Below are 71,912 nucleotides of genomic sequence, written 5' to 3'. Positions count from 1 at the left end.
AGGTTTTCAAGTTTGTTTCCATACAAGTGTACATAGTAGTCTCTGATAATCTTTTGTATTTCTTCAGGGTCAGATGTGACTTGATCTTTTGTGCTTCTGATTGTGTTTATTTGGGCTTTTTCTCTCTTCTTCTTGGTCAATCTAACTAGGGGACCATCAATCTTGTTTATCCTTTCAAAGAACCAGTTTTTTGTTTTGTTGATTTTTTTGTATTATCTTTTTGTCTTCTATGTCCCGGATTTGGGTTTTTATTTTGGTGATGTGGAATCTTCTGCTGAAGTTAGTTTTGATGGTCTTGCTTTTCTAGCTTCCTTAAGTGACCTGTTAGGCTGTTAACTTGTGATCTTTCCATTTTCTTCATGTGCGTTTGTAGAGATATGAAGACCCCTCTTACTACTGCTTTCATGGCATCCCAGAGATTTTGGCAAGATGTTTCTTCATTTTCATTTGTTTCCAGGTATCTTTTAATCTCTGTTTTGATTTCCATGTTGACCTAGGAGTTGCTTAGCATCATGCTGTTTAGTGTCCATGTCTTTGTGGGTTTTGGGGGAACTTTGTTGGTGTTGATATTCATTTTTATTCCACTGTGGTCTGAGAAGGTGCATGGCAAAATTTCAATCTTACGAAATTTGTTTATGCTTGATTTATGGCCAAGAATGTGGTCGCTCTTAGAGTATGTTCCATGCGGTGATGAGTAGAATGTATATTCTATAGTCATTTGGTAGAGTGTTCTGTAGGTATCAATTAAGTCCATTTGGTCAAGAGTCACATTGAGATTCCGGATCTCCTTGCTGATTTTTTGTCCTGATGATCTATCTAGCGTTGTGAGTGGGGTAATAAAGTCCCCAACTATGATAGCATTAGAGTCAATACCTTTTTAAAGTTTGCCTAGAAGCTGCTTACTTATATACATTTATAAGTTTTCTACCTTAGCTACTTACATTGTTTATGGATGCAAGATTTTGTAAGTAAAACAAAGTGGAAAAAAGAGGATACACAATTTCATGATGGTGATTCCTTTTGAAGAGGAAGGGAAAGAAGTGAGGGAGAGGAGGGCATATGAGGATCCTTAGTGGTATGCATTGTTTTATTTAAAAACAATGTGAAATAAATATGGTATGTTAGTAACTGATATATATGTATAGTGCATGCATGAATATTGCTTAAAAATATTATCTTCAGCCAGATGTGGTGGCTCATACCTGTAATCCTAGCACTTTGGGAGATGGAAGTGAGAGGACTGCCTGAGCCCAGGGGTTCGAGATCAGCCTGGGCAACTTGGTGAGACCTTGTCTCTACAAGACATCAAATAATTAGTTGGGCATGGTGGAGTGCACCTGTAGTTCCAACCACTTGGAAGGATAAGGCCGAAGGATCACCTGAGCCCAGCAGCTTGAGGCTGTGGTGGCCATGAACATGCCACTGCACTTCAACCTGGGTGACACAATGAGACCTTGACTCAAAACAAAACAAAACAAAATTATCATCTATATTTGTATGTTAGCAATATTTCACAATCATTTAATGTGAAATAATATAATTTAAACATATATGACAGTAATAATAACACCCATGCATCCTCATCATAGTTAAAAATAGATCATTTAAGAATCACTGGCTAGGTGCAGTGGCTCATGCCTGTAATCCTAGCACTTTGGGAGGCTGAGGTGGGAGGATTGCTTGAGGTCAGGAGTTTGAGACCAACCTGAGCAACACAGCAAGAACTCGTCTCTAAAAAAAATAAAAATAATTAGCTGAGTATGGTGGCATGCATCTGTAGTCCCTGCTACTCAGGAAGGGTAAGAGGATCACCAGAGCCCTGGAGGTTGAGGCTGTGATGAGACATGATTGTGCTACTGCACTTTAGCCTAGGTGACAGAATAAGACTTCAACTAAAAAATAAATAAATAAAAATAAAATAAAAAGGGGTAAAAAAAGAAAAGAAAAAAAGAACCATAAAAGTTCTTTGTATTCTCTTCAATCTAATCTCCCTCCATGAAAGGTAACCAATATTCTGAATTTTAAGTTAATCATTCCCTTGTATTATGTGTACATAATACACTACCTACCTATGCATTTCTGATTAATATGTTACTTTTGCCTTTTTTGGAACTTTACATGCATGGAATCATACTCTTGTTTTTGTACCGATCCTATGCTTTTGAGAATCATACCTATTTCTGTGTAAATTTAGTTCAGTTATACTCACTTATATTCATTGCAGGACTATACCACAATTCATATATCTATTCTCTTGTTAATGGCTTTTAGGTTGTTTCTAGTTTGAGGTTACTACAATACAACATGTAAACCATACCTCCTACTTCCTTATAAAGGACTTAAAAATAAGATACATAATTTTCACAATGGGACATAATATATATATACATTTTCAACTTTAAGAAGTATTGCCAAACTGTTATAATAAACAAAACAATTTATACTCCCAACAGCAATAGATAAGAGTTCTCAAAGTGCTACATCTTTGTCAATACCTGCAGCTGACACATTTTTAAAGATTTGCCAATCTGTAAGAAATGAAATAGTATCTCATTGTAGTTTAATTTGCATTTCTGTTGTTACTAATGTTACTAGTGTACAGTCCATCTTCATGGGCTGTGCTTCCCATTTTGTTTATGTCTCTTCCTGATTTTAATGTAGTTGAATTTGTTGATCTTTTATAGTTAGTGCTTTTGAGTTTTGCTGAGACTTGCTGCTAGTTTATTAAAAGTGTGTTTTTTCTTCTTCCTGAGCACATGGTGATACTACATTCATAGCACATATTGGTGTTTATTGTGACCAGATGCCTGAGTTCTAATCAATGGAACTCAAGTGAAGATGATGTGTGTTGCTACTTGACTTCTCCCATAAGAACCATTTCATGCTCCAAACTCTTTCCTCCATTCCAGTTCACTGGGTAGAAACCCCCAGGTGATCTTGGAAGCCACATATTGAAGATGGCAGGGCTGCCAGCAGATTGCCTGCTTGGAGAAGAGCCATTACCAGTTGTGAACATTTACCTCAAACTGTTCCACGAATGAAAGATTAATTTGTATTGTATTTGAGGAACTATACCTTTTTGGATCTATTAGAGCTGTTATCATTAAACTAAAATACATGTTTTGTTTAAGAAAGGCAGCCAGCCAGGCACAGTGGCTCAAGCCTGTAATCCCAGCACTTTGGGAGGCCGAGGTGAGGGGATTGCCTGAGCCTATGGGTTCGAGAACAGTCTGAGCAACTTGGCAAGACCTCATCTCTACAATAAATTTAAAAAAATTAACTGGGTGTGGTAGTGTGTGCCTGTAGTTCTGGCTACTTGGAAGGTTGAGGCGAAGGATGACCTGAACCCAGCAGGTTGATACTGGGGTGGCCATGAGCATGCCAGCCTGGGCGACAGAGTGAGACTCCAACTCAAAAAAAAAAAAAAAAAAAAAAAAGGCAGCCATCCCCCTGTCTACTTACTGGTGTGCAGGTCAGAAAGCATGGAAGCAGAGTCTTAGGATGTTTTACAAATAACAAAGCACAACATGGAAAGCAGCTGACTGATAGTTTGTGTTTATGATTCTCTTCAATGGCCAGCTTAAGCATTGGGCACTCGTCACTCAGATTGACCCTCATGTTTAAGGAAGGCACAAACAGGGGAGAACTGTCCCTGTCTTCCATTGAGGCACAGGAACCTGCCAGATACAGACAGCCTCAGCCATAGAAAATGAGCAGTCATGTCCAAAACAAGCCATCCAGAGATGGGACTTCAGACTCTTAGAGGGAGCTGTGGGTCATGTCCAGGCCAGAGACCCTTCAGGATCCAGACAGTTCCTACAGCAACAGAAGCCACCGTCACCTCCACCAGAGTCTAGTCACAGCTACACTGACTGTTCATTCCTGATATTCCTCCAAGCAGAGCCTCCTCTGTCTAACTATAACTTCTGCCCCGGCTCACCTGCAGCCGAGGAAAGTGGCCTTTTGCCCATGATGGCAGGTGCTGCTACTGGAGCTGAGCACAGACACCAAGCTGAACTTCATCTTCACAGGGCTCGGAATGGGCAAGCACTCTTGCTTTACTGGACATGATTTGCATTTTCTATTTTATTAATTTCTGCATGATTTATTCAAATTTTGCAGAATAAGCATTATGATATTGTGACATAATAAATATATATTTGGTTCATCCCCAGTTACTAGCACAGAGCTCCTAAAATTCTTGGAATCTCTGAGTGATAAGGGTGCCAAGAGCATCTTTTATTCTAACATTTGTTCTTTGATACTGGTTCCTGCTACAGAGTTCCTAAATCCCTTTGAATTTCTTGAGTGTTAAACGTGTCTTTTGTCGTAATGATATGACTTTCTTGGTTAGATCCTTCTGGGTTTAGTTTGGGGCTGGTCACTGTGAAAACCAAGCCATGATTAGAAACTCAGAACTTTCAGCCCTGTCGCCATCCTCCAGTGAGGGAAGAGGGGCTGAAGGTTCAGTTAATAATCCATCATGCCCATGTGGTGAAGCCTTCATAAAAATACTTAAGGGGCAGGGAGGGTGGTGCACCCCAACTCCACAGACACAAAAGCTTCTGAGCTTCAGATCCTTCCAGATCCCTCTGTACCTTTCATCAGCTGTTCATCTGTGTCTTTGATTACATCCTTTATTATAAACCAGTAAACATAAGTGTCTGTGAGCTGTCACAAGACATCGCCAAACCTAAGGAGGGAGTCGTGGTAACCCTTGATTTGTAGTCAAGTTGGACATAAGGGTGGGTAACCTGGGGCCCACTATTTTCTATTAGTGTCTCAAGTGGGGAGGAGGGAGTCTTGTGGGACTGAGCCTTGTCCTGTGGGGTCTGCATAACTCCAGGAAGTTAGTTTTGTGATTGCATTGTAGAAAACACAGCTGGGGTTAGCAGTCTGTGAATGAATGGAAAATAGTGAGGTTTCCCATGTGTTTATTTATATAATTAGAAAAATAAACTTAAAATTATACCACTTACCTCCACTGGCCTTGAGGGAAATTAAAACCACAGTGGGCTACCACTGTACACCTCCCAGAATAGCTACATTTTAAAAGACTGAAAAAAACTAAGTTTAGGCAAGGATGTAGAACTGAAACTCTCTTACATTGCTGGTGAGAACATAAATTGCTACAACTACTTTGGCAAAGCAATGTGACCATATCGACTAACGGTGCACATATGCATATTCTGTGACCCAGCAATTCACTCCTGGGTATATACCTCGCAGAAGTGTACAAGTATGTTTTAAATGGTATAGCATAGAATTTTCACAGTAGTAGTATTCATCATACCCCCAAAGGGAAAGCTACACAATGTATATATCAAAAGAAGAATGGAAAAATAAAATTGCAGTTTTAAAAAATATAATGGAATACTATAAAGCAAAGAAAATAAACGTATTAGTTAGCTTCGACTGCCATAATAAAATACCATTGACTGGGTGGCTTAGACAACACAAATTTACTTTCTCACAGTTCTGGAGGCTAGAAGTCAAGATCAAGGCTCTGGCAGATTCAGTTTCTGGTGGGGCTCTCTTCTGGGCTTGCAGGAGGCACCTTCTTACTGTGTTATCACTTGGTCTTTCTTTGGTACCTGCATCTAGAGAGAGAACTAGAGGGAAAGGGAGAGGGAGCACAAGAGAGAAAGAGGCCCTCTGTGGAGGTGAGAGGATTGCCTGTGTGGAGGTTCAAGACCAGACTGGGCAACTTGGCAAGACCTTGGCTCTACAATAAATCAAAAATTAACTAGGCATGGTGGTTCACATCTGTAGTTCCAGCTACTTGGAAGGCTGAGGTGGAAGGATCACCTGAACCCAGCAGATTGAGGCTGTGGTGGCCATGAGTGTGCCACTGCACTCCAGCCTGGGCGACAGAGTGAGACTCCTACTCAAAAAAGCAAACAAACAACAAAATGTGTCCATAATTCCTTTTCTCAGTTAAAAAAATCCAAAAGAGCTATGAAGGAAAAAAATGTTTTCTCACAACCTAATAGGTACCAAACCTAGTGGACCTGAACTCATCTGCTGGTGAAATATCTTAATCATAGTCTTTATCCTGATTGGAATACATAATTATATATTATGTTCCAGAAATATTAACTTTTTGAATTACAGAGTCTTGGCCCAAACCCCTATGCAGTGTGATGGAATATCCCTTACCTTTCTAAAAACTGAGCAATTGTGATTTTTGTTAGACATATGGTCCAAAGGCTTTAGATCAAGGATTTTGGACCTATGTGTAGTAGAGCTTTTAAAGCTGAGAGCAACGCGAAACTTCCCATGCTTCACAAGAAAGGCCTTAAAAGGATGTGACTCCGGATCTCATATGGGAGGAGACAGGAAAGCACTAGGCTCAGAACCTTGAGCCAGGTTTCATCTATGACTCTATGGCTCACTAGGTACATGGCCCTGGGCAAATAATTTTGGTAAGCTTGGGGAAAAACTGGTCCACCTTTCAAGGTTGTTATCTCCTTGGATTTTCATATGAGAAATGCTAGCTAAGAAACTGATGCACAAAAACGGAATTATGTGACTATCAGGTCCCTGTTTTCCTTTCAAAATGATGTAGCTCATGATCTGCTTGAACTGATACCAAGTGTACATCTGCTCACCCTCAGCCCAGTACTCTTGAGACTATCTCAGTTAAAGTTCTCAGCAGGACACCTAAAGCCTCCATGCCCTGAAACCAGCCTTCACAATTCCCTCCTGTTGGCTATAAGGAGAGTCAAAGGCAAGAACATGGACCACTATTCTACCAAGTGTGAGGTAAGGGGGGTAAATTCTGGAAAGCAATGGGGTTGGTTTTTGTTTTTATATATTTAGGAAAAAAATTAATACTAGCAAGGCAACGAGGCTAGAGTAAAACTCGCATAATAGAATGGAAGATGGCACTAGCTTTAGGGGTAATGTGCATTTACAGCTATATAATAGTTTCCATGCTGACCAAGGAACTCTAATTTTGGATGTCTAGCCTTAGAGTCTAAGGAATGGTCTTAATTATGCTAAAGTTACAATCATTAAGGTATTCACTAAAGCACTGTTTACAATACAAAATTAGAAATGCTTGAAATACCCAATAAAAAGAAAGTGGTTCAATTGTTACATTTACTTGATGGAAAATGATGTGGCCATTATGCATAAAGTATATGAAGACCTTGTAAGATCCTTAAGACATAATGTTAAACTTAATAGTATAAATGACTACAATATTTTTTATTATATGAAAATATGCATAGAAAAAAACAGAAGGAAATATTCAATAATGCCAACGACAGATCAAGGTGTTGGGATTCTGGGTAGTTATTGTCCTCAAAATTCAATAATGTGCTTGTTAAAAAAATTAATGTTCTAAAAGAACCTGAATGCAACACTTGTTGGTCATAAGACAGATTGGGGCTCTAACTTGAGTTATTTTCACAAACCTGCAGTTGCTAGACAAGCAGTAGATCATCTGAGTTCTTAAGTATCAAACATGAGCCTCAGTTTCTTCCTTTGTAAATAGGGATGACACAGGCTCCTACTTATCACAGTGTTGCTTGGAAATCATAGGGAGAGAAATGTGTATGGATGCATTTTATGAACAGAGTGTTAGATAATGTTGGCGAATACTGCTCATGACAAATTAGAATCAAAGGAGCTTCTCTGCCCACAGTCCTTTTTTGGGGGGAATGTCTTCAAGGAAGTCCTGCCTGAGCATCTCATGTCCTACACAGGAAGAAGCCTTTATAGAAGACACGTTTGAGGGTATTTGATATCATAAGGGTCCAAACACACACAATTTAATAAAAAATTTTAGTGATGCCCTTTTTCAAAAACCAAAGATTATAAAAGACCCAATTCAATAAGCTGTGAAATGAATGCAATAACAGGAATTAAGTGCGTGTACCTGGGTGGAGTTTTTTTTTTGTTGTTGTTGTTGCTTGTTTTAAAATAAACCAAGTTACAAAACTGAACTCCTACAATAGAAAAGAAAGAGGGACTCTGCAAAATTAACTGTTTGGAAAGTGAAAAATATAGAGTGCCTCTTGTATGTATTGAGTTTTACCAGGTATTTTGAGTCTTATGAAGTAGTTGAAATCCTCTCCATCATCTAAGTTCTGATTAAAATAAATTTTTAGGGAAGTAACTGAAATGGGCAAGATTTGGCCCAAAGTAGAGGTCAGAAGAGTACTGATGACAAGGACAGAAGCCTGTCATGTGTCAACCTTGCTCTTACTTACCATCAGATGTCTCTTGCCCAGCACTAGCTCATCTTTTCAACGCTCTGGATTCCTCCTTCACGGAAATCCTCCATCAGAGTATATGTATTAAGACTCAAGTGAGACCGAACCTGTCTTGTATGAGATGTCTGAGGAAATATCCACGATTAACTGAAATATTCCAAATGCCAAAGAATGTGGTTCTGAACGATGAAACAAACAAAACAGGTCACACAAAGGTATATCAAAACAATGGGATTTTATTTTGATGGATTCTTTGGTGTCGGATAAGGTGTGTACTTTGTCTAAACCTTTCCCCACATTCAAGACATTTATAAGGTTTTTCTCCAGTGTGAGTTCTCTGGTGTTTAATGAGGGTTGCACTCTGACTGAAGTTTTTTCCACAGACAGAACATCCATATGGCTTCTCTCCAGTGTGGATTCTCTGATGTTTAAAGAGGTCAGAGCGCTGTTTGAAGCTCTTCTCACATTCTTCACATTTAAAGGGTCTCTCTCCTTTATGCAGTCTCTGATGTCTAAAAAGGTGGGAAATATGGCAAGTTTCTCCACATTCCTCACATTTATAATATTTTTCTCCACTGTGGGTTCTTTGATGCCGATTCAGATGTGAACTCTGTCTAAAACGTTCCCCACATTTCAGACAGGTATACGGCCTCTCACCTGTATGTGTCCTCTGGTGTTTACTCAGGGCAGCACTCTGACGGAAGTTTTTCCCACACTCTTGGCATGCATAGGGTTTCTCACCTGTGTGGATTCTCTGGTGTTTAAAGAGGTCAGAACGTTGTTTGAAACTTTTCTCACAGTTATCACATTTATAAGGTCTTTCTTCACGTAACTGCCTGGGGGTCTCAAAAAGGCCAGAACTATGAATATTTTCTCCATCAGCAATAGACTTGTGAGGTTTCACCACATGATGTGTCACCACATTTAAACCCTGTGTGCATTTGTTCCCACGCTCATCACCATCAATGGGCCTCTCTGCTTTTTGGATGTACTGATAAAGAATAAAGTTAGAAAATCTGGCATTCTTCCCAAACTCATTATTTTTAGAGTCTCCTCCTTCTGTGGAACTATTCTTACTGATATCTGAGATGTTGGTGAGTCCTTGCCCTTCAGGAGAATTTTCAAGTTTCAGTGATGAGAGGTTTCTGGATTGCTCTTCTATTCTGTTCTCTTGGGTACCACCACACTCGGAAAACAGGGGGGGCTTCCCCTGAAACACTCCTTGTAGCTGCCCCTGTGGTTCTGCTTCTTCTAAAATTTCTTGCTTTGGAATCAACTCGTTGTTCTCAATTCTGCTTTCCAAACCTGAAGCATTAAAATACAAATTGCTGTCATTTCATTCTGTGTAAGAGTGAAATAAGCAAGCATTACCCCCCCCAAAAAATCCTTTACATATTCTCCATTAAATCACTCCTGAAGTGAAATTATTTTAATTAACCTGTAGTTGTGCTCACATGGATCGACATAAACCCCATTTATTTCCTTCGACACTCACGCCTACACCCAGCAACCCGTCTCTTCTTCCCTGCCCTGCTCCACTGCTGGGTAAGTCACTGTATCTTGAAAGGCCAACTTGGAAGGGATATCAAGAAAGGCAGTACAGCCTTTATCACATGAATGAAGGATGGCTCAGCAAGAGAAACCCTAGTCACATGATAAGCTGGTGCCTCCAATGTCTGAAGGTAGGGTCTGGGTGGGAGATTAATCTAGGACAGGTTGAACGTCTACCGAGAAACAGTCAAGCCACCAGATGCCATCCCCAGTAAGGATTTTGGGGTTTACTCTCTGAGAAGACTGAAATCGATAAATCCTGGATTGGGACACTAAGTCATGGCTGAGAAAGAGGATGGGTACCACCCTAATGCCAGGGGAATCAAATGAAAACTGACACCAAATCAGTAGAATCTCAATGCACTTTCCTCTACTTAGGTCCCAAATTGTTAGCCCAAAGCTTCCATCCTCCAGGCAAAAGGGCAGGAACTTCTGTGTCTGTTCATAGGCTTTATTCACAACTGTATGCCCAGCATCTGACTTATTGTGGTCACTCCTTATATATTTGTTGAATGAATCTTTCTATGGTCAAACTTACTAGCCCAGGCCAAAACTCCTAGACACTGACACACAGAAATTTTCAAGTCAAGCAGCACCTAATGGCTGACTTCATAGTGAAGATCACTGGCTTACACGTCCTACCCACTACAGGGGATTGCTGGATAGAATTGTTTGGATGACTATTAAGTACAAATAAAGTAAAAGTTTATCAACTTTCCAGGGAAACTTCTCACACCAATGCTGGTGAAACACGAAACACATGAAACAAAATAAAATTTAATAACCTATAATTAATATTTTCAGATAATTAAGATACTACATACAGGAAACAAGGAGGTTATAAGCAAAGGACTGTTTAAAGCATAAGAAAAAGTTCATGAAAATATAAATGGTAATAAATATTTTAGCAAAAGGGTTGGGAAACAAAGTTAAGGAAATCTAAAAGTGAAACAAAAGCCAGGCGGGGTGGCTCATGCCTATAATCTCAGCACTTTGGGAGGATGAGTGGGAGGACTGCTTGACCATGGAGGTTAGAGACTAGCAACACAGTGACACCACCCTGTCTGTACAAAAAAAATTTTTTTTAAATTAGCTGGGTGTGGTGGTCCGCACCCATGGCCCCAGCTACTCAGGAGGCTGAGGCGGGATAATCACTTGAACCCAGGAGTTAGAGGCTGCAGTGAGCTATGATGGCACCACTGCACTCCAGCTTGGGCAAGAGTGCGATCCTGCTTCTTAAAAAAAAAAAAAAAAACGCGAAACAAAAGATAAACAAAAAATTGGAACAGGGGAGCTTAGAGGATCAGTTCATGAATTCCAACCAACTAAAATTCCAGAATAAGAACAGAAAAAGTTTATTATATTCACATGTCCTAAAGAGGGGAGGCCTGGCACGCCACAGACGGCCAAATGGGAAAGCACCAGCAGGGGACAGAAGGTACAACAGACAGGAGCAAGGGGAGGGTCTAAGCCATGACCTTTATTGGAGTTTCCCTCCAAAGGCAAGACAGGGCAAGGGGAACAGTTTACGATTGGATCGTTTGAATAATTTTTACGAGTTCTAAGCTACAGAGGTGGAGCCTAATTGCCTGCTACTGACCCTGGGATGATTCAAGTGAAGGAATATTACCTCTTGGGGTATATGGGATAGACAGAGGAGGCAGGGCTCCAGAACGGTTACTCTGCCGATCAAAGGCTTACATTAAGACTGAATGTCCTTTGTATCTCTAAGAATTAGCTAGCCATGGGAGGGGCAGCCAGAAAAAACTTAGTCAGATAGGTATTTAGGATTTCAAAACATCATAATATACAAAAAATAAAAAAAGTAATATACACACAAAGGATAAAATACCAAAATGGTATCATCTTTCTGAGGAGCTACATAGAAAAACTAGTTAGAAAATTCACTATCTTAAAATCATTTTAACCTAGAATAGTCCATCCAGCAACACTCTGATCCAAATGTGTGCGAGAAAGACATGTACATTTGCTGACGATTTAGCTCCCAAGCATATGTTCTCTGGAAGATACTGGAATACGTTCTCCACCACATCAAGGGGGTAAACCAAAGAAGAAAATGTCAAAAGAGCCAGTAAAGAGAAAAGAAATTCCCTGGGTGATAATGAAGGATGTCCTAGGACAACAGCTGTGTAACGGCCCAGGAAAGAAGTGGCCCATTTATACGAGGGCAGAGGAAGCTTTGGGAGGGATCTCTCCAAGGGTAAGAATAATACTGATAGCATATAATATTGAAACAATGTGTATTAATTAATGAGAAAGACTGATTTAACTATGAAAGAATTATTGACTACTAAATATGTACATGAAGATGAAGAAGAGAATTCTTCATCTTTCTCAAGAGGCAATCAAGAGATACTAACTGAAATTGGGGGTGGGGAAGACAGCAGAATAAGCATCTTATTTTGAAGTAGGAAACAGCTAAAAGATTTAAAAGTCATTGCCTCAGCAAAGCTGAAATCATGATTGAGAAGACTTCAAAAAATATAAACCATAAGTAAAAGTCTGAAAGATTTGACTATATCATAATTTTAAAACTCTGTATAACAAGATGCCATGGTGAAAAGATAAGCCACCTATATAACTAATAAAATAACAAAGGACTAGTATCAAAAATATAAAGAACTGCTACAAAGCAATGTCTAAAAAGATAATAGGATAAAGGAGGGGAGACAAAGGATACAAACAGGTAAGTAACAAGAAAGGAAGCCAGAATGCCCAAGAAAGATCTACAAACATGTCTGAACTAGCAGAAATCAGAGAGATGCAAGCGAAAACAGCAAAATACCATTCATTCATTAAACCACATAGTATTTACTGAGCACCTACAGTATGCCCAGGCACTCCAGGTGCTTAGAATATATTAATCAACAAAACAGACAAAAACCCCTCCTTCGTGATGTTTACATTCTAGGAGGAGAGCATGAACAATAAAGAAACAAGATGTAAATTATATAGGATGTAAGATGATGCTAAATGCTAAAGACAAAGCAGAGCACAGTGAGCGATCAGCCGCGTGAGAGGAGGAAGCAGTGTGGGCGGAGGAGGCTGTGACAGGTTCAGGTAACATTAAACAAAGCAGTCAGAGCAGGCCTAACTGAAAAAGAGCAACTTGAGCAAGGACCTGAAGCGTGTCAGGGAGTCTGCTTCATGGAGAGCTGAAAGAAGAATATTCCAGGCAGAGAGATCAAGCAGCGCAAAGACCAGGAGCTAGGATGCCTGGCATGTCCAGGAGCAGCAAGTCCATGTGGCTAGAGCGGAATGGACGAGGACAGCACAGGGGTGGGGTGAACACGGGGCAGGCCCAGCACTTCAGGCATCACAGGCTTGTGGCTTTCCCTTGTGGGAAACGGGAGCCACTGCGGGTTCTGAGCAGAACAGTGTCATGATCCAACAGCTGAAAAAGGACACACAGGTTACTGTGTGAGGTCATGCTCTCAGCTGATAACACCAAATGCTAACAAGAATGAGGAGAAAAAAATTCTCACACACCGCTAGCAGGTGTATACATTGGTCATGAGCAATGTATACACCTTTGGACAGCAAGATAAATATACAGTAGCCCTTCCTCATCTGCAGGGGATACACTCCCAGACCCCCAGTGGATACCTGAAACTGTGGATAGTACCAAACCCTATGTATATATTTTTCCTATTCATATATCCCTGATACAGTTTAACTTATAAATTAGGTACACTAAGAGATCAACAACAGTAACTAATAACGATATAAGATAATTATACAGCAATATACTGTAATAAAAGTCATGTGAATGTGGTCTCTCCCTCAAACTATCTTATTATACTGTACCATGGGTAACTGAAACTGCAGAAAATGAAATCACAAAGGGCGGACTACTGCATATCTCTAAGTATATTCTCTTTAGAAACTCCAATATATGAACAAATATACAAAAATAACCAAGAATATACAAGAATGTTCAGTGTAACTCTGTAATGGTGAAAAACAATATACCTAAATGCCCAATGACAGAACGAACAGATGAATTTTGGAGTATTCATACATAAAATAGGTAGGTGGTACCAGCACTGCATGTATCAAAATGGGTAAATCCCCAAAATGTAAGGTTGAGTGAAAAGAAACATACAGTAATGACATATAGTTCGTAGTTACATGTGTATGTAGGGAGAATATAAAATAAGCATGGGAATGATAAATACCATAGTCAGGATATTGGTTACCTCTGAAGAAGGTACATGGGGTTTTACCTACAGTTGTAACATATTTGGTATTATGGCAAAGTATTAAGATCCAATAAGCCTGGGTGGCAGGTACAGGGGTGCTTATTATCTTTCTTATACTCTTTCTGTATGTATGAAATGTTAAAAATGAACCAAAGTAAAAAGCAGAATCTAACAACACAGAGGGGTCCTGCCTGGGTTACAGAAGAGATCAAAGGCTCTCAGCCCAAGTCTGTGAATGGCAGAGAAACTCAGGGATGGTAGTGGACCCAGCCCTTCACATATCACACTACAAACCAGCAGAGTAACAGCACTCACTAGGCAGGACAGTGCTCTTGTAATCCTTCTGCACGCTCTCCCTGCTGAAGTCCCTCGGAGCTGGCTCCAGATGCTCCCGCTCCTCCTGGGATAGAGACACAGCCACGTCTTCCGATGTCATCATCCTCTGGAACAACACAAGACACCCACTCAGGACCAGCTGTCCCTGTCTCAGGATGAAGCCAGATTCCAGGGAGTGGAGGAGGAGGCACGAGAATCAAGTATAAACCATGACTGCTGAGTCTCCTATGGACCAGGGATTGTTACAGGGACAAAGATAGAGGCTTTCTCTTGTCATCCTGAAAAGCCTTTCTGTGGACTGTCGGCACTAGTTTAAAGTAGGTAGGAGCAAATATTTATTTGACATATCACTGTGACTTATCAAAATGGACACATGATACAATAGGTTAAAAAGAAACATACAACCAGAAAGTCCTGAGTTTGAAGGATGGCTGCTGAGGTGCCGTACTCATGTGTGAAACAGATACAAATATCTGAGGAAGATGAAGGTATCCACCCACAGTGGATGCTCAGTAAGATTGCCTTTCCTTTCTCTTGACCACTTCACAATAAAACAATTATCCAACAAGAACTTCTAAGATGGGTTATTCAAAGGTAAGCTGAACATTCTCAGAGGTTAAAGTCAATTCTTAGAAGTTGTTCTAAAACCGGTGAGGGAGATGTTTGTTCAGTTTCCATAAACTGATCCCAAGGCTCTCTTGCTCACTGTATTGTTTGTGTATGTATACATATATAAACTTTTTCTATATTGTCATGTTTTGACACCTTAGAAACCTTTCTGCCCTTCTCTGAGCCAGCCAATTCTTAGAGATCGCAAAGGGATCACTGAGCCTTTGATGCCAGCCTTTGCCATGCAAACTAACTATACCTGGGGTATACAGGCCAGAGCCCCACCTCCTGTCTCTGGCCTGAATGCCCCAGGAGGTAATACTCCTGTCTTAATTATCCCAGGGTCAGGTACGAGGCAATTAGGGACCACCCCTATGGCTTAGAGCACTGAAATTATTCAAACTAGCCAATCCTGAACTGTCCTCCCTGCCTTGCCTTCCTTGAGGACATTCCAGTAAAGGTTGTGGCTTGGGCTCTCCCCTTGCTCTTGTCCCTTCTGCCTCATCACTGCTTGTGCTTCCCCATGTGGCCTGGTGTGGTGTGGTATTATGTGCCTCCTGTCTCTAAGGACTTGTGAGTACAATAAACTGTTTTGTTGAGCCTCTCCTGTGTCTTCTTCTTTCAGTGGTTCCCTCTCCCCCTCAAGCAACAGGACCCATTGTTTACCATCTCTTGTTTACATCACATTGAAATCCACAGAAAAAGTAAACATTCACTACAATGTGTGAGACATGATACCAGGGACTGTAGAAAGTTTAAGTGCAAAATACCTTCCTGCATATCAGATGAGCGGGAATGAGGTGGCTGGCCTGGTCCATGAACTTCCAGTGACCTCAGCAACTTATACCTTTCCTTAGAATTTGGCTTCTTGGCACACCTCCCTTAGTTCTAGCTTAAGTTACCTCCTGTCCCTGCTGCTAGTAAGATGACTCTGACAGTAAGAAGAAGGTTGGAAACCAAGAGGCAACCCTGCCAGAATGCTGTTGCTTCTCAGACTTTTTCCAGCCAGGCAGTAGGGCGCTAGAGTTAAGTGCATGCATGGACTACGGAACCGGTTGTCTGGGTGTGAGTTTTATTTCTCTACTTACAAACCATGGGACCTTAGATAAGCTGAAAAACTCTTCTAGGTGATTCTGATACTTTACCTTTCCCTTCCTAGGCTCACATCCTTTTATTTTAGAAATGTTGGAATTTTCAGAAGAAATGGAAGGATGGACTGGATATCTGTCAGGATCAGGATATCCTCTACAAATATTCCTTCTATTCCCTCTTTTCCTAACAGAGTTTTTTTTTTTTTTTGAGACAGAGTCTTGCCATGTTACACAGGCTGGTCTCAAACTCCTGGACTCAAGGGATTCTCCCACCTTGGCTTCCCAAAGTTCTGGGATTACAGGTGTGAGTCACTGCACCCAGCCCAACAGGGCTTTTAACAACACTAACCAGCTATCAGTTTGCAATTACAGCTAAAAAAAAAGTTCTTGGAAATAAGATATAGTTGCAAATTAAGCAAAGAATCAAATGAGCAGGATGACATCCTACTTCAAGAGCTTAACCAGAGGCCTCATATCTTCACATAAAAGGACTGACCCAGAGCTTCAGGCAGGGATAAGACTGTGTCCACTCTAATGCAGACACAAACGCAGGATCAAACCCTCCAAAATTCTATGCCTTAACTCACAGTTCTCAACTGGGGTGATTTTGCACCCCAAGGAACACACCTGACAACTAGAGACATTTTTGGTTATCATAAGTGGTGATGATGGTGGTGGGGGCGGGGAGGGCAGATGCTGGGGATGCAACTGAGCATCCTACAGCACACAGGGCAGCCCCCATATCAAAGCAGCATCTGGCCCAAATTTCAATAATGCTGAGGCTGAGAACTCTGCCTTTGAACATGGCCAAAATATGAAATGGCCATTTATTTTTCCCTGGAAAATGTTCTAAGATTAACTCTTCACACTAAAACTGTGAACTGTATCTCACAGCACATTTACATTTTATTTCAAAACCAGTAATGAAGAGTCTTTCAGAATATTACTTTTCCAAGTACTCTTCTGAAGGGCCTCATATACTTCTGTATTTTAAATCTGCAAAACCAAAAAAACCTAGGACTATAAGATGGATGCAGGTATCCAGCAGTGGATCAGGAATCAAAAGCAGAGCTGCCCTCTGTTATTATCTGACTGAACCATATAATTTTAAAGAGGAGGAAATAGAGGCCCAGGAAGACTAGATCATGGTGGGAAGAGGTAAGATATGGTTACTGGAATCCATATCTCCTGACTCCTGGATCAGTACTTTTTCTGTTTTAAGTAGCTATTTGCCCTAAGGCTGTCTGCCTCATATTCATTTTGGAAAAGAAAGAGGAAGCCATCTCTAAGGAATTTTTCAGCTACAAGATTTTATTTGTCTTAAACTGCTACAAAAGACTATTTACTAATGCCAAATATTAATGACTTTTATACATACCACTGCTCATGTTCCTTCTTGTGCATAATTAAAAACATAATAAAAATCTAACTACGTTACAGCAATATAAAAAATCACTTATTTTCAACTTGGTCAATGGTTAAAAACCACATGAAGGAATCTTCAGAGAAATGCTTTGCAAAGACAGTCATGCATCACACGACATTTTGGTTAACAATGGACTGACTGTATATACAATGGTGGTCCCATAAGATTATCACGGAGCTGAAAGATTCCTACGATGGTGGTCCGTAAGATTATCATGAGCTGGGTGTGGTGGCTCATGTCTGTAATCCCAGCACTCTGGGAAGCGGGGGCAGGAGGACTGCCCAAGCCCAGGGGTTCGAGACCAGCTTGGGCAACATGGCAAGACCTCGTCTCTACAATAAATCAAAAAATTAGGGCTTTTTGGGTGTGGTGGCACACACAGAGTTCCAGCTACTTGGAAGGCTGAGGTGGATCACCTGAGCCCAGCAGGTCAAGGCTGCGGTGGCTGTGAGCACTCCAGCCTGGGCGAGAGTGAGACTCTGACTCAAAAAAAAAAAATTATTATGGAGCTGAAAAATTCCTATCACTTTGATAACGGTCATGTCGCAGTACAATGCACTACTTACAAGTTTGTGGTGATGCTGGGGTAAACACACCTACTGTGCTACCAAGGGTACCTAAATCTAGCACATAATTATGTACAGCACATACTTGATAATGATGATAAATGGCAATGTTACTGGTTTATGCATTTTCTATTCTACACTTTTCATTGTTATTTTGTAGTGTGTTTTTTTACAGGAAAAAAAAACCAAAAAAACCTGTAAAACAGCCTCAGGCAGGTCCTTCAGGAGGCATTCCAGAAGGCAGTGATATCGATGATCCTGACCCTGTGTAGGCCTAGTCTAGTGTGTTTGTGTCTTAGTTTTTTATTTTATTTTATTGTCAGGTGGGTAATGTGCTGACATCATAACAAGGTTTGAGGATGGCACATCTCACACACGAGTATGACTACCCTATCATTATACTTATGCACTACAGAGTATAGTGTCTTAGTTTGTAACAAAAAGGTTTACAAAGTTAAAAAAGAAAGCTTATAGAATAAGGATATAAAAAATATTTTTGTACAGCTGTACGGTGTATTTCTGTTTTCAGTTAAGTGTCATTTCAAAAGACAAAAGTTCAAAAAATTATAAAGTAAAAAAGAAAGTTAATTTACTATTAAGAAAGGAAAATACTTTTTATAAATTTAGTGTAGCCTAAGTGTATACACAGGTTTGCAGCCTAGGAGCCATAGGCTATATCTCACAGCCTAAGTGTGGCATAGGCTATACAATAAACCACCTAACAATGTATTTCTCAGACCGTATGCCCAACATTAAGCAGAGCACGGCTGTATTTGGAATTCTTAGTGCTCAGGACTGGAAAACCTAGGGCTGTGTGATAAAGTCAATCTGCTGCTTATCCCAACGACATTTCACTCTTCTCATCTTTAAACCAAACTTGGAGAACTCTGATCAGCTGTTTAATGGTGTTGACATCTATGCAATAAAATGCCCTTTTCCATTTTCTGTTTTTCATGTTGGAGTGATTTGGAGCTATGTGCAGAAGTATGAGGACATCAATGAAAAGCCTGAACTAACATACAGCAATGAACCAAGATCACACGTCTGCTAATGTCTTAATACCCTATCAATCAATATTTGATTATCTTAATTACTGCACAATACGTATTTTGGTGAATAAAATTACTTAGTTTTGGCTTTGTTTGGTCCAGAAGCAGTTAAATGGGATGTAATGACAAGAAACAAAAAGTACAGATTTAGGTACCCTGGCTTTCCCTCAGTGAAACGAGGCTTAAAGTTCAACAGTATTCTATGAATTACAATTACATTAAATCTGCTTTTGCTGAAAACTCATTCAGTGTTGCAATGCCAACTCTGCATTAAACACCGGGTAATGTTTGTAGACTGAAAACTAGCTGGGGGGGGGGGAGCTGGTAAATCCCAGCACTTTAGGAGGCCTAGGCAGAAGGCCAGGAGTTCGAGACTAGCCTGGGCAACATAGTGAGACCCTGTCTCTACAAAATACTACTAATAAGAAAAGTTAAAAGGGACAACCATTATCATGTGAGAGGAGGGGGTCGCCAAGCCGTTAAAAAGCAAAAAGGGGGCCAGGCACAATGGGTAACTCCTGTAATCCAGTATTTTGGGAGGCCGAGGCGGGAGGATTGAGCCCAGGATTTCGAGACCTGTCTCCATAAAAAACAAAAAAATTAGCCAGGCGTGGTGGTGTGCAGCTATAGTCCCAGCTGCTGGGGAGGCTGAGGTGGGAGAATGGCCTGAGCCCAGGAAGCAGAGGCTTCGGTGATCATGTCACTGCACTCTAGGCCGGGCGACAGTGAGACCCCAACTCAAAACAACAACACACCTGCAAAAAAGGGGTTCAAAGTGGCGGGGAATTGCTGTTCTAGCATACGTAGTTTAAGGACATGTGCCCATTTTCCATCCTAACAACTGTCTTTGCCAAGAAGTCTAGTAAGACAAGAGAGTCATCAGTAATCCGTGTTGGCTTTCTGCTGAGGTCTATGATTCAAGCCATTTGGATTTGTCACTGTTTCCTACGGAAAGAAAAGGAAGTTCATGCACATCCTAAAGTCCACACACAATGTAATAAAGGAAAGAAAGGCAGACACTCGGAGCACCCCGAACACGTCTATTCTCCATCCCCCCACCCCCAGGACAGGCCCTTCACTTCGCACCTGGGGCGAGTTCCCTTCGAGCGCTCTCTGCAGATCCCGCACCACGGCCACAGCCTCCTCCCCGCTCTCCGGGCCGTGCTCCCGCACCCAGACCTGGAGCTCCTGGGGCAAGATGGCCAGGAACTGCTCCAGCACCAGCAGCTCCAGGATCTGCTCCTTCGAGTGCAGCGCGGGCCTCAGCCACCCACGACAGAGTTCTCGGAGCCGGCTCAGCGCCTCTTCCGGCCCAGCCACCTCCTGGTAACGCATCTGCCTAAAGTGCAGTCGAGAAGTTTCGGGGTCCTGCCAGGCCCCGGGGGGGACGGACTCCCGGCCCCCAGATGAGTCTTCCTCCACTTTCACTGTCAAAAGTCCGTCGCGCCAGGACGGCTCGGCATCCCCGGGCCTCGCAGCCATCACCCAGGCTCCCGCGTCGGCGTCACTGCCGCGCCTCCCGGCGGTCAGGCTCGAACTCATCTTTCTCCGGCATGTGCTGACTCTCCGGGAGTCTTGCCTTCAGGTGAGAAGAGAGCAAGCCCAAGGAACTCATCAGCTCCCCCAGCCGAGCCCCTCTCCCACACTCCCCCCCTCCTCAGCTATTCGGTCTATAACCCTCAGTCCCCCAACAAGGGAAAAAGAAAAAGGAAAAAAAAAAAAAAAAAAAAAAAAAACTGGCCGGAAGTGCGTCACCAACTCCTTGCGGCTTCCCCTTCGGCATTTCCGGGGCCTCTCTAGGCGCTCCATGGAGACGCATCTCGGTGGTTTACCGTGCGGATGCCGCCGTCGCCGCCGGCGACCAGTCCTGGCGGCTCAGCTCTTGCAGCTCAAGAAGATAACGCGCTTCCGGTGTGGAGAAACTCCAAGGTTGAGAGGAAAAAAATGTTTTAAACCAAGTGTTGACATGTACATCGGATGTTAACGACTTTGAGCGTAACAAAGATAAGAAAATTCAGATTCAAAGACGTTGTGTCTTGCTCGATGTCTAGCCGCTGGTGACTTGATGAATGAGACCAACGTGCCCATTTCAAACTCCAAAACTCAGGGCTTTCCACTGCTACGACGTGCACTTATTGTAATTGGTTTTCTTCGCCTACAGCTACCTGGTTTGCTCAGTCGTTCAAGAAACATATCTGACCTCTTGCTGTGCTTCTGCTCCAGGAAACCAACAAGCTGAATTTTATGCAGTTAGGACATATGACAGCACCTCCCCAGTATGCTGCAGGGCACACATTGGGCCTTCAGCCATCAATTGCCTCCCCATATTTCCTGAGCATCCTCTGTTGTTGAGGCTATAGCAGAGGAATAGGATTGGCCCCTGCCCTCCCTTATGGTGCTTGGATAAAGTGGGGGCGGGGAGGTGGGGTAGTGGGGACAGCTAGGACTGCAGTGACAAAGTCCCACAAGCTGGATGGCTTAAACAACAGAAATTGTTCTGGAGGCTAGAAGTGTGAGATTAACATGTCCATAGGACTGGTCCCTTCTGACAATTGAGAGGAAGAATTTGTCCATGCCTCTCTCCTAGCTTCTGGTGGTTTGCTGGCAAGTTTTGGCATTCCTTGGCTTGTAGAAGCATCATCCTGATCCCTGCTTACATTTTCACGTGGCATTCTGCCTACATCCAAAGTCTATCTCCACATTTCTTCTTCTTCTTCTTTTTTTTTTTTTGAGTTGGAGTCTCACTCTGTTGCCCAGGCTGGAGTACGGTGGCACGCTGCTCACGGCCACCGCAGCCTCAACCTACTGGGCTCAGGCTATCCTTCTTCCTCATCTTTCCAAGTAGTTGGAACTCCAGGCACATGCCACCAACACCTGGCTAATTTTTTGATTTACTGTGGAGATGAGGTCTTGCCAAGTTGCTCAGGCTGGTCTCGAACCCATGGGCTCAGGTAATCCTCTCACCTTGGCCTCCCAAAGTGCTGGGATTATAGGAATGAGCCATTGGGCCTGGTCACATTTCTTCTTTTTATATAGCACCAGTCATAAGGGATTAGGGCCTACCCTAATTACCTCATCTTAACTTGTTAAAGACCCTATCTTCAAATAAGGTCACCTTCTGAGATACTGGCGGTTAGGACTTGAATAGATGAATATTTAGGGGAACATAACCCATAACTATATGTACTATATAGGTTTATTATTTAGATTGCTGAGAAGCCACTGGTTTCATGTGGGCATATTTGTTTATTTTTTAGAGATGGGGTCTCACTGTGTTGCCCAGGCTGGACTCAAACTCTTTGACTCAGGCAGTCCTCTTACCTCAGCCCCCCAAAATGCTGGGATTATAGCCATGAGCCACTACACCCAGCTAGCCACTGGTTTCTAAAGGGGCAAGTGGAAGGTGATATTCTAGGGAAAAATTAGAAAGTACTGAGAGTAGCCACTAATTCTCCCTGCACTAGCCCAAAGAATGCTCACAGGAAAACTCCCCAGACTTCTCCACCTTCAACCTTACAGAGACTTTGCTCATTCCTGTCTGGATAATATGATTTATAATTAAAAAAACCAACATGTATTGAGCACTTATTATGTATTAGCAACTCTGAAGGGCAATATCTCCATCTTCATAACAACCTTCTGAGCTAGTACCATTAATCAAGAACAAGAGAAAATAAGGAATCTCACCAAAGTTTACATAGCTAGTAAGAGGCAGAGCTGGTACTGGGATGGGACAGCAATACTCTCTATATATGCCAAATCTTTACCTTAGAAACAATTTATTTAATACAACTTTGAGTGCAGAAAACCCTGGGTTATAAGTTAGAAGACCTACACCTTGTTTTGCCAAAAGGTTGAGATATGTTTTTGGAGAAGTCATTTAAGGACTGTGATGCTTATTTTTCTAATATTTAAAACGGGTCAGGTGTGGGGGCTCATGCCTATAATCCCAGCACTTTGGGAGGTGAAAGCAAGAGGATTGCCTGAGCCCAGGGATTCAAGACCAGCTTAGGCAATGTGGGGAGACCTTGTCTCTACAATAAATAAAAAAACTAGCCAGGTGTGGTGGTGTGCCCCTGTAGTTCCAGCTGCTTGAAAGGCTGAGGCAGAAGGATCACCTGAGCCTGAAAGGTTGAGGCTGTGGTGGCCGTGATAATGTGACTGCAACCAGTCTGGGTGAGACTCCTACTCAAAAAAAAAAAAAAAAAAGAAAAAAAAGGATAAAACAGGTTTCATAATCTATTCAAAATATTATTGGAGATTTAACAGATCACACAAAAGACTTTTCAAAAGAAGTTTTTACTGTCTGTCTTGGTTGCTCCCAAATACTCAGTACCTAGAACGGTGTTGGGCACACAATGAGTACTCAATAATATTCTGCTGGTTTGGGGAACATGTATAAGATGAGATGTTATAGGAACAAGGTAGGAGAATGGTTGAAGATCATAGCTAGGAGGTAAAGATTCCCAAAACTGAACATCATCTATATGTTTGTGTGTCTAAGACCAATTCAGGCATGTTTACTTTAATAATTAGACGCAAGCTAGGTGTAGTGGCATGCACCTGTAGTCCCAGCTACTCAGGAAGCTAAGGTGGGAGGATCGCTTGAGCCCAGGAGGTCGACGCTACAGTGAGCCATGATCATGCCACTGTAGGCAACAGAGTGAGACCCTGACTCTAAATAAATAAATACATGAACAAACAAATAAAATAGACACAAAAATATCTTTTGTTGATTTAGTTTCATAATGCTACTCTATTTTCCAAGGCTTACGCATTGTTATACAGCTAAACATAAGTCTATAGGAAAAAGAAATAGAAAAGCAAAAAAGCTTAGACCTTGTGTACAGTAAAGAATTAACCTTGTCCAAAGAGAGGTTGGATCAGCTACTGGGAGGTAATCTCTAAGCCCTTGGAATATCCTGCTTCATAAAAGTATCTTTGTTGACACTGGGGTCTTGGAACAAGCCAGATAGTCTATATGGTAGGGAATCCTTGAGCCATGGAGTATCACCTTGACCTCTGGAGGAGTTGTAGACTAAGGTTAAGCTATGTGGGCAGTAAACCAGGCCTATGTGACTGAACTGTAATAAAAACTTTAGACACTAAGGCTTAGGTGAGCTTTCCTGGTCAGCAATACTATCATACATCATTGCTGGGAGATGTCAGCAGTGTCTGCATCACTCTGTGATTGGAACTCTCCTAGATCCTATTCAACATGCCTTTTCTCTTGGCTGATTTTATTATTATTATTTTTAATAACATAGAGATGAGGTCTCACTATCTTGCCCAGGCTGGTCTTGAACTCCTGGGCTCATGCAATCCTCCTGCCTCAGTTTCCCAAAGTGTTGAGATTATAGGCACAAGTACTGGCCTCTTGGCTGATTTTAATTGTATCCCTTTGCTGTAATAAACTGAAACGGTGAGTCTAACAGCTTTTGGTGAGTTCTGTGAGTCCTTCTAGCCAATTATTGAACCTGAGGGTGGTCTTGAGGAACCCTGAACTTCTGGTTGAGTCATAAGTGAGGGTGAACTTGGGTACTACGTAACTTCACAACATGTATGTTCTTCCTTTAAACTAGATTGGTAGAGCATTTCCTCACATATAGTATTGATTCTGTGAATTCCTGAAAATGTGAAAGATGAGGAAACACTCAGGCAAGATCGTAGGATACCCTAGTGAAAATGTCAAGATATGAACCTGAGCCATAGAGTATCACCTTGACCTCTGGAGGAGTTGTAGACTAAGGTCAAACAAATATATTGTTACCCTGAGTGCAAATGTTGTCACCTGGGGGTTGAGACATGAACACTTGTCAGTTATTGTAAAAGCAGTCTTGCATTGCTGGATATACCTGGGCAGAGAAGAGTAAAAATAAAGTGTCACTATACACCTCAACTTAAAATAGCCTTTCTAGATGTCCTTGTGCTATCTAAGACATTTATCTTGTCAGATCTAGGCATTTATCTAGTCAGATACAGACATCGATATAGACATAACTATATAGACACACACATCTGGAAAAAAGTATCTTACATTTTGATCCACCAATTCCAATTCTAAGAATTTATCCTGCAATTGTACTTGCACATGTCTAAAATGACATATATACAAGGATACTTATATAGTAGAGCATTGCTTGCTTTGGATAAAAACCAGAGTAATCTCATTCCCACCAGTAAGGATTAAATAAAGCAAAATATATTAGAATAATGCTATACTATTCAGATAGGAAAGTAAGAATGATAAAACTCTTTATGTATTGATACTCTCTATGTATTCACAGAGAACAATCTCTAAGATTCATTAAGTAAAAATTGTAAGGTGGAGAAAGAATGTAAACTGTGCTTTTTTTTTTTGAGTTGGAGTCTCACTCTGTCACCAAGGCTGGAGTGCCATCACAGGATCACCACTACTTCAGCCTCGACCTGCTGGGTTCAGGCGATCCTTCTGCCTCAGCCTTCCAAGTAGCTGGAACCACCATGCCCGGCTAATTTTTTGATTTATTATAGAGACAGGTCTCGCTAAGCTGCCCAGGCTGGTCTAGCACCCCTGGGCTCAGACAATTCTCTTGCCTCCACCTCCCAAAGTGCTGGGATTACAGGCGTGTGTCTCCGGCTGTGCTACCATTTATACACAAAACGTAACATTTGCTTAAATATTTATAGAATACATCTTGGTAAGCACATTAGAAACTAGTCATCTTCATTATTTCTAAGGAGAAAAATGGATGCAGAATGGGAATGGAAGACTTTGTATACCATTTTGAATTTTGACTCGTGCAAATGTATTACCTATTTAAGAAATACATGAAATTATTAAAACGGAAATGGCATTTGTAAATCATCCAAATGGAGGGAAGTATATTAGGAGAAAATGAATATCCACCTTAAACAACTTTTATATTCCTCAAACAACTATGCTAATTCAATAAGAGCAGCAAAATTAAGCCATAGCTGTAAAATTCGATACCAAGTCACTAAACACAAAATATAGACAAAACAAACAAACATTCATTCACCAGAGGTTTGGTCGTAGATAAGAAGCTACTTCAAATGCATGATTTTAGGCACCCTGAAAAGAGACCTTTACCCTCTAAATACCTGCTTAGCTGTTTGCAGACGCTGCGCGCATAAAATAGTAGCGATAGTAACTCGTCTTGCCTGCCCAACAGTTTTGTAAACAGCCAAGGGACTGGAAACCATAAGGCACCAAATGACATGAGAGATTATTAAGGATGGGATCCCCCTTGGCTAGGAAAACCCTGCGCAAACAGCGCTCCTCTCTTCGCAGGGCCGCCAGGGTCCTGGCCATTCTCGCCAGCCAGGAGGTGGACAGGATTCTCCTTCACCACTGCCTCCCCTCTGGGAGCCCGAGGACACGCCTCCCAGCCCTGCCGCAATCGGATAGGCCCACGAGATCGAGGCTGCGAAAAAAAAAAGAGCCACGGCCGTCTATTGGCCAGCCGGCGCGGCCCGCGCGGGGCTTTCTGGGAGATGTAGTCCTGGAAGTCGTTTGGTCCCTGCGACTCGCGAGTGTGACGTTGGAGACATGGGTCCTGTGAGCCGACTGCGGTGGTAAAGAGGTGGGTGTGTTTGGAGAGGGGCTGGGGGGAATGGCGAGCTTTCGAGCGAATAAACTAAGGGCCCCAAATGAAAGATAAGCGAGGGCTGTGGGCACGCTGAAAGGAACGGACCCACTTCGAATCGGGGCGCAGTGTTGGATGGGTGAGGTGCAAGCTCCATGGCCAATCGGACACTCACAACTGTAGCCCAACCCCGGAGGCCCCGCCCCCTGGCCCAACCCCGAGGAAAGGGGAGGAGTTCGGGCTGCTTAAACGGCTTTGTGTTGGGGTGGGGAAGAGGACGGCTCTGTTGGCCTTCCCCGCTCTAATGATGCGGAGCCTGCGGCTTCGGGTGGCCTGTGGACGGCCCGGTGGCTGGAGGTGGGCTGGGACCCCCGGCCCGCGCTCCATCTCCCCGCCGATTGGTCCGCACCCCGCTGCGAAGAGAGGACCTCCGGGATTCCTAGAGAGGCCTCGGAAGTGCTCTCGGGGGTGGGATTTAAGGGTTTAGCCCCTTTGGAGCAGGGAAAGCTTGGACTTGCTTACTTCCGGCGAGGAAGTGTTGGCTTCGGTTTTCTCTCCGTGTGTGAGATGAACCCCATCTTCCCAGCCTTGGCTCCGGGGAGCTTGTTCTTCCAGGAGAGCTCCCCGAGACCGAGGCTTTGAGGGGAGGGGGTGGGGCTTTGTGTCTGGACTGGGGTCCTGTCCCTAATCTTGATCGGGCCACAACCGCCGGTTCTCGTGGTCGCGGTCGATTCCGAGGAATCCAGGTCCAAATCTGTACCTATAACGCTGCTTCTTTTCGGGACAAATGAAGTCTCCCATTGGCCTGTCAAACTCTCGTAGCTTGAGGGACAGGCCCGGTTTTGACCATTGTAATGTTTTCACCCCTATTCTGACTTAAGTTTGGCTTATGGTGGAGAGAAGGACCGACTGCGTCTGGACTAGTTAATAAGTCTTGTCTCATTAAAAAAAAAAAAAGAAATGTACAGTTCTTCACCTCCAAAACTGTGTTTTAGGTTGGTCCTGATGTCATATTTTTTTATGGCTCTCCTTTACATTTTTTAAAAAAATGTAGAAGATATTCTCTGTTAGTGATTGTTTTACAGCTGCCTTGAAGTTCATATTTTTAAGGAAATTACTTTGTTGAGTGGTCATCTTTATTATAGATGACCTCTTTGCCATCATTCTTTGCTAATAATGATTCCCAATACATCAGTAGGTTGTACGCCACTGAAAGTGTCCTTCAGAAGATCTTAAAGAACAGAAAACAAATTGTGTGTAACACAGCCAGCCTCGCGAGACTTCCCTCTGAGTTGGAATGATAATGACAGAATCCCGGGAAGTTATAGACTTAGACCCTCCAGCTGAGACTTCACAGGAGCAAGAAGACCTTCTGATAGTGAAGGTGGAAGAAGAAGACTGCACCTGGATGCAGGAGTACAATCCACCAACGTTTGAGACTTTTTACCAGCGCTTCAGGCATTTCCAGTATCATGAGGCATCAGGACCCCGGGAGGCCCTCAGCCAGCTCAGGGTGCTCTGCTGTGAGTGGCTGAGGCCCGAGCTGCACACCAAGGAGCAGATCCTGGAACTGCTGGTGCTGGAGCAGTTCTTGACCATCCTGCCTGAAGAGTTCCAGGCCTGGGTGAGAGAGCATCACCCTGAAAGTGGAGAGGAGGCAGTGGCTGTGATAGAAAATATACAGCGAGAACTTGAGGAACGCAGACAACAGGTGAGTCAAAGAGGAGCGTAAGAGCAATGAGGAAGGAGAGGAAAGAGTCAAGAAGCTGCTGAGCAGGGGTGAGATTCTTAGCCCTCTGGTGCTTCATTCATATTCTTTTGTTCTCCCGGGATTAGGTACACTGTGGAGATTTTCTCCACTCCAGCAAAGAGAAGCAGTATCCAGTCTGTTAACTTCTAGAAGACAATCTACTCTTTTACATATTTAAAAACTTGCTGTATTTATTTTTGAATGACATGATAAAATCCAAAAAGTTATATAAGATTGTTTTTTGAAAAATAAGTTTTTCTTCCACCCTTAATTTCCCAACGTCCTAGTTCTTTCTGGAGGCAATCACTGTTATATGGTACTTAAATATTCTTACAGAGACATACTGTATTCTGGACACATAAGCTTATAACATGCTTTAGAAAAACATGAACTTTTAAAAAGTACATCTGCCTCTTTTTTCTCATATCTTGGCTTGTTCCATATCAGTGCAACTAGAGCTGCCTTACTCTTTGAAACTGCTTATATTAATTTCCAGTGAAGGAGTTTGAGTTGTGCCTTTTAAGTTGTCCCTTTGTTTTTTATTTTTGTTTTTTATTTTTTTGAGTCATTCTCACTCTGTTGCCCTGACTGGAGTGCAGTGGCACAATTCTGACTCACTGCAACCTCGACCTCCTGGACTCAGGTGATCCTTCTGCTTAATTCTCTGAGTAGCTGGGACTAGAGTTATTTGCTACCATGTCCAGTTAATCTTCTGGTTTTTTTTGTAGAGACAAAGTTCTGCTGTGTTGCCCAGGCTCGTCAAACTCCTGGGCTCAAGCAATCTTCCCGCCTCAGTCTCCCAAAGTTCTGGGACTACAGGTGTGCACAACCACGCATGACTAGTTATTTATTTCTTAAATTTTTTGTAGAGACAAGGTCTTGCTATGTTGCCCAGGTCTCAAACTCCTGGCCTCAAGCAGTCCTCTGGTCTTAGCCTCCCAAAGTGCTGGGATTATAGGTGTGTGCCACTGTGCCTGGCCAAAGTTGTTCCTTTAGATTGTTTCCAAATTTTTACTATAACAAACTATGCTGCAGTGAATCCCCATATAATTAATTGTAGAATGAATGCTTAGAACTCAGATTTTAAAAAAAATTTTTAATTTTCAAGATGTGGGGTACAATTCAGGGTTAGGTATACAAATGTTCATTATGCAGGTACCCTTGCTGATGAGGTGTGCCCCCCCTCCCTTGGCAGTTTCCCACTACTGCCAATCTGTTTCTTAAAGTATTATGATAATTGTTCAAGGTCTGCTTATGGAGAACATATGGTACTCTGTTCTTTGTTTCTGTGATAGATCATTGAGTATGATAGATTCTAAATCCATCCAAGTTGCTTCGAAGTCCATATGCTTGTCCTTTATGGCTACATAATGTTCCATTATGTAAATATACTACTTTTTTTATCCAGTCCAGTTTTGATGGGCAGCACGGTTGATTTCATGTTTTTGCTATTGTGAATAGTGCTGCAATAAACATGCGTGTGCAGGTATCTTTTTTGTAAAATGATTTGAGTTCCTCTGGGTATATTCCCAATAGGGGAATTGCTGGGTCATATAGAACTCATATTGTTGACTCATAAGTACATTTGTAGTTTTGATAGCTGTTGACAGATTATACCAATTTAGATTTTTACCAGCAATGTTTAGAGATTATACCAATTTAAACAGCAATGTTTAAATTTAAACAGCAATGTTTAGAGATTATACCAATTTAGATTTTTACCAGCAATGTTTGAAAAAATGTTTTTGGCCACAGTCTGATAGCTAATGTTATCAAACTTTGTGATTATTGCCAATGCAAAAGATGCAGTATTCCATTTCTGTGCAGTTTTCATTTTTAATATTTATTTATTTAGTAGAGACGAGGTCTCCCTATGTTGCCCAGGCTGGTCTCGAACTCCTGGGCTCAAGTGATCCTCTTGCCTTGTCTTCCCGAAGTGATGGGATTAGAGGCAGCAGCCACTGTGCCAGGCCTGTGCAATTGTCATTGGAATTCCTTCCTTCCTCCCTCCCTCCCTCCTTCTGTCTGTTGCCCAGGCTGGAATACAATGGCAGACTCGACCTGCTGGGCTCAGGCGATCCTTCTGCCTCAGCCTTCCAAGTAGCTGAAACTGCAGGTGTGTGCCACCATGCCCAACTAATTTTTTGATTTATTGTAGAGATGAGGTCTCAGCAAGTTACCCAGGCTGGTCTTGAACCCCTGGGCTCAGGCAGTCCTCTCACCTTTGCCTCCCAAAGTGCTGGGATTACAGGTTTGAGCCACTGTGCCTGGCTTAGAATTTTTTGTTTGACAAGAGTACATATTAAGGGCCATAGGTTTTATACTCTTTGTGTGTGTGTGTGTGTGTGTGTGAATTATCTGTTTATATTCCTTACCTGTATTTGTTACTTGTAAGAAACGATAAGCATTGTGTCTGTTAGATGAGTTGCAAGGGTTATTTTTCCAGTTTGATGTTTTTGTTTATTTATGAAGATTTTTGTTTTGCAGGTTTTTAAATTTTTATACAGTCAGTTTAACTATTTTATTTTATAGTTTCTGGGTTTCATTCCATACTTAAAAAGTTCTTCTTCACTATAATATTATAAAAAAATGTTTTTTAATAGTTTCCTTCTCTGCTGTTTTCTTATACTTTTAAATGATTGTTCTATCTGGAATTTTATGTTGGTATAGGGTGTCTGATGTGGTTTGCAACTTAATTTTTTCCCCATGCCTATCCTGTTGCCCTGGTAACTTCTATAGCAATCTTTTTTATTCTCTCTGATTAAAATGTTACCTGTGTCACATACCAAATTTCTACATGTATTTGGGTCCATTTCCAGTCTTTCTATTCTGTTTGATCTTATCTGTTCATGTAACACTTTCTCTCTCTCTCTCTCTCTCTCTTTTTTCTTTAAGACAGGGTCTTACCCTTTTACCTAGGCTAGAGTGTTCACTGCTAGAGTGTTCACTACAACTTTGAACTCCTGGGCTCAAGTGATCCTCTCACCTCAGCCTTCCAATGTCACATATCAAATTTCTATATGTATTTGGGTCCATTTCCAGTCTTTCTATTCTGTTTGATTGATCTTATCTGTTTATGTAACACTTTCTCTCTCTCTCTCGCTCTCTTTTTTTTTTCTTTAAGACAGGGTCTTACCCTTTTACCTAGGCTAGAGTGTTCACTGCTAGAGTGTTCACTACAGCTTTGAACTCCTGGGCTCAAGTGATCCTCTCACCTCAGCCTTCCAAGTGGGACTACAGGCGTGTACCACCACACCTAATTTTTTATTCTTTGTAGAAACGGGGATCTCACTATGTTGTCCGGGCTTGGCTTGAACTCCTGTCCTCAAGTGATCCTCCTGCCTTGGCCTCCCAAAGTGCTGGGATTCCAGGTGTGAGCTGCCATGTCTGGCCATGTATCACTGTTGTACTTATTTGAGCTTCACAAAATGTTTTAGTATCTGGCAGGGCTACTCTTACTTCTCCAAGTATTTTTTTTCCAGTATTTTCTCTCCTCCCTGCTAACTTTAGAGTTACTGATTTGGTTTCTACCATCCCCAAATTTTTTTTGATACTATCGTTGGGATTGCATTAACTTACATATTTAAGGAGGATCGATAGCTGTATGTTGCTGTCTTCTCACTCTTTCCTATACTCATTTATAACCCGACCTCCTACCTTCCTCTTGCTGCGAGATTCATGCTTTTCTAAGCTTCAATTTCTTGTTTTATAGCAAAGAAACAAAATCATGGGATCATGGGTTTACACGAGTTCAAAACTAGTTAGAGAATTTCTGTCATCATTTAGAGCCATTGCATTTAAGAATAAGGTACTAGTCTCATTGTTCTTATCCCTGATAAAGGATATTGCAGCATTGCAGAACTCAGGTCCTTGGGCTGGCTTAAGCTCACTCCAGCCTGCAGGTAGCAGCAGAGGGAGTGGCCACTGCCCCATGGCCAGACCCTGCAGCTGTCTTGCAAGATTGTTCCACACATGGGAATGTTTGAACCTTTCTATTGCTCAGTCAGGTTATAGAGTAAAGGCTTATGGTGACATCCATTTATTCCTTTAACCTAATTTGGAACACTAATGGACAAACTTTCCCTACTGTTTTACAGATATAAAGATCCAAAAGCATAATTTAAAACCCAGAGGATAATGAGCATTTGTATACTTAACCCTGAATTGTATCCCCCATCTTTAAAATAAAATTAAAAAAACAAACAAACCCAGAAAACCAAGGGATAGGCTGGATGCAGTGGCTCATGACTGTAATCCCAGGACTTTGGGAGGCTGAGGCAAAGGATTGCTTGAGCCTAGGAGATTGAGACCAGCCTGGGCAACATAGGAGACTGTGTCTCTACAAAAATAAAATTAGGCGTGGTGGTGTGTGCCTGTACTTAGCTAATAGGGAGGCTGAGATGGGAGAATCACCTGAGCCTAGGAAGTTGAGGCTGCAGTGAGCTGTAATCGTTTCACTATGCTCCGACCTGGGCAACAGAGTGAGACCCTGACTTAAAAAAAAAACCCAAGAACAACAACAACAACAACAACAACACACACACACACACACACACACACACACGATTTTTAAAATAGAGAATTTACAGCAGATATTACACATTTACCTCTGTCATTGTGACAGGCAGTCCATCTTTGGAAAGAACACAGACAAGTCACTTCTTGATGGCAGGAAAGATTTCAGGTCCCTAGAGAAGATTTTCCTGAGGGCCTCACTTTGTTTGCCTTTCCCCTTCCCTTCCTTCTGGTAGCCCCACGTTGTTCCTCGACTTTATCTCCAAGCTATTTTGTTTCTGGCAAGTGTTTTCTCATGTTCTAACTTTAATCCTTCTTAGTTCCTTTGTCCTCATCTCAGGGGACCTCAAGGGTTGCTTTGGTTCTTTGATGCCTGACTGCCCTTTGACATACTTGGAATCATCTTAACTCTTGTTCTGAGCAAGGACACACAAACTTCCACTGAGTGGCATTTGCCATAACTATTTTGCAGCTGCCTCTTAATGCATCAAATTTTACCCATATTAGGACAGTTAACATTTAAAGTGCTTTGAAACCTAAGGGAAGGGAAGGGAGACAACAACATGATTGTTTCCAGCCTCCAACTTTGAGCCTGTGAGTGTCCTTTGCAATGAGATGAGTTTTCTGGAGACGGCAGACTGTTGGATTGTGCTTCTTTGTCCAGTTGGCCACTCTGTGTTTCTTCAGTGGCACATTTAGTCCATTCACATCTTAGGAAGTTGCTTTATTACTTTTGTATTTATATATGTGTGCATTTTTATTTTTTGTGAGTGCTCTATATGCTCTGTTAACTCTGCTTGCCTGTACTTTTGTGATGGGTATCACCTTTTTTTTTTTTTTCTTTTTCTGTGATCCAGATGCTTGGATGTCTGGGAATGATTTTGGTCTTCCATCACTGATAAAGCTTAGCTTGATAGGGTTGGAAATTTCTGGCTGGAATTGCTTATCTTTAAGAATGTTAAAAGTTGGACTCCAGTCCCTTCTGGCTTGTGGTGTTTCTGCAGATAAGTCTGGAACAGTTCTGATAGGTCTTCCCTTGTAGGTAGTTTGACCTATCTCTCTCACTGCCTTTAGGATTTTTTCTTTCATGCTTGTTTTGTAGAGGCTGATTACTATATGCATTGGGGATGGTCTTTTCATATGATACTTTGCATGGGTTCTCTGAATCTCTTGTTCTTGGATTGTCACCTCTCTGGCAAGATGTGGGGAGTTTTTTTGAATGACCTCATGTAATGTTTGTTCCATGGTGTTTTCCCTTTCTGCTTCAGGGATACCAATCAGGTGTAGATTTGGCTTCTTAAGTCCCCCGTCTCTTGCAGGTTTTGCTCCTTATTTTTGAGCTTTTTTTCCCTATTTTTTGACAGACTAGGTTAATTCCATATCTTGGTCTTCAAGCTCTGAGAGTCTTCCCTCTGCCCGGTTGATTCTGCTTCTTATGCTTGTTACTATGTTCTTAATTTTCAGGATGAAATTTTTCATTCATTATTTCTGAGTGGCCTTTTTTTTTTTTTTTTTTTTTGAAATTGACCTAATCCGTTTTTACTTCCTATACAGCTTCAGTGAGTTTTGCTTCTAGTTTCTCTTGGTCCCTGTTCATTTTGCCATCCAGTCTCTGATTTATTGATTGATTGATTGATTGAGTTGGAGTCTCACTCTGTCATCCAGGCTGGAGTACAGTGGCATGCTCATGGCCACTGCAGCCTCGACCTGCGGGGCTCAGGTGATCCTTCTGCCTCAGCCTTCCAAGTAGCTGGAACTACATGTGTGTGCTGCCACGCTCAGCTTATTTTTTGATTTATTGTAGAGATGAGTTCTCATCAAGCTGTTCAGGCTGGTCTCAAACCCCTAAGCTCAGGCAGTCCTCTCACCTTGACCTCCCAAGGTGCTGGGATTACAGGTTTGAGCCACTGCGCCTGGCCCAATCTCTGATTTCTGTGGCTGTTATCCAGGCAGGTCATTCTGGGGTGTTTCTGTTGTTTGTGCCCTCATAGCTGCTTTTTTGGGCATTGTCTCTTTAGGACTCTGAGGGCTGCCTGTGTTTTTTTGTTGATATTTTACCTCATTTGTGACAGGCCTCTCTATAGTTTCTCTTTTGGTTTGATGATGCGATGCTGTTCAGGTACCCTCTGTTTTAAGGGACTTTTTGTTGTTCAGTATGTCACTCAGTGAGTGAGAAGGGCATTCACATCTGCTCCTTGCTCTACCTTGTGGCAGGTTTCTGTCACTGCAGAATTTCTCTCTCACTGCTAAGCTAGTTAGACTGGCTTTTAGCCCCCACAGCTAGCACTCTGCAGGGGGATGGGTCTCCTATCTGCATTCTGCAGAGGACAGCCTAGGAACCTTTCCACTGAGAGAGCCCTTGGGTGTCTTTTGTATTGCTCTCTTCCTGTTCAAGTCTGCACTCTGCTTTTGGAATAAAGTGAGCTCTCTGTCATGGAGATGGGGGTGGGCTTTGCCCTGCCAGGACACAGAGCTTGGAGGGGGTTCTTCCTGATCTGGCTGGGGAGATGGCCACCAACTGCTGGTGCAGATTAGCTGGGTTCACTCTGCAGATGGGCACTCCCTGCCTATGAGCCACCAGCCTAGCGGAAGCCGTCCTCACAGGAGCTGACCCAGCGCAAATCTTTCTCCTGTTCCACTTTTGCGGCAGTTGCCTGCTGCTATGCCGTACCCAGGACTTCTCTGGCATGGGACGACCGGTGCACAGCTGGGAGGGGGTGAACTGTTCCAAAGTATCTTTGCCTCACTTAACCACTTTTGTCTTCTGGGCAAGGCTTCAGTTCTTGTGCCATCCTGGCCCACAATAGAGAATTGGGCGCTCAGATTCCCCTGTCCGCTGTCGTTTCTGGTTTCTGTATGTTCAAAGAGAACTTTACTGGGTGCAGTGTGTTTCACCTGCCCCAAAGTGTTTGAGGTGTTTCTGTCTACCAGCATCGCGGTCCCTATTCTTTGCCTTGCTCAGCAGGAGAGGTATTGGTCTGCTGCTCCATGGTGGCCATCTTGGAATTCCTCCTTGAAGTTGTTTTCTAATGTTCTCTGTGCCTGGGTCACTTTTACTTGTCTGTAAAATTATAGTTTTTAATTATGTATTTATTTATGTGTTGATATATTTAATGAAAGTCTTCAACTAGAAGTCAATCATGTTTATTACACTATATTATCAGTGCCTGGCTCATTGTAGACTGACATTAAATGCTTGGCAAGGGAATGAATGAAATTCCATTGTGACTAGTGGATTATTTCATGGACTGTGTAACTGTGCTGATTATGGTTGTGGTTGTTAGATTGTCGCGTGTCCTGATGGGCTTCCTCAGAAGATGGTACCCCCTGGAGCAGCAGTGCAGGAATCCTTCAGTCACCAGCCTCCATCCGTGGACACCCAACCTGAGCAAGAGTCACAGAAGCCTCATCTCCTGGATGAAAATGGTGAGGTTCGGGAATTCAGTAGGACACACGTGGCTAGAGAGTGGTCACCCTGGCCATGTGGCAGGTGCCATCTGCAAGAGACATACTGTAAGCTGGGCAGCCTCTCGGCAACCTACAGGATCTGAAGGTTGGGAAGAGCTAGGAACCTGGAGCTGAGTCCATGATGTTGATAGAAACAGTCCCTGTCAGCTGATAGAAATGGCTAGAACTGTACCACAGTTTAATTTTAAAGCTGTAATGCAGATGATGACAGCTCCAAGTATGGGACTGTTAAGAGATCTAGAAACATTTTTTACAAAAGTGTCACAATCATCTTGCAACAGTTTTTCACCCCTCTCTCATAAATTTTGTTGCTTTAATGCTTATATAAAAAAGGTCTCCAGTTCCTAATTGCATTCATTTCTGCATGCTCATTCACCTTGAAATCTTATTTGAAATAGTTTTTCTTTTTTAAAAGAAAGCAGGATTTATTGAGAGGACAGAGAAGCTCCTGCGGTGGGAGGGGATCTGAGGGGTGCCCTGAAATAGTTTTTCACAATGACCTTTAGAACATCTGTTCTGTTCCCCTCCCTTCCCCTCTCAATCCTATTAACCTTCCTAAGATATATTAAGGAAGAAAAATGAACAGCTGAGTATCATATTATGATTATATATTCACAAGTCCGTAAACCCTAATCTGAAACCTTTGGTGTCAGATATATTTTAGAATTCAGAATTTTGTAGATTTAGTGAGGCGATATGATTTATTTACTCATATTACACTAGTAGCAGGATTTGGGTTAGCACCCATAATCACACACATTAATATTTCTGCAGGTCGGGCTTAGTGGCTCAGCCTGTAATCCCAGCACTTTGGGAGACCAAGGCGAGTGGGATTGCCTGAGCCCATGGGTTCGAGACCAGCCTGGGCAACTTGACAAAACCTGGTCTCTACAATAAATCAAAAATTATTCAGGCATGGTAGTGTGCAGCTGTAGTTCCAGCTACTTGGAAGGTCAAGGTGGAAAGATTGCCAGAGCCCAGCAGGTCAATGCTGGGGTGGCTATGAGTGTGCCATTGCACTCCAGCCTGGGCCACAGAGTGAGACTCCAAATAAAAAAATAAAAATAAATTCTGCTGTGAAATGTATGCTTGTTTACACTAAGTGGATTAAATAAAGACTTTAAATAGCTTCGCATCAGTTCATGTCAGGTTTTGCTGTCAAATTAGTTCATTGCCTAGCTTAATGGGGGAAAAAAACTTGGTATTTAGAGCTTTTGGGTTTCAGAATTGTCTGTTTTTGAACTTTCTTCAAGGCTCTCTTCAGTGGTCAGGTCTTTCCCTTGACATGCCCCACGGTCCTAATGTTTTCCAACTTTTCACTTTGGTAAAAATAACAGCAGCAGCAGCAGCTATGAATGAACATAGTGGGTGCTATGTGCCAAACCGTTCTTAGTATTTTCCTTTTGTGACCTAATTTAACCCTTAATGTACCAGGAAAAATAGTTCTTACTGTTTACCACGTGAGGCCAGTGGATCCTTTTTATTATTTTGTATTTTTAAGTCATTTAATCAATAATTTACAGAAGAATCAAAGGATAGTGAAAAACTGCTTTTTAAGAAATGTTAATATATCAGGTACATTTTGACTTGCGAACGTCATAAAAGATGAAAATTAGTCACATAGTACTGTCTCTTTAGCAAAATGGGATGGTCCAGGATCTTGTTGTGCAATACCATGTGAAGGCCATTCTTGTGAATGGCTCACTGGATGAGAATGCCATAATTCCTTTTTGAACTTAGAAATATATTGACCATCATTGATTCTTAAGTTTGATAAAATTTATTTAGGATGTTATCATCTGAAGATTCATTCTAACATCTCCCTTATACTTTCAGTTTCATTATTATCATTATTTTATTATTATTTTTTGAGTCGAGGTCTCATTCTGTCACCCAGGCTGGAGTACAGTGGCACAATCATGGCTCACCATAGCCTTGACCTCCTTGGCTCAGGCTATCGTCCCACCTCAGCCTCCTAGGTAGCTGGGACTATAGGCACACACCACCATGCTGGCTACTTTTTTTATTTTTTGTAGAGAAAAGGTCTCATTATATTGCCTGCTGGTCTCAAACTCCTGGGCTCAAGTGATCCTCCCGCCACCTAAAGTGCTGGGATTATGGGCATGAGCCACTGTGCCTGGCCATCATTATCATTATCATTAGAGAGTGCTGCTATCTATCTTTCAATGTCATAGATTAGGTAGTAATAGTCAGTGTCATCCTCTGCAGATTTTCTTCTCTTCACCCAAATGGGCGGCAATTGAAAAATTTGGAATTCTCAACTATGTTCAGTGAAAGCTAAACACAGGTGTCCACAGTCTTCTCTTCTACCTTCTCAAATAATGTAGTGTTTTAGAATAGTGAAGAATGATGATTTATTTTACTATTTCATGATCCTAAATATTTCCTTTATGCTCCCCTTCTTATTATTTTAGTCTTTTGTGGCATTTTGAGGAATAATTAATAAATAATGATTGGTAATCGTGAAATAATTCTTAGGATGAAGAAATACAAGAATGTTTCAAGATATAAGAAAAACAAGATCACACAGAAACTGTATCTCAGATTTGTAGAAGTATTCAATGGATTCATATGAAAATTACAAGATATAATAAGTTTTATTCTATTTATAAAATAATTTTTTTTTGATCTTCAGAAGACTCTAATGATAATAAAAGCTGTATAATACTACTCTTAAAAATATTTGAAACTGCTTAGAAAAGAAAATAAGAAACTAAGATTGTATCCAGCATTCTTTGTTGGTATACCAACAGTTAATCCTTACAGTAATTCAGAATAGGTTTTATTGTTATCCTGGTATTAAATGAGGTTTGTTCAAGGTCACAAAGCCATGAAGTAACAGAGCAGGGGTTTTAACCCAGGCGTTCTGAATCTAAATTAGTACTTCTACCTGATTCTGAGCCACCTCACCTTTGCTTTCCCACCAAGTTCTCCCACAGACTTCCATCCTCCTTGGATCACTTATGTTTCTTCTACTTTCAGAGTCCCATTGGATCATGCTCTCTTTTTTTTCTGTTTCTAGGTGCTTCTTGTCTTCTCTGCCCTGTTAACCAAACCCCTTTGCCAAGTCCTATTTTGATTCTTTAGCTGCTTCTGGTTTCAGATCCCTTCTCTGTTTTTGACTCTCTTCTCTAACCATTATCCTTTCCTTTTTGTGTCATCGTCCCTTATTTCTTAAGTCATTGGGAATCAGCAAGTCACATAGGAACATAGATTTCCATGATTGAGGAAACCATAGCAAGGTCTAAACTTGGGTTAAAGGTTAATCCTGGCTGGGCACAGTGGCTCAGCCTATAATCCCAGCACTTTGGGAGGCTGAAGAGAGAGGATTGCCTGAGCTCGGGGGGTTTGAGACCAGCCTGGGCAACTTGGTGAGACCTGGGCTTAGGCGATCCTTCTGCCTCAGGTGATTTTATTGTAGAGACAATAAAATCACCAAAAAATCACCAACAAAATTAACCAGGTATGGTGGTGTGCATCTATAGTTTCAGCTACTTGGAAGGCTGAGGCGGAAGGATCGCCTAAGACCAGAAGGTCGAGGTTGTGGTGGCGGTGAGTGTGCCCCATTGTACTCCAGCCAGAGTGACAGAGTGAGACTCCAACTCAAAAAAATAAAAAATTAAAGGTTAACCCTAGGTAGGTCTGTGCAAGCCATTGTACACATGGAGAGTGAGATTCAGATATGCCATGAATCTTAACCAAAGAACAAGAGAGGTGACAGCAGAGGGTCAGATGATCCCAGCTTCCAGAGATGAGACCCTCCAGGCATTGCATGTGCATTTCCCATTGCAGGGGAAGCACCCATCTCCCTCACCCCCTCTCTACTGCCCAGAGTCACTGAGGAAAGGCTTTTCTGTTGCTTCCACCTTCCCCATCTCCACTCTGTGGGTGCTCCTGCCTCTGTGTTCCAGCAGATACTTGGGTGAACTTCAGCAACAGTACTCTCCACACTGTGTTGTAGTAAGGCTTACATGTTTGCCCTTCCCATTAGACAGTAGTTTTCGAAGGCAAGAAGTGTTTTGTTTGCCTATTCCTATAACATACAGAGTAGGCTCAACACACACTTATTTTCCCCAGTAGATATTTATTTATTTTACTTTTTTATTTTAAAGATGTCAGGGTTAGGTATGCAGATGTTCATTATGCAGGTACCCTTGTAAATGAGGTGTGTCCCCCACCCCCCGGCAGTTTCCCGCTACTGCCAATCCCACTCCCAAACACACACTTTTTATTTTTATTTCAGTAGCTTTGGGGGGGTACAGATAATTTTTGGTTCCATGGTTGCATTGTATAGTGGTAAGGAAGTCTGGGCTTTAAGTGCATACCTCCCCACCCTGGCACATTGTACCTGATAAGTGATTTTTTTGGTTTCTCCACCCCTCCCCCCACTTCTGAGTCTCCAATGTCCATTATATCATTCTTTCTGCCTCTGCAGACCCTTAGTTTAGCTCCCACTTGCAAGTGAGAACATGGTGTTTGGTTTTCTGCTCTTGAGTTAGTTTATTCAGGGTAATGTTCTTCAATTCCATCCAAGTTGCTGCAAAAGACATTATTTCATTCTTTTCGATAGCTGAAGAAGAGTATTCCACAGTTTCATGATCCACTGATCAGTGAATGGGCATTTAGGTTTATTCTATATCTTAGCAATTGTGAATTGTTATTACACACTTCTTGACTGAATAGAAGCTAACTGTGGAAATTCTTGAAGGATTTCTGAGACCTTGCTAATCCAAGTGTGGTCCAAGGAGCAACAGCACTGGCACTCTGGGAGCTTGTTAGAAGTATAACAGCATATCAGACCTCACCCCGTACCTCCTGAGTCAGAATCTGCATGTACCAAAGTCCCTAGGTGATGTGTTTGAACATTAAAATTCTAGAAGCCCTGGGCTATAAGGAATGCTTTAGCCCCATGGAAGATGTGGGACTTTGGTTGTTCTTTGGGATGATAGATTTGACCTTCCTGGCAGAGCAGGAGGCATTCTTTATTGGGGATTGGCAACAGTGATTAGCCTGACCAAAGTAGAGAGTCTGGTTTTTTGGAGGAAGGTGGAATAATAGGGTAAGTGTGGAAGGATCTAGAAATTAGAGGATCTTGAGAGCCAGGCAGAAGAATTTTGCCTTAGTGCACCAGGGGTCATAGTAGATTCCTAAGCAAAAAAGGAACATGATGGCAGCAAGAATCAGGCAAAATATTCTCACTTAAACCTCTTTTTCTCCTCCCTCAGCCCTTCCTGTTCTCCAAGTTCCTTCCCTTCCCCTGAAGGACAGCCAGGAGCTGACAACTTCACTTCTCTCAACTGGGTCCCAGGTGAGCTGGCGCCCCTTTGCCCTTAGTGAGGACTCACCTGAACCTTTATCAGGAGTTTGTTTCCTTAACCAGTTACCAGGCCCACCTTGAGTTGGTACCTTCATTCTCTTGTGTCTTTTTCCCATGTGCCCAGTACTTCCTTATCCTCTTTGAGACACAGCCCTTTCCCTGTTTCCTTCCTTAATATTCCCAGTTCTTTCCCTCACTCCAAATTTGAACATAGGGAATAGGAATTTAGTGGAGATCTCCTGTTTCAGAAGTTGGTGAAAATTGAAGAGGTGGCTGATGTGGCTGTATCCTTCATCCTGGAGGAGTGGGGACATTTGGACCAGTCCCAGAAGTCCCTTTATAGGGATGACAGGAAGGAGAATTATGGGAGTATTACTTCCATGGGTAAGAATTATTTCATCTGCATTGATTAGGAGATCTTTTTTGTCTTTTTAAAAATTAGGACATCTTTATTTTGTTATCTTATAAAGAAACATATCTAGCACATCCTATAAAAGCATCTATATTTTAATTGCCATTACTTTGCTTACTTTTTTGTGAAAGAATAAATCAACCTTCTCTTTTTCTTATTCAGCTTATTCTGATTATTTTCATGTTAATAAGGGTATGATTCAACATTGATGGTACTTAGGGGGATTAGTTTTTGCCATCCAGCAAATACTAACTTTTTACTGCTTTAAAATAAAAGATGAGCTTATAACAGGTTTGGGTTTTAACAAATGTTTGGTAGTTATTGTATTCTTTAATAAAGTAGATGGTTCTTAACAGAATAATTCTAATTCATGAAAACATCTCAGACTATGCTGAATAACTACGTATTATAGTTATTACAATATCTCAGTAACATTGATTCTTTTTTAAATTTCTCCTAATGCATGGATGGCTAGTTGTCCACTCCATTACCATTCTTAGATTATTTATACTTATTTTATGATGTTTGCCTTGGCACCTACATTTACATATCATACTACTTCTTGAATTTTGTGGCCCTGTTTCTGACTAAGTTTTCCTGAAAGCTAATGTTCAACTCTGCTATCTGGAGCAATTGTAAAAATCTGAAAAATCTTAGTTTCTTTTTAACAAATTCTTTTAGGAGAACCACTGTATATCAGGCACTCTGGTGGACTTCAGATACAATACATACACAATGCCAAATTTCTCTTAAAAAGCATTAAAAAGCTAGTTTACATTGCCTAAGTTCATGCACAGGCTTTTAATTAAAGGTATCGAGGTGACTTCTACTTTTTAAAATTTGCCATTTCTTATTACTGTTGCTATTTATTCCCTTTGCTTGCTATATTTGTTGTTGTTATTATTATTATTATTATTATTTTGAGTTGGAGTCACACTCTGTCGCCCAGGCTGGAGTGCTGTGTCACACTCAAGGCCACCTCAGCGTTGACCTGCTGGGCTGTGGCGATCCTTCCGCCTCAGCCTTCCAAGCAGCCGAACTACAGGTGCGCGCTACCATGCCCAGCTAAGTTTTGATTTATTGTAGAGACGAGGTCTCGCCAGGTTGCCTGGACTGGTCTCAAACTTGGGGGCTCAGGCAGTCCACTCGCCTCGGCCTCGCAAAATGCAAGGATTATAGGCTGAGCCACCGAGTTTGGCCTGCTTGCTATATTTGTTTTTTTTGTTTTTGAGTTGGAGTCTCACTCTGTCGCCCAGATTGGAGTGCAGTGGCCGCTCCCGGTCACCGCAGCCTCGCCCTGCAGGGCTCTGGCAATCCTTCCGCCTCAGCCTTCCAGGTAGCCGGAATTACAAGCGTGTGCTACCACGCCTGGCTAATTTTTTTGATTTATTATACAGATGAGATCTCACCAAGTTGGCCAGGCGGGTCTCGAACCCGCGAGCTCAGGCAATCCACTCACTTTGGCCTCCCAAAGCACAGGATTACAGGCTGAGCCACCGAGCCCGGCTGCTTGCTATATTTGTAATGCCTCTGTTCATTAATCCATTGGAATCTTAGTGGTAGTCTTTTATCCCAATGAATTACTTATGCAAATATTTTTTCATTCTCTTCTTAAATATTTTTTAAAATATTTTTTTGAGTTGGGGTCTCACTGTGTCACTCAGGCTGGTGTGCAGTGGCACAATCACAGCTCACTGCAGCCTCAATCCTGGACCCAAGTGATCCTTCTGCCCCAGCTTCCTGAGTAGCTGGAACTACAAGCACACATAACCATGCCCAGCTAATTTTTTTTTCCATTTATTTTTGTAGGGAAGTGGTCTCGCTATATTGCCCAGGCTGGTCTCAAACTCTGGGGCTCAAGCAATCCTCTCACCTCGTCCTCTCAAAGTGCTGGGCATTGTAGGCATGAACCACTGCACCCGGCCTCTTCTTTTTTTTGAGTCAGAGTCTTACTCTGTTGCCCAGACTGGAGTATAGTTAATTTCCAAAAGCTTATTTGTTTAATTTGAGTCTTTTGGTCTTGTTTTATCTTTTTTTCTGTTACTTTATAGGTACTTAATGGGTTTCTGAACTTGAGGTTCTTGACACAGTTTTTTTCTACACCATTCTCCAAGCAGTTAAAAATTCTTTCTTTATAATTTTTTGTCATTATCCTTTCATAACAACATCTTTATTTACAACTTCAGTATACTCTCCTGCCTTTAGAACATGTTTAGTGGTTTCTGCCTCCTTAACTTCTCTTGGAAGGCCACAGGAGATTATTTTCATGACTGTGGATTGCCAATAGCATCACAGAAGGTCAGAATTTTAAAAGGTGTCTATCAGATTTAGAAATGAGATTTTAAAAAATAAGTGAATTAATCTTGGAGGTAGCACTTTCCATGGAGTTCCTGGGGTGGTGGAGAACAAAAGATAGTTCCTTAGAAGATTGCAAAAGAGAGGTATTTGACAAAGCTGTCATAGGTGAACTTTTAAGAACTTTGTCTCAAAAGGGAAAAGAGAGGCCTGATTGCTGAAAGAATACATAGGTTGAGTGTGTGGATTGTTTTTGTATATTCTTTTTTTAATGGGAGAATTTTTAAGCATATGTAAATGCTACTGGAAAAGAACTAGTACAGTTGAGTATGGAGGCAAGGAAGAGCAAATGCCTGTTGCAGGGGAGATCCATGGAAAGCAGGAGGTATGGTGAGAGCCAGGGTACAGGAAGGGGGAAGGGCTGACTTGGCTGGAGAGAGATGTTCCTCCATTGTGGGAAGGTGAAACGAATAGACTGCCAATATGTTTATATCTGTGGTTGGAGGACATTCAAGGAGTGCTTGGCTGGATAGCTTTGTCTCTTATTTCCCTGAAATAAGAGACAAAGTCACCTACTGAGAGTGAGTTAAGTGATGGAGTAGGCAGTGCAGTAAGAGGTTTGAGTGCAGGGGAGAACTTCGGCTTAAAAGAGGTCAGACGTATGTTGTCCAAAAAAACAACGAATAATAGGTTTAAAGTGAAAAGTAAATAAGGCATCTATCCCTGATCCTCAGTCTCCTACTTTTCCTCATAGAGGCAATGACTGTTACCAGATTCTAGATAGTATCTCTAGACATATTCTGCATTTATATAAGTGCTTGGAAAACTGATAGCATACTATCCACACTGCCATCTTTTAATACAGTGTTATGTCTTGAAGATTATGATGGCAATGCTTTGATATAACTTTTGAGAAAAATGAGTGGGGAGAGGCGCCAACCTTAAAAACAGGGACTTGCCAGACAGGGCACCAGTAAGGTTGAAGATCTTGATCTTCCTCCACTGCATTACTGAGCAACAGCAGGCCCAGCATTGAGCAAGGAGGACAGATGTCTGTAGAATACACAGATAAACCAGGGGAATCATCAGAAAGCTTGTCCTGCATACCAAGAAGGGGTGGGGAAGAGGAAAGAAACCAATCTGTAAGTCAACTGATGTAACACCCTGAATAATCATATTCTCTGGAAAAGGACCATTGTTAATAACTCCAAAGAGGTTGCCTTGGGATAATCTAACTTTTTTCAAAATCACCCCTGGAAAAAGAAATTCAGATACTTGTTCGATTTGTTGAATAGAAGAGAATTCTAATAAGAATAAAAATGTGTGGGTTCCAGTAGATGTGAATAAAAGAGAGAAAAAAGATATTGTGGGAGCTGGGAATTACCTGCCTAGTTAAATGGAAAAGAAAAAGGACACTTAACAAGTCTGGGGCTGTGATAGGATTTTTTAAAATGTGTGTGTTTGTTTCTACTGTTAATTTTTCTTTTTTCTTTTTTTTTTTTTTTATAAATAATTAAAATAGCTAGCTGGTAAATTAAAATTATCTTCATGGTATAATGATTATAACTCCTGGCTATGTCAAAAAAGGATAGTGGTAGTAGCTCTCTCAAAGGGTCATTGTAAGGATTAAATTTGCCATAAAATTGTAAGCATTGGCCCAGCTTGGTGGCCCACTCGTGTAATCCCAGAATTTTGGGATACCAAAGTGAGAGGACTGCGTGAGCCCAGGAGTTTAAGACCCGTCTGGGCAACACTGCTTCCGGCCACTGCAGCCTCAACCTGCTGGGCTCCAGCGATCCTTCCACCTCAGCCTTTCGAGTAGCTGGAATTACAGGCACGCGCTACCACGCCCGGCTGATTTTTTTTATTTATTGTAGAGATGAGGTCTGGCCAAGTTGCCCTGGCAGGTCTCAAACCCGCGGGCTCAGGCAATCCACTCACTTCAGCCTCCCAAAGCGTGGGATTACATGCTGAGCCACTGAGCTCGGCTAACTATTAAATATTAACCTAGCTCTTGAAAGCAATAGGTTCTTCTCTGGGTATAGAAAGAATGCCTTTTTTCCTGTAAACTAATTGATACCAAACCAAAATCCTTTGGGGACAGAAAAAACTAGAAAGATCATCTTTCTTCTCTAGGCTATGAACTCACAGGGAGTGGAAGGTGAAAACAGGGTTAGCTCATAACCTGATACCAAAAAATTTTAAGAATATTTAATACTGCATAGGTATTTGCAAACAGGTACTGTATGTAAATACCACACCAAGAAGTTATCCTCTTCATGAAATAGAATGACTGCATTCTCAGTCTCATTCCTTTGAACCATTCTTGCCAGCTTTTCCTTCTGTAACCTGCCTCAGTTTTCTGCCTGAATATTTTTTATTCCATCCCTGTATTGGAAAGTCATTTTATAGAGCCATGTGTTCCTGTGCGTGTTGGTTTCACTTAATTATACCTTGGTTAATTTCTTCATAGTTACTTTCTTCAAATATAGGGAATAGCTAATTTTTTCATTTTCTTTTATTGCAGATTATGCATCCAGGGACAACAACGTGGAGCTCATAGTAAAGCAGATTTCTGATGAAGCCGAATCACAGTGGACAGAATCAGGAAACACTGAAAGGAGTGTTCCCCAGAGTCAAGAGTTTGCTGAAGTCACTGACCTTAAGGGCATGGTACAAAGGTGGCAGGTAAACCCCACTGTGGGGAAATCAAAGCAGAATCCTTCCCAGAAAAGAGATCTTGGCGCTACCACAGACATTAACCGTAAGCAGCAGACAAATGGTGAGAGAGGTCACAGATGTAATGATTGTGGTAAATTTTTCCTTCAAGCCTCGAACTTTATTCAGCATCGGCGCATCCATACTGGAGAAAAACCATTTAAGTGTGGCGAATGTGGAAAGAGCTACAATCAGCGTGTGCACCTCACTCAGCATCAGAGAGTCCACACCGGTGAGAAACCCTACAAATGTCAAGTGTGCGGAAAAGCTTTCCGGGTGAGCTCCCACTTGGTTCAGCACCACAGTGTCCACAGTGGGGAGAGGCCCTATGGATGTAACGAGTGTGGGAAGAACTTCGGTCGGCATTCGCATCTGATTGAACACCTGAAGCGCCACTTCAGAGAGAAATCCCAAAGATGTATGTGTGAGGAGTTCGTAATTGGGGAATAAATGGAGGCAGAAATTGTTTTATTAGCTTAGTGCAACAGGACAGGTGGGTGGTAATACTGGGAGCAGTAGGAAGGGGCAAGGATGATTTCGTTCTTATCTATACTTAAATGAGTTGTCTTGTAGGCAACTCTGTGCCCTCCAAGTTCCTCCTCACAGCTTCCCTTCCCCAGAGATATCTGCTGTCAGCTCTCACCTGTTTCTTCTTCTTCCCTTTCTTGGCTTATCAATTTTAGACATTATCTGTTGATTTTCTGTTCTAATACATGAGGGTTTGGCTCTCTTATGTGCTTTTTTCTCTTTCCCCCTTTTTTCAGTTTAGTTATTTCACTTATTTTAAAATGATAAAATAACAGTACAGGAAGTTTGGAGGAAACAGAAAGGGAGGAAAAAAAATCACCCATAATTCCATCACTCTAACTAATGGAACTATTATTATGTAGTGTGTTTCCTTCTATGCTTTTATAAGCCTATTTTACATAGTTGTACTCATAGAGTACAATAAAATATTAGACATACACAGTTTTCAGTGTTGTTCAGTCCTCCTGTTTGTTATTTTTGACAACCTACCATTGTGCAGTGATATCATAATTTATCTAACTGTTCCTTAGTTGTTGAACTTCTAATTTTTTCTCTTTTGTCCTGATAACTGTGTTTTGCTTATGACTGTTTATGCTTAGGATTATTTCCTTATAATAGTACCAGAAGTGGGATTTGTGGACAAAAGATACCAAACCGCTTTTAAAACAATTGGCCTTATATAAGAGTATTTGCTGGGCACAGTGGCTTATGCCTGTAATCCCAGCACTTTGGGAGGCCAAGGTGGGAGGATCTCTTGAGCCCAGGAGCTTGAGACCAGCCTGGACAACATAGCAAGACCTTGTCTTTACCAAAAAAAAAATAGCCAGGCATGGTGACACATGCCTGGAGTCCCAGTTACTCAGGAGGCTGAGGTGGAAGGAATTGCTTGTACCCAGGAGGTTGAGACTGACTGCTTTTTATTTTTATTTATTTATTTATTTATTTTTTTTGAGTTGGAGTCTCACTCTGTCGCCCAGACTGGAGTGCAGTGGCCGCTCCCGGCCACCACAGCCTCGACCTGCTGGGCTCCGGCGATCCTTCCACTTCAGCCTTCCGAGTAACCGGAATTACAGGCATGCGCTACCACGCCCAGCTGATTTTTTGGTTTATTGTAGAGATGCGGTCTTGCTGCCCAGGTGGGTCTCGAACCCGCAGGCTCAGGCAATCTGCTCACCTCAGCCTCCCAAAGGCACAGGATTACAGGCTGAGCCACTGAGCCCGGCTCTATTTTTATTTTTAATAAGCTATGTGAGTTAAGTGGCAGTGAGCCATGCTCTTGCCATTGCACTCCAGCCTGGGTGACAGAGTGAGACCCTGACTGGAAAAAAAAAAAAAAAAGGAGTATCTGTTTTACTGAATTTTTGCCAGAATTATTAAAAAAAATTTTTAAACAAAATTGAGTAAGCAGAAGAGAGTTCCTTGTATTCATTCTCATTAATTTGGTTATAAATAAGGTTCAGTGATTTTCCTTTTTGCTTATGCATTTTAAAGATCTATTTAGGTGACATTAAACTTATATATGGATGAGATCATTATAAACTGTGCTATCGATTTAAAGGCTCTTTCTAATACTCTTCAGACAACTTTAAGACTGGCCAAAGTATTTTTTTTTTTAATTCTGCCTTTGGTATCCTCAGGCCTAGCACTTGTGATTCACATTAATTAATAGCCATGCTCTGTCTTCTTTTATGGTATAGAAGTTATGAAGCTCATTGTGTCTTAAAAGTTCTGGGTTGAGCTGCGCTATCTGCTCAGCCAGTGTTACCCTTTCTGCTTGGTATATGCCTCTTTTGGGAAATCCATCTGGACTTGAAAAGCAGCTGCTCTAAAATAGTATCTTTTCTGTCTTCCCTGCAGTTGCTCCCATGGCTAGTTTCTTAATTCTCACCTGCCTCCCTTATTTTATTTTGGATCAAAGGAGTAACACTTTATCTGCTCATCCAGCCATATTTATTGAGAGTCTCTAGTGCTATGTACTAGGGATCTGCAGTGGACAGACAGCGATACAGTCCATGCCCTCGTGGGGATGATGATCTGGTGAGAATAGCAGATAGTAAAGGTGATAAGCATTCTGAAAAGAGATGCAGGAAGTACTGTGGGAGGGAAACTGAGGCTAGAGTGTCAGCTAAGGATGAAGAGGGCAGAGATTGCTGTATCAACTGTCCTCTTGACAGTGATTCTTGATGGCTCACTTCTCTTATTTTTCTGGCTCCTAGTCAGATATTTTCCCAACTCTATATCCCCTTTATAATCCTCTGTTCCCATTCTTCCCGTTTTTATCATTTCTTACCATCCAATTGTGTGTTTTCATATTGGAGCAATGAGCCCTTCCACATCTCCTATTTCCCTCCCACTTTAGAATCCTTTTCTCTCCTTGCTATATAATAAAATGTTTTACTTATCCCTATTATTGCCTAGCCTCAGTCATTCTCACCACCCTTCTAAGTAAGCCTCTTTTTTGTCTTGTTCTTTTCACTGGATAAAGACCAAAAGTTTGTCCTTCTGATTCCTGTTGGCATCCAGTACATACAAGCGTCCCCTTCTGTTATCTATTTCATCATAGTTTTACCTGATTATCCTTTTTCCTGACAGTTTATTTTTCTTCTTTAAAAGAACTGATGACATTCACTTTTACTCTTTATTTCTTTAGGCAGTGACAAAAGAAGTAAGAATACAAAATTGAGTGTTAAAAAGAAAATTTCAGAATTTTCAGAAGCAGATGTGGAACTATCTGGAAAAATCCAAAGAAATGTTTCTCAAGTTCAAGATTTTGGAGAAGGCTGTGAACACCAAGGCAAGGTTGATAGAAAGCAGGGAATTCCCATGAAAGAGATATTAGGACAACCCTCATCAAAGAGGATGAATTGCAATGAAGTCACCTATGTCCACAAAAAGGCGTCCACAGGAGAGAGACCACATAAATGTAATGAATGTGGGAAAAGCTTTATTCAGAGTGCACATCTTATTCAACATCAAAGAATACACACTGGGGAGAAACCATTTAGGTGTGATGAATGTGGAAAAAGCTACAACCAACGTGTGCACCTAACTCAGCATCAGCGAGTCCACACTGGTGAAAAACCCTACACCTGTCCTCTATGTGGGAAAGCATTCAGAGTGAGGTCCCATCTTGTTCAGCATCAGAGTGTGCACAGTGGAGAGAGACCCTTTAAGTGTAACGAATGTGGGAAAGGCTTTGGGAGGCGTTCACACCTTGCTGGACATTTGCGACTCCACTCTAGAGAGAAATCCCATCAGTGTCGTGAATGTGGAGAAATCTTTTTTCAATACATTAGCCTAATCGAACATCAAGTGCTCCACATGGGTCAGAAAAATGAAAAAAATGGTATTTGTGAGGAAGCGTATAGTTGGAACTTGACAGTGATTGAAGATAAGAAGATTGAGTTACAAGAGCAGCCTTATAAGTGTGATATATGTGGAAAAGCCTTTAGTTATAGTTCAGACCTTATTCAGCATTACAGAACTCATACTGCAGAGAAAACCTATAAGTGTGATATATGTCGAGAAAATGTTGGCCAGTGTTCCCACAAACAGCATCAAAAAAACTATTCCAGCACAAAATCCCATCAATGTAATGAATGTGGAAGAGGCTTCACTCTGAAATCACATCTTAATCAACATCAGAGAATCCATACTGGTGAGAAACCTTTTCAATGCAAAGAATGTGGAATGAGTTTCAGTTGGAGTTGTAGCCTCTTTAAACATTTGAGAAGCCATGAGAGGACAGATCCCACAAATACTTTAAGTGTATAGGTGGTTCTATTATAGAACAGCTCATACTCAATTTTAGAGGCACCTTCTTGAAGAAAAACTTTACTCCTATAATGAATATAACAACAACTTCAAGTATTTTTCCAACATAGCCATCAAACCTACAGATAGGTTGAAATCCTTCAGTTAGAACTCAGCCTTTAGGAATACTGGAGAATCCACAATACTAGATACCTATTCACTTTCCCCATTAAGAAATGCTTTAGTTAGCATCTTCATGTTTGGAATCTAAATAAAAAGAGAACCTATGGACATGTGGAGAAGGAAAGCCTTCCGATGATGCTTATTCTTCACCTGAAACTCGGAAAACTGACACTAAGAAAAGCCTCATGAATACAGTAGAAATAAGCTTTATTGTAGTTTCTGCCTTGACAGCCTATCTATTCAGGGAAGAGCACAGTGAGAGAAAGAATTCTTCAGCATGATATCCGTTTTGGTACCTCAGCAATGAACCTTTTCTAGAAATGATTATCCCAACCACTAAATACTCCAGTCATTGTTCCTATTTTGAGTATTAACTCCTTTGAAAAGAAATGGACTTAAGGTATCTATATTTTGGCGTAATTGGGGTTCAGAGGCTGGATGGTATGTGTTACTGCTGCCTTATTTAATCTACAACTTCTCCATGAAACACTCTACCTTTTTCCTTTTTGAAAAGCACCAAGGTTAGCTAGTAAAAGGAGGAGTTAAATTTGTAAATTCAGGAGAAACTGTGCTGGTCAGTCACATCTTAAGTTGAAAGGAAAGGGACATTATGGTAACAGAGAAGACAGGCAAAACTGTGGACTGGTTTATCTTATTACCCACAAGAATGAGGGTAGCTAAATCCATAGAAGGAATTGGACCAGGTTTAATTACAAATCTTGGTCCCAGCTGTATTTATCAATTCCCAGGTGCCTGGGAATGGGCTGCCCCTAGAGGGTGGCGGCAGACAATGAGTTTGCATTGCAGCTGGAATTGAAAGTAAACAGTAGTGAGAAGCAGGCAGGTACATGGTCCAGTTAGCCCTGTCCTGTGGGAAGGTCTGGGGTGGGGGCATGGGAAGGTTTAAAGGGTAAAGAAGGTGACACGCATTAGAGGATTCACTTGAGCCTGTTTGCTAGAGAGAGGAGGAGTGCTTCTGGGCACTGCTGAGGCCCTGATTCTGCTGATTTGCCTGGCTTTCAATAAATGCCCAATAAATACCTGCTGATTGTGTGTGTTGTATACTTTCGTGCCTTGTGAAGACCCCTTTACCAAACTGGCACATCCATCCTCAGGTGCTGTGAGTTGTGGCTGCTAAGTGCTCACAGTTCTTCTGCTTTTCCAGGAACTGGAGAATTGCCCTCAGAAGATGAGAGCTGCCTCACCCAAGAGTTATCTCCCCTTCACACCCCCCAGCCAGTGACTGATATGTGGTACAAAAGGCTGGTTCACCTGCTTCAAGGGAGAAAACTCTGGTGCAGTTAATGCTCCAGAACCCATGGGTCAGGCCAGGGGTAGACTTTTTCTGAGCCGACATCTGTGCATGGCTTTCTCTTTTTCTCTATCCTGTTTCATTTCATGAATAAGCCACACCCTCAACAAATCACGAGGCTCTGGAAACCTGTCTCAGGCTCTGTTCTAGAGAACCTGATCTGGGACATTTGGTGCCATGAGTGGTCCTAGGAAGCTGACTGTAAGAGGATTGTGGAGTTGGTTACTCATCGTGAGACAATAAGGATCCCATCACTGATGGTGGATGGAGGCTTGATAGTCCCTGGCATGTGGTACCTGCCCAGTCACTGAGACATTCACTTGTGATGAATCAGGATGTGATAGAGGTGGAAAGGGATGTACTGGCTTGTGTAAGGTTTGGGACAAACAGTAAACTAATATAATTATGGAATTGAGTGGCTTTTACTGAAAGTCACTGACTTCTCAATGAGAGAAAATAACAAGGCAAATAATCCCCAATTTAATGCCAAGTGAGTGTTAGAGGTCTTCCTTGATAGCATTTAAAGAGACCCTCATTTCCTGCAAACAACTGCAGAACTGAAGTTGAGGAATAAGACTTAATTGAGAATGGTGGAATTTCAAAGCCTGAAGTCCCAGCCATGGCAAGTCCAGCCAAGTCGGGGCTCTGGTTGGGGAAGAAATGGAAGGGGTGGGACTGTGTGGGTAGCTGAACTTGAGTACTTTAAACCGCTAGGTTCCCTTGAACAATAATAGCCTTGCAAAAGTGGCCTGTCTTGTTGGAAAATAGAACTTTCCCCTTGCTTGAAACAATGAAGATGCCGCAAATGAGGCAGGTGATGATGCCCAACACAGTGCTGACTCTCAGAATCTGCTCCCACCTCCCTCCCTGTCTACCAGCCGCATGAAGAGGATCAAGTGTCACCAAGACCTGACAGTGTCAGTGCTGAGTCTTCTAAGGGAGGGCAGGGACTCAGCACCTAAGGAGTTGCAGGGCCTGCTGGTATGTGCCAGGGGGAACTGGTAGACAGTGCCTGATGGTGGATCTGAGGGTGCTGACTAGAGAGGGTCGAATTTAAAGTTGGGAAAGTTTGACGACATGAGAGTACTCTTCATGTGGCAGAATTTAACACCATGGCAAGAGGGAGATGATTCTAGGACACTGCTGAGATGATTCTTGAAAGAAAAGGCAGTGGCCCACTTTAAATGAAGTAGAAATGCCAAAACTTCCATGGATGACTGAACGAAGTAATCAAAAGGCTCATACATAGACAAATTAGGATGGAACTATTATGTAAGACCAAACCAGCCACAGGCTGTGTTCCTTAGGATGGTCTGGAGAGCATTCTGCTTACCATTATAGGGAATGCCCTGGTTGGGAGGCCATTAGCATCATTGAGAAGCTTGGTAGTGGCTGTCCTCATTTGCAGAGGCTCGTAGAAAGATGCTTTTACATAACTGGGTTCCCTAATAGCAAAGGGGATGATAGACCCTGGGTTAGCAAAAGCCATGTAGCAGAACTTAACTGTCAGAAGCAGGGTTGGGATAATTGCTCTGATGGGGTGGAAGGCCTGCCTGGGCAGAAGGGAGGCTGGCCTGCAGGGTTATATGGAGATGGCTAACAAAACAAGAGCATTGCTTAATGTAGATAATCAGAAGTGATAATGGATGAACAGAAGTCTGGAGCCAACCACCCCAGTGAAAAACCTTGCCCGGTTTGCAGATGTAAGCCAATTTTCAAACTCCTGACCTCAAGCAATTCTCCTGCCTTGGCCTCCCAATGTGCTAGGGTTACATATGTGAGCCAACAAGCCAGTTTTCATGCCTAAAACCCACTGATTGAAGATGAGTCTAATTCCCTCAGGGAAGGATCCTGCAACACCATGGCAAGTATATATAAGGTGGTTCCTTTGTTTCTAAAGAGTCCCATGGTTGTTTACTGAGGTAAACATACACTAGAAAAAGGGGATCTATCTAAAGCTCCATCATTCACCCTTAAAGAAGGACATGTATATAGTCCAGATCTATCTCACTTTGGATCCACTGGGTGCATGAACCCACTTGGTGGTCATTGCCCTGGTTCCCCAGCATGAAATTGGAATGCACATATTGGCAGAACCTCACCAAGCTTCCTTCACCTGTAGAATAAGAGCTTAAGCAAACTAATCAGCAAGTAGGATTTTATTTGCTCCCTTTCCATCCTGAAAGGAACAGAAAATCATCCTGATTGGGGCACCCTCTCACTCTGTAAGGGTTTCCTTTTTCTGTCCATGAGTCCCTGGCCAATATCATTGAGGGCTCACAGAACATCTGGTTCTCTGTCATTGGTTATCATATAACATCACCTCAGACCATCTGCATTACAACAATGGGTGCAGCAGCAGTCACATGACCATGGGGATCCTTGGTCCTAAATATTCCACATATACAGAAGATTCTAACCTGATATGATGTAGAATGGCCCCTAAAGTTGTAGCTGAGGTACCAGATTGAAGATGACACCCTGGGGCAGTGACGTATGATCCTTTAGGATGTCATACACTCTCTAAACCAACAGCCATTATAAGGTGCTGTCTTTAACAAGTAGAGAAATGTGTCTGGGAACCAAGGGATGGGAGGTAGGAGTGACCCTGTTCACTGTCATTCCTAGGGACCCACACAGGGAATTTGTGTTTTTCATCCCTGAATCTTTAGGCTCTGTGGGTCAGAGGTCCTGGTATCCAGAGGAACCCATCCACATCAAGAGTCCTGATGAACTTAAAGCTACCACTGCTGTGTGGTCACTTTGGGCTCCTTGTGTCATTAGGCCAAGTACAGAAAGGAGATACCATAGTGCTACTGCTACTATGTGACAGAGACAGAGAGAAGTACGTTGGGGCTCAGCTTGGTCCACTGGGGTATCTTTTGTATTCCCTTGCCTAGTATTAACTTTAAGTGACCATAGCCTATTAAGAGCCTGGTGAAGGGAGGCTCGGACCTCTCAGTGATGAGGGTCTGGGTCACCATACCAGCTGAGCCACTAAGACCAGCAGAAGCACTAGCTGAGGGTGAGGGAAAAGGGCGATACAGTGCCCTGATCTGAGTATCAGTTACAGCCCCCAGACCCTACAATTCTTCCCACTAACCCTGTGTGCTTATAAACCACCCATATATCATCACCACTGAATCCTGGAGAAGATTTACCTGGATGGAGTGTACTTAAGTATGTGTGTCTGGTAGGTTGAAGGAATGACTGATAGATGCTGTGATTCCCTTCCCTGGTCCCTGCACCTACCTGTCAGCTGCTGAGGTTGATAGCTTATAGCTACTTTGTTTTCCTCAGTTGATAAGAGCTGCCTGACCCAGGACTGTGTCCTGTTTCCTCAGGGTAGCCCAGAACAATCTCTGTGCCTGAGATACAAAAGACCCCTTGGCCTCAGGGGATGGCTGTCTATGGTGCAGTTTATGCTCCAGAGCCTTTTCCTTGTAAACTTTAGCAGAGGTAATGCCCCTTCCTTGTGAACTTGACTTGAGACCATGCCCCTTTCTTGTAATCCTTACCTGAGGCCACGCCTCTTGTGAATTTGAGACTATGCCCCTTTCTTGTAAACTTTACATGAAGCCACATCCCTTCCTTGTGAAACTTACCTGAGGCCACACCCCTTCCTTGTGAACTTTACCTGAAGCATGCCTCTTCCTTGTGAACCTTACCGGAGACCTTTTCCCTATTCTACATTACTCCCTTAGCTGAGGTCTGTCCCTAAGGACACTCAGTAAATCTCATCTCCCCAAATCCCTATCTCAAGTTCTGCTTCTGAGGAAGTGGAAGGAACCTGACAGTATGAGTAGGCGCTTAGAAGGACACACCAGAAACCAAGGGCTTCTCCCATTTCCAGCAAATGGAAATAGGGATTATTTGGGCCAAACTCATGCTGAAAACAACTACAAGTGCTGCATAAATTAAAAAAAAAAAAACAACACTTTGAATAGCAGAATGGTAGAAGAATAACTAGAGCCCAATCTAAAGGAAAGGAAATCCCAAAGAAGCAAGTAGAACACAACCTGCTTTCACCCAGAGGACATTTGCACATGGGGGTGAACATGAGGTTTGACAGTCATGTAAGATAAGGGACAAGGGGAACCAAAGCCCACAGCCTGTCTAAGGTTAACAGAGAGGTTAACAGAGACTCTCTGTTAAACTGGGGCCACAAGGGCTACACTGAGAGTAACTAGAAGAAAACACTGCACCCACATTCTTAGATAACTGTTCCAGGGATGGGAGAAACTGTCTCAGGACAAAGAAGAGAGGAAAAGATCCTCAGCTATCTGTGTCTGGAAAATGTAGCACAGATATATTACTTATGTGACAAGATTTGAATTTGCCTTTTACCTTTAATGACAACTCTGTTGACTTACAAGGAGAGTATGAGGAGAAAAAAAGGGGAATCTCTTAAATTACTTTCTGCCAGTTCAGGTCCCCAACCATGTATTTTGACTATTCAACAGTGAACATTCTTGTAAATCACCCACCTCAAATAAGAAATTCTAATTTCCAAAAGATAGTAGAGAAACTTTGTACACATAATTTCTCTTAACTGGAGAAAAAAAAATCACAAGATTCAAATGGATACTGCAATTCTTATATTTCCAATTTGGAAGGGATAGAAAAAAATACACTGAAGAGCATCCTTGAAAAAGAATGAAATCGTGTCCTTTGCAGCAACATGGATGGAGCTGGAGGTCATTATCCTAAGAAAACTGACTAAAAAACAAAACAAAACACTGTGTGTTCTCATATGTGAAAGTGACACATATGACACTGGGGACATCGATAAGGGGGAAGAAGGGAGGGAGGTCAGAGTTCAGAAACTACCTGAAGGCACAATGTTCACTTCCTGGGGAATGGGTCACCTGAGACCCAGTCCCCACCACTACACAATATGTCCAATGTAGAAAACATGCACATGTACCCACTAAATCTAAAATTTTTAAAAAGTAGTACCTACTTTTAGGGTTGCTACAAAAATAAAATGATTAAAATTTTAAATTTAAAAAATATATTTGGGGAATACAAGTGCAGATAGAAATAAAATGATTTAAAATATTAAAAAAATCCACTGAAGAGTAATAGTAATCACAGGTTAGCAGCATTTATCACCTATTATTAATGTGGAGGAAATGAAGTAATACTGACAATAGTATTAAATATCTAAAATTCAAATCTGATTCAGAAAAAATATTGTTACAGACAGAACCGTGAAATGATAAAAATATTTGTGTGCTGTTGTTAAATTCACAATATTCATGACTTAGTTTTGGTCAAGGCAAAGTGTAGAGTTCAGAAGCTCATATAGGAAACTTTACAAGTTTGATGATTATAGCAGAATATCTATGGTTATAAACATTGGCACCAAATAATGTTACAAATAACTTAGGGATGAAATACCAAAGCCAACTCTTACAATTATGGCAGGCTACAATAAATAAAATCACTGTGAATAAGGTAAGAAATGCTAAATAATCCTATTGTTTTAGCTACGAAGACTGAGATAAGCTATATAAAACAAATAGCAAGTATCCCTAGATGTGTGAATTTCCAAAATACAACTATTTCTATATGCGTATGTCATTTGTGCAGTAGATGGCACAGCTGGAGAAGGATCACAACATATTTAGCACACTGCTTAGAAACAAATAGCATGAGTGGCATAGGTTATAATGGTGCTGCAAATCTGTGTTGAAATGAAAAAAGAAATGGATTGCAACAGAAAATCTTTGAAACCAGTTCTAGAGTATTTCATGTAATGTTCTTGGTACATTCTTTAAACTAGATAATGAATTGTGCAGCAGAACTGATATCCAGAAGTACCCCCAAATCAATCAATCCTGTAGTAAAGAGAAATAAAGAGTCTGGAAACATAACTATAGCAGAAAAATACAATCAGTGTCAAGTTTGTTGTAAAATAATGTGATTTCAGGATTCTCAGGCAGCATTGAGTCAGTCTCCTTAGAACACTGGAGTGGAGCTGAAAGCAAAGAATGTCGTAGGTATTTTTGCCTCCTTAAAAATGAACTACTACTTTTTTTTTTGAGTTGGAATCTCACTCCACCGCCCAGGCTGAAGTGCAGTGGTACGATCACGGCCACCCCAGTGACGACCTGCTGGGCTCCGGTGATTCTTCCGACTCAGCCTTCCAAGTAGCCGGAACCACAGGTGTGCGATACCACGACTGGCTAATTTTTAATTTGTTGTAGGGACAAGGTCTCGCCAAGTTGCCCGGGCTGGTCTCGAACCCGCGGGCTCAGGCAATTCATTTGCCTTGGTCTCTCAGAGTGCTGGGATCAAAGACTGAGCCACCAAGCCTGGCCGAAAACGAACCTCTTTAGCCAGGCACAGTGGCTCACTCCTGTAATCCCAGTACTTTGGGAGGTGGAGGTTAGAGGATTGCCTGAACCCAGGGGCTCAAGACCAGCCTGGGCAACTTGGCAAGACCTCATCTCTACAATAAAACAAAAAATTAGCCAGGTATGATGGCACATGCCTGTAGTTTCAGTTACTTGGAAGGCTGAGGCTGAAGGATCACCTGAGCCCAGCAGGTTGAGGCTACGGTGGCCATGAGCGTGCCACTGCACTCCAGCCTGGGCAAAACAGTGAGACTCCAACAAAAAAAACAAAAACCGCAAAAAAACTTCTTTGGTACTGACTCAGTGTTTCAAAAAAAAAAGAAAAAGAAAAGAAAAAAGGAAGTTCTGCTTTATCTAAAACTTAGTTTAAAACCAATCTATGCTTCTCTTTACCCTGTTTCCTGTAAATTCTTATTGACCATCCCCATAGACAACTCTTTCAGATTTGCTGGATGTGTTTATGTAGATGTAAATGGCAGGTTTTAATGGATTAAATTGTGTTCACCCTTTCCCCTGACAAATAAATAAGTGTTGAAGTTCTAATCCCTAGTACCTCAGGATGTGACCTTGTTTGGAGACAGAACCACAGCAGATATAATTAGTTAAAGTAAGGCCAATAGGATGGGCCCCTAACCCAAAATGATTGATGTCCTTAAGAGCAACTGACTGTGTAAAGACAGGTACATACAGGGAGAAGACTTTGCAAAGACAAGGGCAGAGATTGAGGTTATGCAGCTGCAAGCCAAGGGATGCTAAAGATTGCCGCGATCTAACGAGCTAGGAAGATCTGAGGAAGGATTCCCCTGCAGGTTTCAGGAGGAGCATGGACCTGCCAACAGCTTAATTTCAGAGTTGTAATCTCCAGAATGACAATACATTTTTGTTGTTTTAAACCACCCAGTTTGCGATACTTATATTATGGCAATCCTAGGAAATGAATGTACAAGTGTTATGTATTTTGTAAAGCATATTATTGAAAATATTTTTCTCTAATTTTTCCCCTTAACCTTTTCCCTCTTAGCCTTTTTAATGTTAGTTGGGCATTTATAATGTCCTAAACATTGATCTAACTTCTTTTTGTGGATCTTTGCTTCATCCTAACAGCATTAAGAGGTGATTTCTCTTCTTAGTACATTCATTTTGCAGTTGAGAAAAAACAAGTTCAAAAGGGTAAAAGTCATTTACCAAAGTCACACAGCCTATCAATGGCAGAACTAGCATTTGAACTCAGATCACTTTACCTCCAAAAGCTGAACACTTAAGCCCTGAACTATTGTCTCACGTTAAGTACCAAAATTTACAAATTGGTGAAACTGTTCTTGCCACCCATGTGCAAAACAGTTTTGATTCAAGATGTGATAAAATCATACAATTATAAAATCTTAGAATTGTAGTGGGTCCCAAGAGTCATCAAATCCAACCTCCCACCCAATAAAGAAGTCCCCATTCACTTTGTATGCACATACATGTAACAAATCCTTCGTAACTGTTTCAAACTGGTGGAGACATTTCCTGGCAACTGATTATTCAGCTACTAGGTAAAACCTTTCTTGTTACTGGGAGTTCATTGTCTCCCATGGGAGACTTTTCCTTTTTAAAACAGCTCTGATTGCTAGAAACTTCTTTATATGTTGATTTGTAATCTTACATCTTTCATTGTCCCTAGTTGTAGGAAAAAAATTAAGACAGTTTTATGATTTGAAAGTTTGAATAGTTTTTTTTTTTTGCTGCTAGTCAGTCACCATATGCACTGTATCCTTTCCTCCTGAACATTTAAAAGGAAAGGGAAACAAAATATTAAGATCATATATTTTGGTTTTTTTGGACAGACTTGAGAAAGTTTTCTTACTGACTGATTGAGTCAAGGTCTTACTCTGTTGCCCAGGCTGGAGTACAGTGGCAGGCCTCTAACTCACCACGGCCTCACTTCCTGGGCTCAGGTGATTCTGCCACTTCAGCTTCCCAGGTAGCTGGGGCTACAGGCATGCGCCACCATACCCAGCTAATTTTTTTGATTTTTTTTTTTTTTTTTTTTTTTTTAGCGACAAGGCCTGGCTATGTTGCCCAGGCTGGTTTCAAACTCCTGGGTTCAAGCGATTTTCCTGCCTCGGCCTCCAAAGTGCTGCAATTATAGGCATGAGCCATCTGTGTCCATTCTCCTTATCCCTTTTAACATTAAAATGTTGGAAAGGACTAAAGGCACAAAAGTAACAACAGTGGAACCTTCATTCCAATTACATAAATTAATGGGTGCAAGGAACATGCTGGTTGAGTTCTACACAAATGTTTGCAATTGTACTGGGCAGGGAGGAAGCCTGTGATTGACTCTGTCACAATTTTTTGTTGTTGTTGTTGGTGTTGTTTTAACAAAAGGGTCATCTGAGTGTGCCCAAGCTCCAGAGACTTAGGCTGGGGGCCTTTCCCTGCAGAAAGAACTATTAGATACCATGTGCAGTTCCTCAAAACTTGAGACCTACATCTTCTACCCGGGAGATAGATTCCCCATCAGTCCGTTATTCCCTTCTCATTGGTGAGGAGTTGCTCCTAAAACAGTCTTTACCCCAGCCTGAGGCGGCGCTTGTACCTTTAGAGGAAGACGTAGGGAACCAACGACACCACGAAACCGCCCAGATTCCTAGAGAATAGCTACGGGGGACACAGTTCTGAGGAAAAGGACGAGACGGTGACGCACTTCCGGTGGCGTGTTCCGTGTGCACGCGTGTCTCCCCACCCTTTCCCGGTCGCCCCGGTGTCTCTAGGTTCCGGGCTTGGGGTGGCGGAGAGCTACTCCCCCGCAGAATGTGGAGAGCTCCCTCTTCTACTTGTCCCTCTCCCCTTGCCCAACCACACGTTATTCTTTAATTTAAGCGAAATGATGCGATCAGGAAAGGCATTGGAGACAAAACAGAAGACATTAACACTTTCCTGCCCTTGTGTAAAACCAAGGTGTGACTTTATCAGAAAATGCAGCTGTGGTAGTTGGACCTAAAGAGAAAGAACAACCTAGAGAGAAAGGAAACTACAACATTTAGGGTGATGATAGATTTGAATCTGTCAAATCTCCCAGATAGAACTATGATACTCTTTGAAATCAAAATGATGTAAGAAAGAGAAAAATAGCAGTATACTTGCTTCCTGGTTAGTGAACTTAAGAAGGACCTACAGAGATACTGAAGATATAGCAGATAACACATTAGGGATATTCAAGGGTGAACACCAAAATCAAGGAACAAGTGTGTTTTGGAGTTGATATAAACGAAAATTTTACCTTGTCACGACTGATCTGTCCCTTGAACCTCTAATTGAGGCCGAATAATGAACATGACAAATCAGGAGTTTGATGCAATATGGCAACTGCTTTTTAAAAAAATTCCTGGCCAGAAATATTACAAATATGCATCACCGATCATGATTATTTTGTCTCTGTCAGGCTGAGATGGATGGGTCATTTGAGGCCAGGAGTTCACAACCAACCTGGGCAGCATAGCAAGACCTTGTCTCTACAATATAAATGTTTTGTTTTTTTTTTAAAGGTAGGCCCCCCTCTTTTAAGTTTATTCCCATTGCATCCTGTTCTTTTTCTTTTTAGTACTTACCATAATTTTAAATTATTTGTACTCTGTGCATTTAGTCAGTGTTGCATATAGTAGGTCCTACAGATGTTTGTTTAATGCAATGATGAATGAAATATTTTAGATTAGCATCTCTTTTTTTCCCTTTTATTTGACTGTGAAGAGGTGCAAATTACAATTTTAGAGCTGAAAGGGCTTTTTTTTTTTTTTTTTTTTTTACTTGGAGTCTCACTTTGTTGCCCAGGCTGGAGTGCAGTGGCATGGTCACAGCCACTGCAGCCATGACCTGCTGGGCTCAGGTAATCCTTCCACCTCAGCCTTTCAAGTAGCTGGAACTACAGGCATGTGCTGCCACCACTGGCTAATTTTTTGATTTATTGTAGAGATGAGGGTTCGCCTTGTTGCCCTGGCTGGTCTCAAACCCGAGCTCAGGCAATTCTTTCATCTTGGCCTCCCCAGGTGCTGGAATTACAGGCTTGAGCCACTGCACCTGGCCAAGGGCTCTTATTTTACAGCCTGACTGGGTTCTTATGCCTGCTGCCTAGAAAAACTGAGATTGATGTAGCTTTTACAATAAAGAGTTTATATCACAAAGTAGCTGAGCAAGGAGAACAGGGGATATTTCTCAAACCCACCTCCCCAAGGATTCAGAGGCTAATAATTTTAGAAAGAATTTGTTAGGCAAGAGGTGAGCGATTGCTGATTGTTTGATGATGTCATGGAGACTGTTGAAATTGTCTTCATGTGGCAGAGCCAGTTTCTGGGAGGGAATGTCACAGAACTGGTGAAAACAGCTTCTTGCTATGTGTCCCAGGACCGGGGATAGGGGATTCTTGGGGTCATCAGAGTACAAAGTCCGGAAAACATCTGAAACATCATTCTTAGGTTTTACAATAGATGGTATCTATAAAGCAAGTCCTATAGCCATCGGCTACTGACCGCTGGGCAGTAAACCATTATAGGGGTTTAAGAGTAAAGTATGTGGGAGGTGGGGGAGGTCTCTAGAGACTAGAGCTGCTTGTGCCCTTCAAACTTTGGGATATCATCAAGGAGATCTGTGCAGTCTTAGGCACATATCCATAACTAGGATTAGATAAATAAACTTAGCAAGCTATTGAAACATTGGTTTATTAATGAACATTAAACTTGTTATACTTATTTCTGTGCTAAGTACCTTACTATGCCATGAATTTACTAATAGCTTCTTGGAAGTGTATCTGAGCCTCGGAATGTTTAGCAAATTGTCCATGATGAGATAGGTAGTAAGAGTTGGAGTCAGGATTGAAATCCTGATAAGCCCAGCTCTGAATCCTAGATTCTTCCTCCATAGCATGTGTATTATCTCTTTTCTTTCTTTCTTTTTTTTTGAGTCAAGGTCTTTGTTGTTCAGGCTGGAGTGGAGTGGCACAATCACAGTTCACTGCAGCCTCAACCTTCTGGGCTCAGGTGATCCTTCCACTTCAAGTAGCTGGGACTACAGGCATGCACCACCATGCCCAGTTAATTTTCTGATTTTTGTAGAGAGAAGACCTTGCTGTGTTACCTAGGCTGGTCTTGAGCTCCTGGGCTTAAGCAATCCTCTTGCTTTGGCCTTCCAAAGCTTGGATTACAGGCATGGGCCATTGTGCTTCACAGTCAGATAAAAGTGAAAAAAGTCAGATAAAAGTGGAAAAAAGAGATGCTGATCTAAAATATTTCATTCATCATTGCATTAAACAAATATCTGTGGAGAACCTACGATATGTGACATTGACTAAAAGCACAGATTACAATAATTTAAAAATTATGAAAAGTACTACAAAGGAAAAGCAAAAGGTACAATGGGAATAAATTTAAAAGGGGGGCTGCTTCATTATTTTTTAAAATTTATTTTGTAGAGACAAGGTCTTGCTATGTTGCCCGGGCTGGTCTTGAACTCCTGGCCTCAAGTAATCTTCCCATCTCAGGCTCCCAAAGTGCTGGGATTACAGGCATGAGGCACCATACTTGACTGAGACCTACTTTAGGTTGGTGGACAAAGAAGTTCTCTAAGGAAGTCAAATTTACTCTGATACCATGGTGGGAAGATAATATCTCTCAATTAAGTTTCTCAAGTAAACTGTACAAGGCAAGATCTCTTTGCTGAAAGATAGCAGAGGGTGGAAACAGGGAAGGTTGGAGGGGGTGTCAAGAAATGTGTCTGCATTAAACTACTATCTATTCTTAATATGCTTCTGTTCTTAAGTATCTGGGCACCTGCCAAAAATAGCAAGTGGAACATGCCATTGGGTAATTTTCGTGCTGCCCTACATCCTTTGTCAAGTTACTCAGATGTATGTTCACTACATACATTTTCTGTGTCAGCTCTGTGGTTTTTATCCTATGAGACTTATGCCTAAAACTTTTAAAACTTTTTCTGGGAGGGAGCATCACATGATACTATGAGTTAAAATATCCAGAGAAGTCTATCCATTCGAGGTAGACAGATCAGATTACCAAGCTGGGTTCCTGTAGAGCACCATCTGTCAACAATCTTGTAGGAAAAAGATGGAAAGTGGACCAAATGACCTCTCATGCCACATGCTCGTCTTCCAGTGGATCTGTTGAGGTTGCACTAGCCCAGAAGGCATCATGGAGAAGGTGGCATTGAAGGGCAGATGAGACTTGAAATGCCTTGGGATGTTAATGTGCACTTCTGCTTTCCATACTGAATCTTTCTCAGGTTTATTCATCCCTTCTTCCCTAACCATCCCACCATATAATCCTTCCATATGAATAAGGTAAAATCAGGAAACTATCTCTTCATCATCTGCCAGGGAAGGGCCCTAATTTGACTCTGTGCCTCAGTTTTCTAGATGATTTTACTACCAGAGAGTAAAATCGTGACCCAAACTTTCCAACTGACTTAAGGAGGGAGCTGGGCCAAATCTAGACTGCTAGATCCTCCTGGCAGAGATGACTTCTCTTACCACTATGGTGATGTGGGGGCAAAGTATAATAACTGGAAACACAGTAATGGTGGTGGTGGGTTTTGCTACCATAGGAGCAGCTAGTGCCCATCTCTCTGCCTTGGAGGGAGACATGATCAAAGGAGAAGGCCTCTCTGAGTTCACAAGAGGCTCTAGTCTTTTTTCTAATCTCCACCCCTCTCTGCCAATTTAACCCTCCAGCTTTTGCCTCAGCCCACATTGCAGAGGGGATTTCAAGCCATCTCCACCATCCAAGTTTCTCCAGCAAGCAGTTAGGAGAGGGGGCTCTACAAAAGGTTCAGGGACTAAATGGGGACTGATAAATGGAGTGTTAATAAAGTGTCTCTTTAGGCCTGACATGGTGGCTCACACCTGTAATCCCAGCGCTTTGGGAGGCAGAGGTGGGAGGATTACTTGAGGCCAGGAGTTTGAGATCAGCCTGGGAAACATAGTGCAATCTTGTCTCTACAAAATAAAAAATAAAAAAATTAGCCAGTCGAGGTGGTGTGCATCTGTAATTGCAGCTACTGGGGAAGCTGAGGTGGAAAGATTGTCTGAGCCCAGGAGATTGAGGCTGTGGTGAGCCATGATCAAGCCTGTGCACTCCAGCCTGGGTGACAACAGTGAGACTCTGACTAAAAAATAAATGAATGGATAAATAAATAAAGTGCTTATTTAACTTAGTTTCATTCCATTGCCCTGAATTTTCTCCACCTAAGTGTCTTGTAATTGGTGTTATAACAGTGGCATTTATTTTACTTATATTGTGTTTTGTGAATCCCATTTTCTCTGTGAATATGTGACCAGGTATACACTGTTTTTCTCTTAGGTAGAAAACTAACCAACAGTGTCTTCTGCTTGCTTTTCTTCTCCTTTTCAGAGTCTAAAAATAAGTCTTTGTCATAGGTGACACCCAAAGCCTGACAGAGAAATGATACCTGTTCCACTCTCCTTCTTTCCCAATATTGTCTTCTTATTCACCATTTTACCCTCTTCTTTCCCTTAGAAATACATTGTCTGGTCCTTTTATTTTGGCATCTGATTCAAAGTGTTTAATTTTAATTTTTAGAGTCAGAGTCCCACTCTGTCACCCAGGCAGGAATGAAGTAGTGAACTCATAGCTAACTGTGGCCTCAAACTCCTGGACTCAAGCAATCCTTCCATCTGTCTCCTGAGTATCTGGAACCACAGGCGAGAGCCACCATGACTTGTAGTTTTTGTCTGATTTTTTGTAGAAAAGATGTCTCACTATGTTGCCTAGGCTAGTCTTTAACTCCTGGGCTCAAGCGATACTCTGCCTTGGCCTCCCAAAGTTCTGGGATTATAAGTATGAACCACTGCATCTGGCCTGATGGTATACATTCTATCCATAATAATCTTCCAATAATTACACAAAATATTTGCATTCCTTTAAAAACTGAGTGTGGTTTTTAACCCTGATAGTTCTTCCCTGAGGGATCCCATATGCTTAGCTACAGCCAGCAAATGAAGCCAAAGGGGATAGGTGGAGCACAGGAGAGGAATGCTCAGAATGCACCCTAACATCATGGTTAATGTCTGAGACAACCTTATTATGAATCTCAAGGGTTATGTCCCTTCATATCAGGGATGCTTCCTTTGGTCTCAGCATGCCTGACCCTTGCTCAGTACTTTTTCTACTAACTGACCTGTGAAGACAGGAAGTGGTGCATGACTGACAAGACACTCTCACCTTGTACCTGGGCTATATATTCAACACTGTGCAATTTATCCTGGGTGTAAAGGAAAAGAATAGATGGTTTTGCTTCTGTGGTATTTTATTCAAGGATAAGTCACCTTTGGGGTAGCAGATTCTCTTCTTTGCTGGGCATAGTTGCTTATGACCAATGACATCTAGGCTTACAGAATTTTTCTCTGTCAAACCATTCATGAGATGTGAGTCTTCTGGCATCTTTAAAGAAGAGGGTCTACCAAATCTCTTATCCCATGCACAACACTGATAAGGTTTATGGTTTATTTTTCAGGTAGATTTTTTTTTTTTTAAAAGAAATGGGGTCTCACTCTGTTGCCCAGGCTGGAGTGCAGTGGCATGATCATAGCTCACTGCAGCCTTAAACTCCTGAGCTTAGCAATTCTCCCAACTCAGTCTCCTGAGTAGCAAGGTCTACAGGCACACATTACCATATCCAGTTAATGATTTATTTTAATTTTTTTTGTAGAGATGGGGTCTTGCTGTGTTGTCCAGGCTGCTCTCAAATTCTTGACCTCAAACAATCCTCTTGTCTCAGCCTCCCAAAGCACTGGCATTACAGACATGAGCCACCACGCTCAACCTCAGGTAGATTCTATAATGTAAAATTAAGCCAATGCTGTGACCCAAACTTTCCAACATCCAGAATTTTTATGACTTATTTTCTGTCCACCACAAACATCATGCTGGAGCTGGAAACCTTCTCAGACCCACTGCACTGTGGGGTCTCTCCACATTTGGGTTCTTTGGTATATAGTGGGGCATGAGCTTGACCTGAAGCTTTTCCCACACTCATCATAAGAGTACGATTTCTCTTCAGTGGGGCCACCTGGTGGTGATGAGGGTAAAAATGTTACAATTTTGTTTCAGTGTGGATTCTCTGGTGCACACCTGAGTGGCACGTATAAAGTGTTCTCACCGCCGAGGCAATGATATGGCCTCTCCCTGATGTGGTTCATTGTGAAGCTAGAGTAGGAACTAAAGTTTTTATTGCACTCTCCACACACTTGGGGCCTCTCCTGGGTGTGACTCCCAGTTCTGCCTAGAGTTTTTCCCACATTCTTTACACTGTTAGAGCTTCTCTCCAGCTTGTGTCTTCTGATGGCACACCATATTAGAATTCTGCTCAGAGCTTTTTCCACTTTCCCTTATGTGGATTATGAAGACAAGGACACTTTCACCAAAACTTTTTTTTTCTGGGCTTATTTTCCCCAGATATTTCTGAGCAGCTCCTCATTACCTCCCTCTCTTCTCTACCTTTCCTGGCTTTGCCTCTGTCATGATTAATTTATTGTTTGGTTTCTCCCCATTTCCTGGCAGTTTATCCTGGCAGCAACTTGGATGGATTTAGAGTCTATCATACTCAGTGATTCATCACAGAAACAAACAACAGAGTACCATATGCTCTCACTCATAAGTGCACCCTGAACATTACCATAATATTATAAGAAAGGGATTGGCAGTGGTGGGGTACTGCTGGGGTGGGACAGAGGGGCACAATATAAGGCACAACATCAATAAGGGTACCTGATCTCAAACCAGGCAAAGTGGTGACCAAAGGGAGGTCCAAACTTTGCCTGTACAATGACCACTTGTATACCTAATCCTGAATTGTACCCCAAATCTTTTTTAAAAAACCATTTTCTGTCTTGAAGTCTTCTTTTTCTTCACATTAGAATCTAAAGGCATACGTAAGAAGTGGAGGTATTAGTTGAAAGAACGGACTGAAAGTGAGAAGCCACTTTGTTTTGTTACTAAATCTTAGCACAATAATAAAGTTGTGTCCTGGAGAATGCATACTTTATATAAAGATTAGCTTTGCTGACTATGTCTTTTCAGAAACCCGGATCCCTCAAACATGGCCAGTATCTGCCAGTGTAATCATCAAGTAGACCCCCTCTCTTCCTCAAGGTCTACAAATCATCCACCTGTGAGGCATCTGTGCTTCTGGCCTTGATGTATTGTTAACAGTTTACTGTAACTGGCCTCCAGTCCACCACCTGGAGTCATGAGATACCGGAGCCTGGTGATATCAAAGCACAAGACTTGTGATTTCTGTTATCTACATCAAAAAGTGCAACTTTAAGTGTTCTCCTTGACGCAAATTCCTATCCAAGAGCTGTAAATATACCCAGTTTCCCAGTCTTCAATGCCACACTCATCTGAGTGCCGGTCCTCTTCCTGTCTTGTGGGAAGTGATTTTTTCTTAAATAAATCTTTTCTTTCTTCATCTCTTGGTGTGTTGCAAATCTTTGTGTTACTCAGATCTCTGGTTACCAGCGTGTACCTCTGGCATGCTGGCTCCGTGCACCTCTGGCATGCTGGCTCCAGTAGTGCTGTGCCCCCTGCAGATCCTAACCCTAACATTAGTCTTGAAATCGAATTTGAAATGGGGAAAGGGATAATCGGAAAAATTATATTAGATTAAGTTAAAGTAGTTTACAGAGCTCAAAGACATAGACAGAGGGGGAAGATACATTTTTGGGTGACTGTCCAAGGGTCTTTTTCATAGGCTATATTCATTTAGACTGCTTCTAAATGCTCATTTTACAGCCTGTCATGTATTTACTTCCTCTATGAAGACCTTTGTGGTTAAGTCCTCCTCATTCTACAGTCCTCATTTAATTGAAATTAATCATTTGTAATCCTCTTTTTATTATTATTTTTTGAGTTGGAGTCTCACTCTGTCACCCAGGCTGGAGTACAGTGGCATGCTCATGGCCACCACAGCTGCAGTCCACTGGGTTCAGTGATCCTTCTGCCTCAGCCTCTCAAGAAACTGACACTACAGGCATGCACCACTATGCCCAGCTATCTTTTTGATTTATTGTAGAGATGAGATCTCGCCAAGTTGCCCAGGCTGGTCTTGAAACCCTGGACAAAGGCAATCCTCTCACCTCCATCTCCCAAAGTGTTGTGATTATGGGTGTGAGTCACTGCACCTGGCCATCCACTTTTTATTTATTCATTTACTTAACAAGCATGTGTGTAGCATTTATTCAATGCCAAGTACTCTCCTCAGTGTATTATCTCTATCTATTCAGTTAATCCATACAGTATCCTTATTAGATAGACACTATTATTATTCCTGTTTTACAGAGGAGAAAACTGAGATATCAAGAGTTTAAGGATCTTACCCAAGTTCAAGCTCATTTGTGCTAGAGTCAGGATTCCATCACAGACAGGATGGCTTCAGAGTCTGTGCTCTTCAGGATTCTTCTCTGAATGTGCTTGATCTCTCAAGTCTAGAAAGCAAGTGTTGAAGGCCAAGTATTATGCCTTGGAGTCTTTTGAATTCTTCATAGTCTAGATATATTTGCAGAAATCCTAGAGAAAGAGGTATATTCTGTGCTTAAAAGGAAGGGTGTCAAATCCTTCAAATTGGTTAAAGGAGATATTCTCCTGTTTGCTGAAATTGAAAATTCAGAAGCAATGGAACAAATCTAAAAGTCTGGCAACCCAGGCTGGAGCTCTAGATCATCCTGTTTCTCAGGAGTGAGATACCCACATGTCCTATCTTTATTCTACTGAGAATTGTTATAAAGTTATACATTTATTTGAAGATCTGGCATTGTGAACTGGCCACAGTGTCCTTTGTTCTACTACCAACCTGAGATCTTCAAGGTCCTACTTTTATTTTAACTACGTTCCCATACCTTTCCCCCACCTTTTTTCTGACATCAAAGATCCCTATTTTCCCTTTGACCTTATTACTTGTTTTAATGTGTTGTTTAGGTATTTATATCAATTTTCTATATATACACATAGTGTACATCTGTGTATTAGAAATATTTGCATATGTGGCTGGCATGGACATAAAATAATATAGGTGTTTATTTATGAAGAGGTATTTTCCTTCCATGTGAAAAAAGTAATTAGGAAAAGACTGGGATTATGAATAGGTATAGCTGCATGGGTCAGATCTTCAAGTGTTTATTTTTATTTTAATGATAAAACTGAAGACAGTAGTAAGCCTACTTGATTTTTCATATTTATACCAAGCAATTTTTTTCAACAAAACTGTGGTGTGGACAAAATACTGGAGAGACTCTACAGCTTAGGAGATTATAGTAATGTGTTTTGACCTATATCATTATGTATTCCCTGGGCATTTTAATATTCCAATTTCCTGGTATATTACCTCTATGCAGAATAGGCCTTTGTGTCAGGTAGAATCAATTTCATGCATTCTACCTTCTGACTACTACCCTCTGACTCTACCAAAATGACACAGATGTTAGTCGTGTCAAGAATTTTTAAAGCAGCCATCATAAAAACACTTCAGCAAACAAATACAAACACACTTGAAACAAATTTTAAAAATATGAAATCTTGGGAAAGAAATGGAAACTTTCTGCAAAGAAACA

The 71,912-nt window shown here is 41.8% G+C and overlaps 2 protein-coding genes across 7 annotated transcripts in view; one reads left to right on the top strand and one right to left on the bottom strand.

The window, feature by feature from the left end:
- Positions 1-20,723, bottom strand: part of ZNF394 (zinc finger protein 394) — a 27,149-nt gene extending 6,426 nt beyond the window's left edge. Inside the window, exons 1-4 of one of the 5 annotated variants that reach the window (XM_021711866.1) lie at positions 20,160-20,723; positions 14,312-14,438; positions 9,428-9,527; positions 9,272-9,380 (exon numbers count right to left, since the gene is read on the bottom strand). In XM_021711866.1, coding sequence (XP_021567541.1) covers positions 9,344-9,380; positions 9,428-9,527; positions 14,312-14,438; positions 20,160-20,615 — 720 coding nt within the window. In that variant the 5' untranslated portion in view covers positions 20,616-20,723 and the 3' untranslated portion in view covers positions 9,272-9,343. Of the gene's footprint in view, positions 1-8,440; positions 9,528-14,311; positions 14,439-19,784; positions 20,019-20,159 lie in introns of those variants that run through there. The other 4 variants (XM_008057131.1, XM_021711867.1, XM_021711869.1 and 1 more) reach the window with 4 other exon arrangements.
- Positions 20,724-27,769: 7,046 nt separating this feature from the next.
- On the top strand, positions 27,770-52,668 carry ZKSCAN5 (zinc finger with KRAB and SCAN domains 5). 2 transcript variants are annotated; one of them, XM_008057130.2, is made up of 6 exons: positions 27,770-28,373; positions 36,212-36,353; positions 41,642-41,724; positions 41,982-42,117; positions 46,968-47,576; positions 50,337-52,668. In XM_008057130.2, the coding sequence occupies exons 1-6, from the start codon at positions 27,960-27,962 to the stop codon at positions 51,458-51,460; spliced, it is 2,508 nt and encodes an 835-aa protein (XP_008055321.1). In that variant the 5' UTR covers positions 27,770-27,959; the 3' UTR covers positions 51,461-52,668. The 2 variants fall into 2 exon arrangements, with proteins under 2 accessions (XP_008055321.1, XP_021567535.1); XM_021711860.1 differs by lacking the exons at positions 41,642-41,724; positions 41,982-42,117.
- Positions 52,669-71,912: the final 19,244 nt, after the last annotated feature.

This window comes from Carlito syrichta, unplaced genomic scaffold, assembly GCF_000164805.1.
Source record: "Carlito syrichta isolate Samal-C Ts95f unplaced genomic scaffold, Tarsius_syrichta-2.0.1 Scaffold302779, whole genome shotgun sequence".
Taxonomy (NCBI): domain Eukaryota; kingdom Metazoa; phylum Chordata; class Mammalia; order Primates; family Tarsiidae; genus Carlito; species Carlito syrichta.
Note: the sequence above shows the minus strand (reverse complement) of the source record. Positions and strands in the feature narration are given on the sequence as shown.

Coding starts and splice junctions, on each gene's coding strand:
- ZKSCAN5 (XM_008057130.2), top strand. CDS start 27,960: ATGATAATGACAGAATCCCGGGAAGTTATAGACTTAGACCCTCCAGCT. Junction 28,374..36,211: donor TTGAGGAACGCAGACAACAG/GTGAGTCAAAGA, acceptor TGTGGTTGTTAG/ATTGTCGCGTGTCCTGATGG. Junction 42,118..46,967: donor TGGGAGTATTACTTCCATGG/GTAAGAATTATT, acceptor CTTTTATTGCAG/ATTATGCATCCAGGGACAAC.